The following is a 72,089-nucleotide window of genomic DNA, read 5'->3' as shown; positions in this document are numbered from 1 at the left end:
AGCTTTAAGTCAACCTTTTCACTCTCCTCTTTAACAATTTTCATATATAACATAGAACAGTGTTTATTAATTGTATTTATTGTGTTGTAGATGCAATGGCACCCCACTCCAGTACTCTTGCCTGGAGAATCCCATGGACGGAGGAGCCTGGTGGGCTGCAGTCCATGGGGTCGCTAAGAGTCGGACACAACTGAGCGATTTCACTTTCACTTTTTACTTTCATGCTATGGGGAAGGAAATGGCAACCCACTCCAGTGTTCTTGCCTGGAGAATCCCAGGGACGAGGGAGCCTGGTGGGCTGCTGTCTATGGGGTCGCACAGAGTCGGACACGACTGAAGCAACTTAGCAGCAGCAGCAGATTATATCCCTAGTACTTATTTATCTTACAACTGGAAGTTGTACTTTTTTTTTAAAAAATGTATTCATAGATAAGGTTTATTCTAGTGTTTACATAAAAATGAGTTGATGTAGAACAGGAAAAGGTTTTTCCAAAGGGTTAAAATGTATCAAAGAACAAAACTTGGTCCTTCCATTTAGTTTGAACTCAGTTGGCTGACTGCATGATGATTAATATCCACCCTCACTAATCATATTCATCACACACAATATCAAAAGTCTTCTGGTGGCACTTCCTATTTCCCTGGAAGTCTCTTAAGCTGTTTTCAGTTACAAAAGAAGGGCAAGGATTTTATCAGCTCACACTCGACTCCATTGGAGACAAAAATACATCCCTCAATTCTCTTGTTTAAATTGTGACTCTTGGAAAACAGTGTCCAAGGGAAGAAATTAGCACTAATACACAAAGAACACAGTATAATCTCTGTGTAACAGTACCTTTGCTTCAAATTTTTTTCATTAAGAATTATGTTTATTATCTCTCCACAAGGAAGTTATAAAAATACCTGTAAAAACATTGAAAAGGCTCTTTAAAATCCTGGAATGGAGAATTCTGAAGTATGAATTATGATACATCTATGATTTGCAAATAAAAAAATGAAATAAATTCTACAAGTTGGAATTTCTGAATGACTTTGGTAGGAGTTTACCAGAAGGAGCTAAAACATCAGACCTTAACAATTTTCTGTTTTCATCTCAATTGAATTTTTGATCTGTTGACAGGCACAGTGCACACAGGAACTTGCTTCTGCCACTAATGATGAAGTCAGTCTGAGGGACAGATATTTGTATCCTGGATGCACCAGGCTCTTCCATGCAACTGACTGGAGTGGTCGTCCCTTATTTGTTCCATCGTGTTTTAAATAAAAGTAAGTATACATATGGTAAAACATTTAAATGGTACAAGAGGATTTAAAATAATCAGTAAATACCCTTTTCTCCTATAATCTAGAAAATCTGATGTTTTCCAAATCATCAAACAGTCATATGAATAATTTGCCAAGTGAAGTCAACCTTAGAGTATCTTCATCTGAAAATTATTCTCAGGATTTCTGGAATACCTTGATTCTCTCATATTTTACTTCTGTTACAGAGGAAAGCCATGCAGTCTTCTCCTTCTCAAAAAAACTAACTAGGAAAGCAACTCACACACTGTTCAAAGACAGCGAGTGCAGGCAACACCTTGTACCCCGTGGATCTGGTCCTAGCCACAGGCAGGGGCTCTGGTATCCACCAGAGACACGGGCTGGTGCCCGGGGCCCAGCCGTGCCCTTTGTGAAGGCCTCCGATCTTTCCGGCCAGCTGAGCATCCTTTGAGGAGAGGGTGACGCGGCCGGCGTGTAAGGAGAGGAGACAGGCATCCTCGAAGAGAGGAACTAGAAACGCTTCTGCCGCCTCTTGCAGAGCCAACAGGACCTGGGTTTGCCAACTGAAGTCCACACCACAAGTGAATTTAACACGTATTTCTCTTGCCGGTGAAGGAGCAGGGATGGGAGAAGGAGTGGAGAGGAAAAGGAGACTCAGGAGAAGATAGACTCTCCGCGAGTCTCCGTGAATCTTCACCTCTGTTCTTCTTTCTTGGTGCTTACTCTTGGGACCTAACTGGTGGCTGATGTCAGCTCCAGGGAGCTTAGAGAGGGCGGGCACGGCTCGGCTCTCCTGGTCTCAGCCGTGGGAGAGGAGGAGACAGTCTCTCAGGGCAGAGGAAGGGACGGGAGGCTGGTTGGATGAGAGAGTTGCAGGCGGCAGAAGGAGGTCTTGCTTAGCAGCAGGCGCATGCCCTTCTGGAGCGCTCGGATCGCCTGCAGGAGCGCATGTCTCCGGTGAGCCTGTGGATGGGAGGACGCGCCTGGACACGGGCCGGAGGGCAGGCGGCGGGAGCCGGGCTCGCTGGGGGCCCCTCGGTGTTTCGGGCTCGCTTGCGGCTCCAGTGGGCTGGTGGTGGACGCACAGAGGGTGTTTGGGCCCCAGGGCTCCTCCTAGATCTGGGTCCGGGGACAGAGGCCGGGAGGGCCGGGTCTCCCCAGCCGGCCGCTTGACCCGGCTGGGTGGTGCTCTGGAAGTTTGTACCCTTTGACCAGATTCTTCCAATTCCTCTCCCAGCACCCCTCTGTGTACCTCCAGTAAGGACAAATCCGATCTCTTTTTCTATGAACTTGTTTATTTTTGAAGTATAATTGACTACAGCACTCTGTTAGTTCCCCGGTGCACAGCATAGTGATTAGACATTTCTATACATTTCAAAGGCCTCTTGATGAAGGTGAAAGTGGAGAGTGAAAAAGTTGGCTTAAAGCTCAACGTTCAGAAAATGAAGATCATGGCATCCGGTCCCATCACTTTATGGGAAATAGATGGGGAAACAGTGCAAACAGTGTCAGACTTTATTTTTTTGGGCTCCAAAATCACTGCAGATGGTGACTGCAGCCATGAAATTAAAAGACGCTTACTCCTTGGAAGGAAAGTTATGACCAACCTAGATAGCATATTGAAAAGCAGACACATTACTTTGCCAACAAAGGTCCGTCTAGACGAGGCTATGGCTTTTCCAGTGGTCATGTATGGATGTGAGAGTTGGACTGTGAAGAAGGCTGAGCGCCGAAGAAGTGATGCTTTTGAACTGTGGTGTTGGAGAAGACTCGTGAGAGTCCCTTGGAGTGCAAGGAGATCCAACCAGTCCATTCTGAAGGAGATCAGCCCTGGGATTTCTTTGGAAGGAATGATGCTAAAGCTGAAACTCCAGTACTTTGGCCACCTCATGCGAAGAGTTGACTCATTGCAAAAGACTCTGATGCTGGGAGGTATTGGGGGCAAGAGGAGAAGGGGACGACAGAGGATGAGATGGCTGGATGGCATCACTGACTTGATGGACATGAGTCTGAGTGAACTCTGGGAGTTGGTGATGGACAGGGAGGCCTGGCGTGCTGCGGTTCATGGGGTCGCAAAGAGTTGGACGCAACTGAGTGACTGATCTGATCTGATCTGATCTGATACATTTCAAAATGATTGCCGTAAATCTAGTTACCATCTGTCACCATGAAAGGTATTACTTTATTACTGACTATATACCCCTACATTATTGTCGACTGTATTGTTGATTATATTCTTAGTGTTCCATTTTAATCATTTTTGTTGCTGTTTTTCCCCATGTATCTCTGTATTTTAGTGGTTGCTCTGGAGATTATAGTATTCATATTTAGCTTTTCTCTGTCTGCTTGGAAATAAGATTGTGCCACGTCAAGGGGAACATAGAAGCCACACCACCACTTAGTGCTACATCTTCGTGCATCAAAAACTGCTTCAGACAGTGTTAGAAATTTTGCCTTCTGCTGTCATACATATATACATCATATATACATACAGAATAGTCTTGGGACTTCCCTGGTGGTCCAGTGGCTAGGACTCTGTGCTCCCAGTGCACGGGGCCTGGGTTTGATCCCTGGTCGGGGAACTAGATCCCACCTGCTGCAGTGAAGATGGAAGGTCCCAAGTGCCACAACTAAGACCTGGCACAGCTACATAAATACATAAAAATACATATTTCTTAAATAAGAAGTATAAAAAGCTGACTGCTTTGGCCACTTGTTTAAAATTAGGGCCTTCCTGGCAGTCCAGTGATTAAGACTAGGAGCTCCCACTGCAGTGGGCAAGGGTTCCACCCCTGATCGGGGAACTAAGATCCCACACGTTGGATGGCACAGACCCAAAAACCATAAGTCTCATATTTACATAGTTATGTGCCATTTCTATTGCTCTTCCTGTATTCTTGAAATTTGTTTGCCACTGGTATTATTCTCTTTGAATCTGGAGAATTTCCTTTAGCCTTTCTTTCAGAGTGGGCCTGCTAGAGAGCTCCCCTCTCACTTTAGTGCAGGTGGTACAGAAGGTGAGGATTCAGCGTAGCACTGCTGATCAGTGAGTGTCCAGGGTGCCCGGTCACTGCTAAATTGCCTTGTATGAACGTCATGGTTAGTGTACTGGAATTGCCTGGTTTCAGTCACACGACATGCGCACCACGCGGCAGATAGCTGCCCTGTCCTGGGCCAAACAGGCAGAGGCAGCTGAGCTGGGATGAGTGCCGTCCGATAGCTGCCTTTGTTCCTTCTGACTCAGTGACCCACCTGTCTTCTTGAAATGTGTGCTCCCCTTCCCTTGTGATGGAGCAAAGTCCAGACATCAACCATATGCTTCCACGGTCACCTGGTAACATGGGAGCCCTGTGCGCCAGCTTTTCCAAAACCATCAGATATTTCTCTTTGATAATACAGAATTAAATAGGAATTTAATAGAATTAAATGGAATTAAATAGGTTTCTTTCCCCCTCATTAAAGAAATTGCAGGCTTTAAAAGAAGGCAGGGGAATACTCGGGGTTTAGGGACCACTTGAAATCATTTGAGGCCAGGCTGGCTTTTCAAAAATATTTAGTATTTATTTATCTATTTGGTTATGTCGGGTCCTGGTTTCCACACGTGGCATCTTCGTTGTGGACTCTCTAGTTGCGGCTTGTTGGCTTAGTTGCTCCATGGCATGTGGGATCTTAGTTCCCCAACCAGGAATCGAACCTTTGTTCTCTGCATTGCAAGGCAGATCTTAACCACTGACCCACCAGGGAAGCACCAGGCATATGTATGCAGACCAAGATACACGACCTTCAGACATGCAGAAAGGTCTCCTTCTCAGGAAGGCCTTCCCCGTCTGCCCCATTTAAGGCTGTGAGTTGACGATAGCCCGCCTCCTCCTGCTCTGTTTCTCTCATGTTACTTATCACCGTTTGAGACAGGGTTTGCTTATTTGCCAGGTTTGTCTGTTTCGTTAGTTGCAGTGTCCTAAGTGCCTAGACTGGTGCATGCTCAGTAAATACATATTTTTACCTTGCTGCATGGCTTGTGGGATCTTACTTCCCTGACCAGAGATTGAACCCAGGCCCTCAGCAGTGAAAGCATGGAGTCCTAACTGCTGGACTGCCAGGGAATTCCCTCAGTAAATATTTCCTGGATGAAAGAACAGTTTTGCAACTTTCTTTTCTTCCTTTTAAAAAAGTTGTCATCCCTGACATCCTCCCATGGTGTACATAACCACACCGGACACCTCCTCTCTTTTCATGTTCCGCCTGCTATCCTTGGGCTTCCCAGGTGGCGCTGGTGGTAGAGAACCTGCTTGCCAAGGCAGGAAACATAAGAGCCCCAGCTTTGATCCCTGGGTCAGGAAGATCCCCTGGAGGAGGGAGTGGCAACCTAGTCCAGTATTCTTGTCTGGAGAATCCCATGGACAGAGGAGCCTGGCAGGCTATAGTCCCTGGGGTCACAAAGAGTTGGACACAACTGAAGTGACTTAGCACACATGCAGACTGCCATCCTAGCTTGGTCCTAAAGCTACAGAGTGTGCTGTTACCACCTGCAAGTGATTTGAGGGAAATGACGTGCTGTGGGACCCTTGAGCTTTAGGATGGAGAAGCATGGGCCCCTGATGTGGCCTCTTCTGTGTGAAGGAAGGCCATGTGATGTGCTGACGCCCCGACACAGGCCTGTCCTTTCAGGTCTTATGTGGGTCATTATATGATAGTCCCTGGTGCCTCACACAGTAAAGAATCTGCCTTCAGTGCAGGAGACCTGGGTTTGATCCTTGGGTTGGGAAAATCCCCTGGAGGAAGGTATGGCCACCCACTCCAGTATTCTTGCCTGGAGAATCCCCATGGACAGAGGAGCCTGGCGGGCTACGGTCCATGGGGTCGCAAAGAGTCGGACACAACTGAGTGACGAAGCACAATCTGTTGAAGGAGGTTGTACAGGTCTCATGAGTCAGAAGCTGGCAGGTAACTGCTGAAAAGCAACCGTGCTATGGAACCTAAGACCCCGGAGAGCATCACAAGGCGTTGGCAGTGAAATCACCTCCTGGGAAAAACAGGAGGCTCCAGCTTGTGCCTCGCCTTTGCTGCTTGCTGATAGGAAATGAACAAGTGCCTGCCAGGTGCCACTGCTGTGTGATGACACGGGGGTGCAGACCAGGTCCGTTTCCTTTGCTGTGCTGTTTGCAGCACTCCAAACCCACCCGCCTGGATGCTGTCTATCTCTGGCTGATGGCTTGTGATTGGCCACCAGCACATTTCTGCAGGGGAGCAGGGCTTCTTGTCAAAACCATCTGGGTTCCAGGGAGTAGAGAATTAAAACATCTAAGAGGAAAGAATACAGGGATTGTGTCTTGGGGAAAATGGGATGGTTTTGAATAAGTCTTCGTGTTTGGAAAGGGTGTTAAGAAGGAACAAGGCATCTGTGCAAATTACTTTGGTCACCTCCTTTAAGAAGACTGCCTTGATGGTTCATCTAGTGGTTAAGAATCTGCCTATGACACAGGTTCTATCCCTGGTCCAGGAATATTCCATATGCTGCAGGGCAATGAAGCCCATGGACCACAACCTCTGAGCCTGTGCTCTAGAGCCTGCAGGCCGCAGCGTCTGAAGCCCATGCATCCTAGATCCAGTGCTGCACAGCCAGGGAAGCCCCCGCACCGAGAAGCCTGCACACTGCAACCAGAGAGCGGCCCCCACTTGCCGCAGCCAGAGAAGGCTCATGTGCGGCCACGGAGACCTGGCACGGCCCAGAGTAAATACATAAATAATAAGAGTAAAGAAGGTAATAGTAAATCTTAAAGAAAGATTTCAGACCACTGAAAGATCCTTAGAGGTTCCAAGGAGACAAAAAATTACGAAGTGGATGCTTAACCACTGCTTGTTATACTCAACGTATTTTAAAATTAATTTTTATTGGAGTAGAGTTGCTTTGCAGTCTTACTTTAGTTTCTGCTGTACAGCAAAGTGGATCAGTTATATGTATACATATACCCCCTCTTTTTTAGATTTCTTTTCCTACTTAAGTCACCACAGAGCATTGGATAGAGTTCCCCGAGCTATACAATATGTTCTCATTAGTTATCTCTTTTATACATCAGTAGTGTACATGTGTCAATCCTCAATATTTTAGACAAGGTGGTTGATGGTATTGTGTACATTATTTATATCCCCGCCCCCCCCCCCATACTTTGAATCTACTTCTATTACCTGTTAAGAAACTGGTGTTTAAAATTTCCATCTGTTTCTAGCTTTGGTTCCTTCAGTTCTTGCTTTGTTTGTTTTGAGGCTCTGTTAGGTGTGTGGATATTTATGACATACCTTCCTGCTGAATTATCACTATGAGAAGTCTATCTTCTATCTCTAGAAGTCTAGAGACTTCTTCAGTATTCTTCAGCATTCTGATGTTTAGTATGCATGCTGTGGGTTCTAACCAGTTACTTTTTAAAAATTGCAGCTTCACTTAAGAAAATGACAATTTTATTGAGATACAATTCACATACCATCAATTCACCCATTTAATATGTATAATTCAGTGGTTTTTAGTATATTCACAGGGTTGTGCAACCATGGCCACAACAACTTTCAGAACATTTTCATCATCTCAAAAGAATCCCACATTAGCAATCATTCCCCGTTTCATTCAGACACACCACCCCCATTAGCCCAGGTCAACCACTAATTTATTTTCTGTCTCTATAGATTTGCCTCTTGTAGACATTTCATATACACGAAATCATACTATATGTGGTTTTTATGACTGGCTTCTTTCACTTGGTATAATGTTCTCAAGGGTCCTAAGTGTTATAGCATGTTTCAGTATTTTATCCAACCATTGTTTCTGTTTTCTTAAAAAAAAAATAATAGACTTTATTTTTTAGAGCACTTTTAGGTTCACAGCAAAATTGAATAGACAGTGCAGAGAGTTCCCATATATTGGGTTAGCCAACAAGTGCGTTCATGTTTTTCTGTAATATCTTATGGAAAAACCTAAACAAACTTTTTAGCCAACCCAATACTTCTCCCACCCCATAGCTTTTTAGCTCCATCTTGTATTCCATTAATTTTTTTTTCAAACATATTCTCCTTAGAATTCTTGACTACCAGTCCTTGTTCCCAATGAAATATTAGGAATATTTCTTTATCAATTCCTCTTTCTCTAGTAATACTTGACAACATTCAGGTAGTGATAGATGACCATGTGTGGCTAATTGAATGACTTTTTTTATAGTGGCAAAATTAAACTCTTTATTACAGTATTATTTATAAACAGTTTTAAAGTAATATAAATCACTATTATTAGGGATATAAAATGAACAAAAGGCTCTGTTTTAAATATATGTTTTATATATAATTTGTGTTGATATTTTCATAAAACTTGAATAGTGTAGATATATAATTTATGTATTAATAAAAACATATAAAGCACAGGCTTTGTTCATAGTGTATCCTTAACAATACTGATATATTACTGATTTATTGTATATAAATTCTAAATATATATGTTTTCCCACATACCTCATTATACTTATGCTTTTCTTTTTTTTTTAAGTTTGTACTTCACTAGGCATGTCTCACTTTTTCCTTTCTTTTACCTCCCCTACCTTTTGTCATTTTTAATATTTACTGTTAATCTAACTTTTCCTTGCAGAATACATTGCTTCAGTGTCTGTTCTTTGAGTCCATCTCTCTCTGCCTCTATTGTTAGCATGTTTGCTTATGGCTTTCTGTTTAGAGTGTTGTGGCTTTCATTCATGATCATTGCCCTACATGTTTACTTTTGTTGTTTTCACTCTTTCTTAGAATGAGCTGAATTTAAAAAATCATTTGTCTTTAGCTCTTTGACAAACAGAATAGAAATAACTTTTCCTGTTTGCAGTTATAACCCATCTAAATAAGGTTCTGCTAAAAACTAAACTTTCATATTTCCCTTCGCAAGTGATAATTCATACATATAGAAATCATGCAAGCAAATTTCAAAACATAGCAACTAATTTAAATAGCTTAGTTTTTCAGACATAGTACTCTAAAGTATTGGGGATAAATTTTTATTCTAGAACATTTTGGTAGAGAAAGTAATCTAGTGAGTGTCATGGTATTTGTATAGCACTATATTAGGGCTAAGGCGGGGAACATCCGGGGCTTCCTATGTCATCTGTCATAATCCTTACCCCATGAGAAGGTTAGTCAGTGGCAGAACTGGGATTTGAATCCACATCTGAATGACTCCAGAGCCTGTGCTCTTTGTGTTAGATCATAGAGTAATGGGGGATGTTATAATTATTTTATTAAATTTGACTCTTATTATTCTTAAAGTTCTTATTTTCTTCTCCAGAATGTCCTGAAACCAAACTTAATGAAGCTAATGAATGCTTCTCAGCAATCCAAGAGAAACAGTAAGTTATCTAAGACTGTCCTCCTGGTGACAATTATTCACTGATTTGAAATTCAATTCAATTATTCACTGATTTGAAATTACAGATGTTCTCATGTACTCTCCCTTGTTTTCACTGTAGTAGAAGCAAAATGTGGCATTGTGAGACCAGAGAGTACAACGTTCTCTGAGGACAATAATTCTGATAGGGAAATTGAAGATGTGCTTGAAACCATTCCCGAACCATCACCTGGAGTGCAGGGCTTCTCTCATCCTGCCTTCCCATCGCCTGAGCCTCTTCCACAACCTCTCAAGTCTCTCGCAGGCCTTGGTCTCACAAAGGCAAGTTGTTTTGTTTGTAACTCTTTTTCCCCTGTACTTTTTCACATGCCATTTTCATGTCATGTCCCCTTATATGACAGAAAGGATCCTGCCACAGAAATGGAACCCTTCAAAGTCATGATACAAAATGGTGTGATAATAAGAGCAATATATGTGCATGACTCAGATTTATAAATGTTGGCATACTAAGTATGCCATTATGAAAGAAAAAAAATTACAAATCAATTAGGAAGAAGAGCTAGATGAATATGAAGATGGGGAGGGGGATGAAGGGGAAGAATTCATTTAAGAAGGACAAGATGAATATGAAATGGAATGAGGGTCAGGATGAGACAGATTATTATATAAACACAACAGAAATAGTGGGGTTATGTCAGACGAGGAACTCTATATTATAAATATGAGAAGAATTATTTCAAATTCAACTTGAGACAGTGAGATTGTGAAAGAACAATGCTCATACTGTTTTGAATGACATATAGTTGATTTTTATGAAGAACTGAAAGAAAATTTGTTCCTTACCTTTTTTGGTGGTTGTTTTTGAAGTTGGTGGTGGTTCTTTTTTTTTTTTAATTGCAGTATAATCAATTTACAGTATTGTGTTAGTTTCAGGTGTACAGCAAAGTGTCTTGGTTATGCTTATATATGTATCTATGGCTTCCCTGGTGGCTCAGTTGGTAAAGGGTCTGCCTGCAATATGGGAGACCTGGGTTCAATCCCTGGGTCGGGAAGATCCTTTGGAGAAAGAAATGGCAACCCACTCCAGTATTCTTGCCTGCAGAATTCCATGGAGAGAGGAGCCTGGTGGATTACAGTCCACGGGGTCACAAAGAGTCGGACACAACAGACGGACTAACACACACACGTATGTATATATCTATATTGAATATAGTTCCCTCTGGAAGTTCATCTCAATTTGAAGTGATTTGTCTTTTTAAACAAATTCTCACTTTGAAAATAATGAAGCAATGTCTTCTATTTAATATAGCAAAACTTTAGTTCATAGACAATTCAAGGTGAGTTCTTTTTCAATTCAAGGTGAGTTCATTTATTATGATTTAAGAATTTTTGCCTTTCTGTTTCTTGTGGTTTCTAACTTACTGTTTGATAAATACTTAATGTACTTAACTAATTTATCTTACTGTTTGGTATAATCTTTGTGGGTGTTTTAGGTCTTTTTGAAAATAAAGAGGAAATAAGCATTTTATCTAGTCTTTTTTACTAAAGTTATAATTTAGAATCATATAAATGAGATTCTTTCTCTCCATTAAATGAGACAATTTTCAGCTGCAATAGTCTTAAAGAAAAAATGTAGAACTTTTTTTTGCTGAAGAGATCTGATTTGTTTTTTCCTAATATACACATGTAATGGCAATTACAGTAAATGAATGAAATCACAATTTGTAATTTTTTTTTCTTATACAGACTACTTGTTATTATAAAATCATAAGGAAAGAAAAATTACCAACAGGGTATAAAAATTATCTCTGGAAGATAATTTTTTACTTTTTAAAATATCTCTAGCCATATGTATACTCCATGTTATTCTTAAGAAACTTTATATTAACTTCAGTATTTATAGGTGTTAAACTAGCCTGTCAATTCTTTGTTATACATATGAAACTAATGTATAAATTCTTTTGTATCCAAAACTCAGAAATTGTGGTTACTTGATTTTTTTTAGTTCGTTTGTTCTTTCCTGATATGAAGTTTGAGCCCTGCTTGATAATCATAGATGTATTTGAAAACCTTTATATCTCCAGCTAGGATAATCATAATTTTACTACTATTTTTAATATCTAGATCATTCCTTCAATCTTTACCTACTATTCCAGAAGGCACAGATAGGAAATTAGAGTTGTTAGTGTGCTGTTTACAGGGAAATGAGAAGAAAACCTTGTGAATTTTCAAATAGGGTTTTATATTTCTTTCTTACTTCATAGTAGTGCTTTAAAATGACTCATAATTCCATACTCACATAAGCATTTCTCATCTACAATTTAAAACTTGTCTTTTAAGATCAATTTTATTTATTTATTTTTTTTTAATTTTTTTAAGATCAATTTTAAAAAGGAATCTTCTTGTAGCATCTTGAATTGGTGTTTTACTATTAAACCTTTTCATTACACTCAAAAATGCTTATTATTATAATATCTCAGAAATGAATATTTGCACATATTTATAAAAGTATATTTTTATGTCCTTGAAACAGATGTTAAAATATATAACTGAAAATTTTAATGTCATAGTTTTCTTCCCCTGGTATTGTTTTATTTTTGTAAGTTCAGAATTCTGCATAGGTTTGCATTAATTATACCAGGTTAGCATATTTTACAAATAGTTATCTTAACAGCTATGCTTTTCCTGAATAAGGCTATCTATTTCTAATCCAAAGGTATTTATCCACGTCCTTTCTTCTGAGTCCCTTGTGTGCCTCAAATTAATTCATTACTCCTCAAACTGAAGGCCTTGTTCCTGATGCTTCCCTCGTCCCTGACTCTTTGTAAGCTACACTGTCGTCTGTTTTCCCCATCCTAGTAGACAGCATCACTGAAATGCCGCAGCAGGAAAGATCCCGGACGCCAAACTTCCTTGAAATTACTGCATCCAGTCACTCAGCAAGTTCAGTATTTTCTACCTGCTTATCATTTTTAATGTCTTATTATCATTATCCACTTTCTCACCTATAATCTTGAAATATTCTTTTCAAGTTTTGCTTCCCTGATGTTTATCTTTATGTTGCTGCCAGAGTAATCTTCCTAAAATATGTTTGTCAATCTTTTCATTCCTCTTGGCTTTGAAGTTTGTTTCAGAATGATTTTTACTGTTTTTATTTGGCTGTTTTTAAAGCCAAATTCAACTTTTTAATTACACTTTCATGGAAACTGTGCAGTGCTTAGTTTGCTTCCTGTCCACTCTGGAGCATTGCTTGTAGTGTTTTTTTTTTTTTTTTTAACAATGCTGTCCTGTAAAATGATGTCATATTTGCTACTCCCTGGTGCAGTGTAGTCTTTCCTCTTTCATTTGAAAAAAAGCATGGCACCAAATAAAATAAAATATATTTGTGATAATGTAACCCTTTACTTCTGTAGTAGATTCCTGTCTTGTGAAGAAAAAAGATGACACTTGCTTCTTGCCATTTGATCCTGGTCCTTCCGTCTTGTCTCTCTGTAGGGTTCCCAGTAACTGGGCTCTAGTTTTCCACATGACTTATTCACACTGTTTCACACCTCGTCCTTTTCTTGGGCTGCCCTTCCCAGAATCCCCCTCACACCCTGGCTCTGTACTCTGTCTTCTGAGACACAGCCCTTTGTCACAGCGTGCCTTGAGCTTCAAAGGCTCACCTGCGTCCTCTCTCCTTTGTGCCCTTCCTGTGCTCTGTCCACTTCAGTTGCAGAGCTGTTGAAAAGCTCAAACTCTTCTGCCCTCTTGTTTGTTTTCACGTGGCTCTGCCTTGCCTAGAATACAGAACAGAATTGCTCTTTTCTTTACATTTCTAACTTTTCTGAGGACAGTGTCTATGATTTCTTAGACAGCAGTGAATGTTTATCATCTTACTGATTGACTGAATGACCAAATAGATGAATATGTTTTCTGAAGTTGGGTTTTTGTTTTGTCTTGTTTTTATAGGAAGGAGCCACAAAGCCAGAGATTGTAGATAAAGAAAGTGATACAGATATTAGTGAAAGGGCTCCACAAGAGCAAATAAATTATGACCATTTGAGTTCTGTTTTTGGAACACACAAAAATAATAGAAGTGGTAAGTTAGTGAATGTCTGTGGATTTTTTTCTATGCTTAAAAGCTCAAATAAAAACCTTTAAAGTGCATAGATGCAAATATGGCATCCATTTCTTTGTAAGTGTGTTTCTTTTGCTCTTTTTCTTCAGAAGTGTCCCAAGTACTACCAGCTTTTTTTTTCCTGAAAATGCTTCAACCCTCTGAAATTCTTTTCCACTAGTTTATTTTATTGAACTATTTGTGGATAGAGATAGACATATATGTATTAAAATTCATAGTAGTAAATGTTCTCATTAATGTATCTGTGACTCCATTTTACAGATATGACGTCAGCCTTAGGATTGGGAGAAGAGGAAGATATAGAATCACCTTGGGATTCTGAGGTACTGTCTTCTGTTATTATTTTGAAATATAAAGAACCGAGTGATGTAAAAACATAAAATCATAAGATGCTGTGATTTTCTCACCTTTGCATTTGCCCATCAAAATTTTTTTTATTTTTAATCTGATTTTAATTTTTATTTTTAATTATTGATTTTTAATCAATAAGATAATTCTGTGCTAAATACTACCACATAGTATACTTTAGCTAATTTTCAAGGTTTACCTAATGAAATCAGTGAAGTATGGAAATCAAGGCTTAGAAGTCATAAGGAATCTCTTTGTGTTCTGAAGTTACATTTATCTAAAAACAGAAGCATTGTTGCAGGTGAGTCTATGATCAAATGTTCCTTTCTTTCTTTCTTCCTCTCTTCCTTTCTTCCTTCGATTTTTGTTGGAGTACAGTTGATTTACAGTACTAGGTTAGGTTCAGTGTGCAGCAAAGTGAATCAGTTATGTATCTCTCTCTATATATCACCTCTTTTTTAGATTATTTTCCTATATGGGCCATTACAGAATATTGAGTGGAGTTCCCTATGCTATACAGTAGGTCCTTACTAGTTGTCTGTTTTATACACTGTAGTGTGTTTGTGTCATCCCCAATCTCCCAAGCAAATGTGTGTTTCTTTGGTACATGTGCACGTGTAAAACTGCTAGAGAGGGCCAGAGAGAAACGGGTTGAATTGTGGGTTTTTACCACGTCAACACTGAAAAGATAGTGCTTGAAACCTGAAAGTATTATTACGTTTGGATTGTCAAGTTAATCTGCAAGGAACATTTCTTTTTTATTTTATTTTATTTTATTTTTAAACTTTACATAATTGTATTAGTTTTGCCAAATATCAAAATGAATCCGCCACAGGTATACATGTGTTCCCCATCCCGGACCCCCCTCCCTCCTCCCTCCCCATTCCATCCCTCTGGGTCGTCCCAGTGCACCAACCCCAAGCATCCAGTATCGTGCATTGAACCTAGACTGGCAACTCGTTTCATACATGATATTTTACATGTTTCAATGCCATTCTCCCAAATCTTCCCACCCTCTCCCTCTCTCACAGAGTCCATAAGACTGTTCTATACATCAGTGTCTCTTTTGCTGTCTCGTACACAGGGTTATTGTTACCATCTTTCTAAATTCCATATATATGCGTTAGTATACTGTATTGGTGTTTTTCTTTCAAGAGAAGCAAAGGCATAGGGAATAGTAAGAAATATGTGGTATAATAACAGCAGTTAGCTTTGCTTTGTGATGTTTTAGTAAGTACACACCATTTTGGATAGTTAAACCAGCACGCGCAGAGAACCCTTATGGCAGCCGTACTTGAAGTAACATGAAGTAGCTGTGCTCTGTTTGAAGGCGGCAGCTATGGAAGGAGATGAGAAGGGCCTGATCTCTAAGGTGCAGGTAGCCACTGCCTGGTGATACAGCACCGTATTTGAAGTCAGCATCCTGAATCTGTCACTTAGCAGCTGTGGATCTTGGCAAACCTGTCTTAACTGGGTTAAATGTAGGCAGTTTTTAAAAGTAGGAAATTTTCTTCAAAAGGAATTAGGAAATCATCATGCAACTCAATATTAATTTTAACAGAATATCTCTGAGAGCCTTCCACGAAAGTATGTGGATCTTTTATCTGGAGCTGCTGGTCAAAGAGGAAAAAATATGGACAAGTGGAAGGTAAGAACTATATTTTATAGAAAAGTCATTTGACAGAATGTTGATTTAAAATGGAAATGCTGATATATTCTAATAGGCAAAGAAAATCACCTGTCAGCTGCATAGTGAGATAAAAGACGAGAAAAAAAGGGAAATAGTGTATCTTATCAGGTGTCAGCCACAGATTATATTGAGAATCCAGTTTAAAGAGCTAAATTATTTAGCTCCTGGACTTCCTTGGCAGTCCAGTGGTTAGGACTCTGTGCAGTTAAGAGTCTCCAATGCAGGGGGTGCTGATTCGATCCCTACTCAGGGAACTAAGATTCCATTTGACACATGGGCCCAAAAAAAAAAAAAAAATTCTGTTTCAAGATACTCTATGACCTAAGGAAGGTTGAGAAACAAGAGGAAGGAGGGAATGAAGGATTAGAGAGGCAGAGGGTATAGGGAGGAAATGAAGGAAAAGGAAGCACAGGTCTGTGGGGAAGGTGGCAATAAGTAAGATAACGCTTTAGAAAAAGGGAGAGTATTTGATATGGGCGATGCATTTGAAGTGAGCTTCCAGCACCAAAACGTGTCAGAGACGAACAGCAAAGCTTTCCCCTCTTCCTGCCTTCCTCACTGTTGGGAAGGCATTCAGGATTGCGGTCCTGGGCGTGCAGAGCGGTGTGTCATCCTCTGTGGGGGAGTGTGGGCATAGGTGCTCAGCTGTAACGTGTGGAAATTGGTGTCATACGAGATGTTGCTGCTTTGTAGGATGGTGTCACATAGGCCAACAAAGGAGAACTAGAAAGAAGGAGTGAGCAGGGGGCATGATAGGGAGATCAAGTAACCTACAGCTTCATAGAGAGTCCACTGGAAAGTTTCCAACTTGTAATGCAGTTGCACTTTGACGGGAGTGTTAGAGTGAGGAAGTTGAGGCTAAGATTTCAGGAGAATAAATTAAGTTGAAGTAATGTAGAAGCAGACTCAGTATAGACCAGAGTTTCTCAGATTTTAACTAGTAGCCTGGGGACCTTGTGTGAAGTACACATACTGAGCAGGAAGTCTGAGAATCTGTGTTGGGAGTTGAGGAAACTTGAAGGAACTCCTTCTAGATGGCTTCAGTGTATTTGCAATGAGAAGAGATCAGATCATTGTTGCTCCAGAGAATACTGGAGATGGGAGGGGGTGCTAGAAGTGGGGGAAACTCCAGCCACTCCAAATACCTATCAGGCATCAAAGATATATGTTGTATCGGTATTTGTTATTCAAATTAGATTAATGTGAATATGGGGGTATTGACTTTTTTTGAAAGTTGTTTCACAGAAATCCTTTGAAGCAGTAATATGGTGTACCAAACCAAACTGAGTTTTGAAACAAAACAGATTAATAGGGTTCCTTCCCTAAATGCTAGAATTGTTATTTTTGATAAGTACTACACTGATTTTGAAACATGCAAGGTTTTTAATATCTAATAATTGTGTGACAGTTAAATTTATTATTTCCTTTTTGGTAATTGTATTTCAATACTGAGAACTTATTCTACATTATTTTCTAGATGTGTCTTATATACCTTCTTGCATGATTGGATTGAGAAACTTTAAGATGGCTAAACTAGAGGAGCCAAGACATGTAGGCATACCAGTAGCCCACATGGGTATGAAAAAAAGTGAATATTTTTATGAACCATTATTCTACAAGTGTGTATCCCAGCTAATCAGTTCATTACTTTTTCTCTGATGAGAAATGAATTATGCATTCAGTTGAACTGTCATCCTAGCTGTGTACTTCTTAAATGACTGGACAGATTGAAGAACATGATAAATACTTATAGTATAATGGTGTAAATGATACTGCTGTATTGCATTCAAGATAATGCTGTTGCATTTTACCATCTACTTTCACATTTATGTCTTTGGGGTCATGATTTGTTCCTCTGATGAACATCGCTTTTCTCCTCATCAGTTGGCATGTTCACATTGGTCTGTGTGCACTTTAATATTTTATAAAGTTGAAATTGAAAACGTAATGTTACTTTTGAAATCTTAACTGTGACTTTAATATTTTATCAAGTCATTGAAAACGTAATGTTACTTTTGAAATCTTAACTGCATGTTTTGTTAAACCTTTATTTCTATTTTTTCTTCACTATCTCTAGTGGATTCATAGTCTGTCTTGCTGGTGTCCTAACATCCCCCTGAAAACAAGACACTAAAACCAAATGTATTCACTGCCAAGGCTGAGCACAAGGATTTCTGCTCAGTACTAACTCTGCATGAATGTAGAGCTGGCTTTCATATTTACATGTAATTAACTCTATGTCCCTTTTGCCTTTTAGATTCTCCTGAGAAATATCCTAATGCGAAGGTAAAATTGTTTATGTTTTTACCTTGAATTATGAACTGTGGATAGTATCAAAGGTACATTATTTATTAACCAACTTGTTTCCAAACCCATTCAGCCTGCAGTCTTAGTGAAAGATTCTGTTCCTAGTAAAATAGTTGGAATGAAGGATTTACAAACATCCACTTCAGGTAAATTTTGCAATACACACGTAACTCTGAAAAGAGGGACACTGAAGTATTTGAAATGCTCAGTCTTCATACTGCTAACTTTTTTTTTTGCAAATTTAATTGAATCATTTGACATACATAAGGCAAATGTTATTATTGGTATCCATGTTTTGAAAAAAGAGATAGATACAAGCATAAGAACAAGAAATTTTTAAAATGTAAGCTTGAACTCAATATGTTTTTGTATATGTTTTGATACCCTGAAGTTCTCAGTTTGCAATCTGTATACTTCTTAGGGATTCTCAGAATTTAATTATTAGATCCTAAGATTTTTCCAGTGTCCAAAAATGCTTATTTGAACTTTGACCTTTACCTAGAGTAAAGCTTCTCTTGCTAATATATCAGTTGTATTTCAGCGTATAATTATTTCATTTTAGTGTTGTTACACAGATGAATGTAGGCCAACCAGATGTTTTGTTTAGCAGACTTTGTGTGTGTGTTGTTTTTGTGGTATCTTTGATTATTAGAAGTAGGGGAAGTACTCATACTTTAATGACTTTCTGATAGACATAATCTTTTAAAACAGTGATTCTGAAAGTTTTGGCTTTAGGATCTTTTTGTACTTCTAAAAATCATTGAGAATGCCACGGAACTTTTGTTTAAGTAGGTTGTATTTATTGATGTTCACTATATTGTAAAACAAAGCTGAAAAACTTAAAATACAAGAACACAGAATCATAATGGCTAATTCCATTTGTCATTAGAGTTATCATATCACATATGTCTCTGAGGAACTCCACTGTGCACTCAGAAGAGAATGAGAATGGAAGTAACATTTAGTGTTGTTGTGAAAATAATTCTGACCTCTTTGGAACCCCTGACCCGATGGTCTCTGAACTTCAGGGATTCTCAGGGCACACTTGAGAACCACAGTTTTAAACTGATGAAGTGGTTAGATGTGAAATGATAAAGGGGGCCTTGAGTTGAAATGGGGTTTAAAGTTTCACTTATACATTTCTTGCTTGTTCCTTTGACTTCTCTTAAGAAATTTAGACCTGACAGCTTTTTTTTTTTTTTTTGAAGCAAATATTTTTGTGTTGTATTCATTCTTGTCTCATGGTGCTCTGTGCTCTTTGGATCCAGTGTTGTCCTCAACTTATCCTATTTTCACATGGAAACAATTAGTCACACACAAGCCTATCATTTCTTATATGCTTATGATGTGGGTTCTGAAGATACTGATACATTGAAAAAAGGCTGTCTCTTTGTAATTAAAGTAGTTGTTGGTGATGTTCAGTCGCTAAATCGTGTCCAGCTCTTTGTGACCCTATGGTCTTGAGCATGCCAGGCTTCCCTGTCCCTCACCATCTCTCCAAGTTCGCCTAGTCATGTCCACTGAATCAGTGATGCTATCCAACCATCTCACCCTCTGCTGTCCCCTTCTCCTGCCCTCAATCTTTTCCAGCATCAGGGTCTTTTCCAGTGAGTTGGCTCTTCACATCAGGTGCCCAAAGTATTGGAGCTCCAGTTTCAGCATCAGTCCTTCCAGTGTGTATTCAGGGTTCATTTCCCTTAGGATTGACTGGTTTAATCTCTGCTCTCCAGGGACTCTCAAGAGTCTTCTGTAGCACCACAGTTTGAAAGCATCATTTCTTTGGCACTCAGCCTTCTTTACGGTCTAACTCTCACATCCCTCTGTAACTACTGCAAAAACCGTAGCTTTGACTGTATAGACCTTTGTCGGCAAAGTGATGTCTTTGCTTTTTAATACATTGTCTTGGTTTGTACCATTAATTAAGGTAGTACCATTCATTAAAAGTGTTTTTAAAACCGTGGTCTCTAGAACACACAATACTGTCATGCATAATTAAATGTAAAATAAATGCCATACATTTTGTTAATAAAATATTTGTATGTTGAAGAAAAATAATTATTAATAAAGTTCTTATTGAATACAGAATATGTAATAGGGATTGAGTGAATCAAAGTAAGTAATACTAGAAAATTAGCAAGTAGAAAAAATGAGACACTAGTTAACATCTCTTCACGAATGGCAGTGGAGTGTGAGATATAATAAGCTCTGAAGGACTAGTGAGTGAGGGGAGAGGAGGACATGGAACTGATTCTCTGAAGAAAGACTGTACAAGTTAGTTAGAGCAGTATTCTTACTTACATTCTAATAAATGGAAACTGTTTTCAGATTTTTCAGATTCTGATTCTCCTAGTTTGAGCCTCAATAATGAGACTTATCAAAGAGCGGGGCATTTGAAAGTTGATCAGTGTCCACTGGTGTCACAATCAATGACCAAAAATCAGTCAGCATCCACAGAATTTGGACAGATGACTGTAATAGATAAAAGATGACTATTGGAGCGGTGTTTCTGGGGAATTACATGCTCCATAGCTGTGCCAGTTTCAGCTGCCAGAAAACAGAAAAAGCAAACAAGGTAATGCAGAAGCCCAGGGCACTCAGCTGTGGGCCACCTGGGCACAGCCTAACCATTATTCTGACGGTTCCAAATTAGATTTTGTGGCAAAACCTACCTTGTGCTGCCTCCTTTTATGCAACCTACAGCCAAGCAATACCTCTTAGCAAGGTGTTTGCATTCTCCCTCTGACCATAGTAATACAATAAATACAGCGAGAGTTAGGAGAAAGTAAGTTTGTTTAGCCTAGTATTTAGCATACGCCTGAGAGTGGGTAGCAGGATTATATTTAGAACTCTGGGACTAGTTGGGAGACCTCAGTAGCCATCTAGAGAGTGCCTTCTCAAAATGTAACTTCATAGCAATATTGAAGGAGTGCTGTATCATTTAAAAGCAGTATATAGAAAGTCAATTCTGATTCTACTAGGATGCCCACTCTATTGAGTAACCATGTCTAATATGTGTTGTCCATAAATACCAATTAATTTAGCACCTTTAATCAGTCATATGGTCAGAGCTATAGTAAGAAATCATATACTGTTTATTTTTTTCACTCCTAGTTTTTTCTTTTCTATCCTCACCTATAGGGTTAACTTTGCATTTACAAAAGATTCTCAGTTATTTCCTAGAATACTGACTACAAGCTATAAACTCAAAGTGGTTTTTTTTTTTTAATCTATAGAAGTGACTTGTTTGCCCTTGTTTGTCCATTAGCTTGGTATGTCCACGAAACACAAATTCAGATAAAACCTATCCAGTCCCTTCAACAGAGGAAGATGGGAAATAGGAAAACTACAAAATAAATAGAAGCGATTTCAGACCGTTCATGTAGATCGTTTCTCAAATCAGTCAATACCTTTTAGAAAGTAACCAGAAGAGTCTACTCCTTCAAGGCCCCCAGATTTGTACATTTATTCATTTCATAATGATTTATTCTATACTGAACTCAGAAAATTTTATATCCTAAATATTTCTGGAAACGCTCCCCCAGTCCAGGCCTGCATCACCTTTGTTTCCTTCCATTAATAATGCCTTCAGATTCATCTCCCTCCATGTATTTGTATGCCCTTCAAATTCATTCCTCTTGTAGCATTTAGAGTCACCTCTCTCAAAAGCAAGTGTGACTGTGAACCACTCTTCAAATCACATTAGTGTCCAGGCATCATAAAGTGAGGTCACTTTCATAATCTGACTTCTGCCTGACTCTTCATCTCTCCCCCTTTCTGTCGTTTGCTATGGAATTCTGAATTGCTGGTGATGCCCTCCTGACCTGTCTCTGTACTTTAAACAGACATTTACCCTGTTGTGTGTGTGCTTCTCTCCCTGTCTTGTTACAGCCTTGCATGCCTTCCCTCTCCTTCCCTTGGACTGTGTAAGTCTCCGCTCAGGCATTATCTCTAGAAAAGCATTCCCTGACATCTTTTATCTCTTTAAACGCCGTGTCTAGTAAAGAGCAGAAAGCTGATAAATAATTATTGAATAAAATAAATAAGGACTATTTATACAAAAGTGATTTTTTAATATTTTATTTTATTTTTTAACTTTACAATATTGTATTGGTTTTGCTGTATATCAACATGAATCTGCCACAGGTATACACGTGTTCCCCATCCTGAACCCTCCTCCCTCCTTCCTCCCCGTACCATCCCTCTTGGTCATCCCAGTGCACCAGCCCCAAGCATCCAGTATCGTGCATCGAACCTGGACTGGTGACTCGTTTCATATATGATATTATACATGTTTCAATGCCATTCTCCCAAATCATCCCACCCTCTCCCTCTCCCACAGAGTCCAAAAGACTGTTCTATACATCAGTGTCTCTTTTGCTGTCTTGTATACAGGGTTATTGTTACCATCTTTCTAAATTCCATATATATGCATTAGTATACTGTATTGGTGTTTTTCTTTCTGGCTTACTTCACTCTTTTTAAGAGCTTGTCCTGTGCAGTTTAGGAGCCAAGAAGATAGGCATGTGAAAAAACAATTTACAATTCAGGTGATGAAGATACACTAGAAAAATCTATAATGTACTAAGGTAGCTACAAGGAAAGGGATACCTGTTTATCTGAGGAAAGATAGCTATAATCAAGGACAACTTCACAAAGCAGGCTGAGTCTTAAAAGATGAAAAGTTATTTGTCAGGAAGAGTACAGGGTAGCATTTCAGATTAAGAAATTGATAAAAGCATACAAAGTAAGAGGAATTTTCTAAACCATGAATAATGTTGCAGTTGAAGCTTGGCATGTTGTTAAAAAGGTACTGTTATGAAGTAGAGAAGAGAATGTATTGTGACTTTATATGTCTGTCCTGTATTTTGAAATTTTGTTTGGTTTCTGATTGTTTTGTTCATTGATGTTTGGATGATTTTGTGAATGATTTTTTGAGCTGTTTGTGTGCCTGTATCCTGGTGACATCTGGTATTTTCCAAATTGTTTGTTGAAATTTTAGATCATTGGAAGTATTTCTTAAAGAAGTAAATATTCAGCTGAAGATTAAGATTGATTTAAGATGTCATTTGATACAGTGTTTTAAATCTATGTTTTAAATAAAGATTATGACTTTTATCTAAATATTCTAAGTAATTTTAACTAAACATACAGATTTGTCAGCAGAACTAGACTTAGAAATGATATCAGAGGAAGAAAAAGAAAAACCTGTTGGAGATGAAAATAACCATTCCCAGGTATGTAAAAATGTAAATTTAAATTTCTGGTTTAATACTCTTTCCTATGCCTCAACAGCATAATACAGTGTGTAACAAAGGTCATGACAAATAAAATCACCTTTCAAAATTTAATCAATAGATAATAATTTAACAGTTTTTATAGCACCTTAATTATAAAACTTCAAATATTGTTAGAATCTGTTATATTTATAGTTTGTTCTTGGAATTAAGGGAAAAAAATTCCTGACTATTGTTTACTTCTTCCATTTTTATAACTTCATTACATGATTATGAAGGTGATATCAAATACTGAATTGTAAGAGTAAACAGTTGAAATTATGAACAATATGACAATGATGATCCTGGACCTAGATACATGGAGAGAGAAATCATTCCCAGTGGTTCAAGGTTTTCTAATGAAATTACCAGTCAGTGATGCCAAGATGAAAGATTCATTCTGTCTGTGATCTCGGCGTAATTGATTAGGGATGGACATTCAGGGAGAGAGTGGGGTCATAGAATCAACCCAGTTACCTATTAAGAGAATCAAAGCTTCCAGATTGGACCTTTGTTGTTAGGGCACAAATAATAACTTTCTAATTTATCTCATTTTGGGGTGAGAAATCAGTAAATATTACTAAAAATGCGTTATCCACTTTCATTGGTAGATATTAGAATATAATATAACTGAATGTATGGGGTTCCTTGGTAGCTCAGCTGGTAAAGAATCCACCTGCAATGCAGGAGACCCCAGTTCATTTCCTGGGTCAGGAAATTCCCCTGGAGAAGGGTTCGGCTACCCATTTTAGTATTGTTGGGCTTCCCTGGTGGCTCAGATGGTAAAGAATCCACCTGTAATGTGCGAGACCTAGGTTTAATCCCTGGGTTGGGAAGATCCCCTGGAGGAGGGCGTGGCAACCTACTCCAGGATTCTTGCCTGGAGAATCCCCATGGACAGAGGAACCTGGTGGGCTACACTCCTTAGGGATGGAAAGAATCAGACATGACTGAGCACACACATAAGTGAATGTAAGCAGGTAATATGTGTTGATGAATAACACTATCATAATATATAATTTGCATTAAAATTTAAGGATTTGTTCCTCTTTCTGATTGTTGTTAATTTGATTTTGGCTCCTAGTAATATAAAGTTTGTCTGTTTCGCACTTATTAGTCCTTAAAAAAAAATCTTACAAATGTGCTATAGGGACTCCCTATTTAAGATATAGTGAGGTGAAATATTTTTAAATGAGGAAGCCTTTATAACATTAAAAATCATCTAATTAATTTTTGGTAGATTTAACATATATGAATTAATTCAAACAGTGATAAAATTGGGTTTGTGAGTTCATGTTTTCCCCCTATTTTAGGCTAAGGCAAGTTATTTTTCACTTCTTCCTTGTGATCCAGTGATTTGTGAGTAGCTAAGCATAGATTAAGAAGTTTAAGAGTTAAATTTTAATACATTTTAGATTTCCAACATGGACACTTCAGGATATTTTTAATGACAAATACATGCACTCCCTTCCTTTTATGTATTTCATAACAAATTTAATAACAATAAAAATAAAAAAAATAGAATAAACAATACAAAACAAATTAAAAAAATAAAAAAAATTAATAACAAATACATGTACTCCCCTCCCAATACATGTATAAGGCTTCCCTTGTGTCTCAGCTGGTAAAGAATTTGCCTGCAATGCAGGAGACCTAGGCTCGGTTCCTGGGTTGGGAAGATCCCCTAGAGAAAGAAAAGACTATCCACTCCAATATTCTGGCCTGGGGAACTCCATGGTCTGTATAGTCCATAGAGTTGCAAAGAGTTGGACACACCTGAGTGGCTTTCACTTTAACTTTCACATGTACTCCCACATATTCTTTAATCATCACTTGAGATGTTTCTTTTGAGACAGACTTTTCCATTATGTTGTTTACTAAAATGTAGTAAGTTTTGACACATGTGATTTTGTCACATAAGTAGTATAAACTCCCACCCCCCAAAAATGAAGTGTTTATCTCCAAAGGAGAAAACTGAGTTTTGAGATGCTGTGAGATTTTTCTTCCTTCCGGTAATAGATTTTTAAATTTCTTTGTTTGCTTGTTTGCTCTTTTGTGTAAGACGTGCCTTGACTGAATTTTAACAATGGACAAAAATCTGTAGGTATTCTCCTTTAAAAGAAAAAGGAGATCAGCCCTATCCCCAGCTAAGGCATTAAATTACTTGGATAAAGTCACGCTTTTAACTTATCTGCTGCTGCTACTGCTGCTAAGTCACTTCAGTCGTGTCTGACTCTGTGTGATCCCATAGACGGCAGCCCACCAGGCTCCCCCATCCCTGGGATTCTCCAGGCAAGAACACTGGAGTGGGTTGCCATTTCCTTCTCCAATGCATGAAAGTGAAAAGTGAAAGTGAAGTCGCTCTGTCGTGTCCAACTCTTCACGACCTCATGGACTGCAGCCTACCAGGCTCCTCCGTCCATGGGATTTTCCAGGCAAGAGTACTGGAATGGGGTGCCATCGCCTTCTCCATTTAACTTATCTATTCATTTGATAAATTCATTTGGTAATTTATCAGATTCAAGGTTACAGAATTTTATCATCTCTTTTGGTGCCATAAAATGTTAGGGAATGCCACTTTAGGGGCTTTGAAGAAATCATTTAGTTTATCTTTGTGTATGATGTTAAGAAGGGTTCTCATTTCATTCTTTTACATGTAGCTGTCCAGTTTTCCCAGCACCATTTATTGAAGAAGCTGTCTTTGCCCCATTGTATATTCTTGCCTCCTTTGTCAAAAATAAGGTACCCATAGGTGCTTGGGTTTATTTCTGGGTTTTCAGTCTTGTTCCATTGGTCTGTCTTTCTGTTTTTGTGCCAGTATCATACTTTCTTTATGACTGTAGCTTTGTCGTATAATCTGAAGTCAAGAAGGTTGATTTCTCCAGCTCGATTGGATTAAAATGGATTAAAGACCTAAATGTAAGACTAGAAACTATAAGACTCTTAGAGGAAAACATAGGCAGAACACTCGATGACATAAATCAAAGCAAGATCATCTGTGACCCACCTCCTAGAGTAATGGAAATAAAAACAAAAGTAAAGAAGTGGGACCTGTTTAAACTTAAAAGCTTTTGCACAGCAAAGGAAACGATAAGCAAGGTGAAAAGACAGCACTCAGAATGGGAGAAAATAATAGCAAATGAAACAACTGACAAAGGATTAATTTCCAAAATATACAAGAAGCTCATATAACTTAATACCAGAAAAACAATCCAATCAAAAAGTGGGAAAAAGACCTAGACATTTCTCCAAAGACGACATACAGATGGCTAACAAACACATGAAAAGATGCTCAACATTGCTCATTATTAGAGAAATACAAATAAAAACTACCATGAGATATAACCTCACACCAGTCAGAATGGCCATCATCAAAAAGTCTACAAGCAATAAATGCTGGAGAGGGTGTGGAGAAAAGGGAATGCTCTTGCACTGTTGGTGGGAATGTAAATTGATCCAGTCACTATGGAAAACTGTATGGAGATTCCGTAAAAAACTAGGAATAAAACTACCATAAGACCCAGCAATCCCACTCCTAGGCATATACCCTGAGGAAACCAAAATTGAAAAAGACACATGTATCCCATCATTCATTGCAGCACTGTTGCAATAGTTAGAACATGGAAGCAACCTAGATGTCCATCAACAGATGAATGGATAAAGAAGTTGTGGTTCATATACACAATGGAATATTACTCAGCCATAAAAAGGTATGTACTTGAGTCAGTTCTAATGAGCTGGGTGAACCTAGAACCTATTACACAGAGTGAAGTAAGTCAGAAAGATAAATATATTATAACACATATGTGGAATCTAGGAAAATGTCCCTGAAGAATTTATTTACAGGGCAGCAGTGGAGAATCAGACATAGAGAATAGACTTATGGACTTTGAGTGAGGGGAAGAGAGGGTGAGATGTAACATGGAAACTTACATTACCGTATGTAAAAGATAGCCAACCGGAATTTGCTGTATGGCTCAGAAAACTCAAACAGGGGCTCTGTATCAACCTAGAGGGGTGGGATGGGGGAGATGGGAGGGAGGTTCAAAAGGCAGGGGATATATGTATAACTTTGGCTGATTTATGTTGAGGTTTGACAGAAAAGAACAAAATTCGGTAAAGCAATTTCATTCAATTAAAAAATTCATTTAAAAAAAAGAAAAAGAAAAGAGAAAAAAAATCATTTAACTTTTCTTGGTTTTACTCCTATTTCTGGTAAATAGTGGGGCTACAATAGGTAATTATTTCTATTTCCTCTAGCTATAAAGTTTGATGGTTATTGAATGTGAAATTGGGAAGCATTATTTATATTCCAGAATTCCACACTAACAACTCATCAGTTTCACTCTGCTCCTTGTGTTTTGGTAAACTTTGGTTCATATATTTTAGTGAACACCATCACTTTTTTGTTATATATATCCTGGATCCAAATGAACAAAGAAATGTAAAAGGCCGTGGGGAAAGAATAGCTTTAGTGTTTTTGAGGCACTAAGGTGTCATATCCTCTAAATCTGTCTGTTTAGTGGAAAATCCAGGTGGTAAAGACTGAAGAGGAGCGATTTTGTGTGTTTTGTCTTTTAATTTCTCTATCTCTGCCGGTTAGATGGGGAAGACTGGGGATGAATAATTGCATCATCTTAAGAAAGAATGAAGGGATGGAGCCAAAGCAAAAAGAATACCCAGCTGTGGATGTGACTGGTAGAAGCAAGGTCCGATGCTGTAAAGAGCAATATTGCATAGGAACCTGGAATGTCAGGTCCATGAATCAAGGCAAATTGGAAATGGTCAAACAAGAGATGGCAAGAGTAAATGTCGACATTCTAGGAATCAGAGAACTAAAATGGATTGGAATGGGTGAATTTAACTCAGATGACCATCTGCAGGCAGGAATCCCTCAGAAGAAATGGAATAGGCATCATGGTCAACAAAAGAGTCCGAACTGCAATACTTGGATGCAATCTCAAAAACAACAGAATGATCTCTGTTCGTTTCCAAGGCAAACCATTCAATATCATGGTAATCCAAGTCTGTGCCCCAACCAGTAATGCTGAAGAAGCTGAAGTTGAATGGTTCTATGAAGACCTACAAGACCTTTTAGAACTAACACCCAAAAAAGATGTGCTTTTCATTATAGGAGACTGGAATGCAAAAGTAGGAAGTCAAAAAACACCTGGAGTAACAGGCAAATTTGGCCTTGGAAAATGGAATGAAGCAGGGCAAAGACTAATAGAGTTTTGCCAAGAAAATGCACTGGTCATAACAAACACCCTCTTCCAACAACACAATAGAAGACTCTACACATGAACATTACCAGATGGTCAACACCGAAATCATATTGATTATATTCTTTGCAGCCAAAAGATGGAGAAGCTCTATACAGTCAGCAAAAACAAGACCAGGAGCTGACTGTGGCTCAGATCATGAACTCCGTATTGCCAAATTCAGACTTAAATTGAAGAAAGTAGGGAAAACCACTAGACCATTCAGGTATGACCTAAATCAAATCCCCTATGATTATACAGTGGAAGTGAGAAATAGATTTAAGGGCCTAGATCTGATAGATAGAGTGCCTGATGAACTATGGAATGAGGTTCGTGACATTGGACAGGAGACAGGGATCAAGACCATCCCCATGGAAAAGAAATGCAAAAAAGCAAAATGGCTGTCTGGGGAGGCCTTACAAATAGCTGTGAAAAGAAGCGAAGCAAAAAGCAAAGGACAAAAGGAAAGATAAAAGCATCTGAATGCAGAGTTCCAAAGAATAGCAAGAAGAGATAAGAAAGCCTTCCTCAGCGATCAATGCAAAGAAAAGAGGAAAACAACAGAATGGGAAAGACTAGAGATCTCTTCAAGAAAATTAGAGTATAGGAATGCAAGGGATTTCTGGGTGTTGATTTTATATCCTGCAACTTTACTATAGTCATTGATTAGTTCTAGTAATTTACTGGTGGAGTCTTTAGGGTTTTCTATGTAGAGGATCATGTCATCTGCAAATAGTGAGAGTTTTACTTCTTCTTTTCCAATTTGGATTCCTTTTATTTCTTTTTCTGCTCTGATTGCTGTGGCCAAAACTTCCAAAACTATGTTGAATAGTAATGGTGAAAGTGGGCACCCTTGTCTTGTTCCTGACTTTAGAGGAAATGCTTTCAATTTTTCACCATTGAGGATAATGTTTGCTGTGGGTTTGTCATATATAGCTTTTATTATGTTGAGGTATGTTCCTTCTATTCCTGCTTTCTGGAGAGTTTTTATCATAAATGGATGTTGAATTTTGTCAAAGGCTTTCTCTGCATCTATTGAGATAATCATATGGTTTTTATTTTTCAATTTGTTAATGTGGTGTATTACATTGATTGATTTGCGGATATTGAAGAATCCTTGCATCTCTGGGATAAAGCCCACTTGATCATGGTGTATGATCTTTTTAATGTGTTGTTGGATTCTGATTGCTAGAATTTTGTTAAGGATTTTTGCATCTGTGTTCATCAGTGATATTGGCCTGTAGTTTTCTTTTTTTGTGGGATCTTTGTCAGGTTTTGGTATTAGGGTGATGGTGGCCTCATAGAATGAGTTTGGAAGTTTACCTTCCTCTGCAATTTTCTGGAAGAGTTTGAGCAGGATAGGTGTTAACTCTTCTCTAAATTTTTGGTAGATTTCAGCTGTGAAGCCATCTGGACCTGGGCTTTTGTTTGCTGGAAGATTTTTTATTACAGTTTCAATTTCCGTGCTTGTGATGGGTCTGTTAAGATTTTCTATTTCTTCCTGGTCGAGTTTTGGAAAGTTGTACTTTTCTAAGAATTTGTCCATTTCTTCCATGTTGTCCATTTTATTGGCATATAATTGTTGATAGTAGTCTCTTATGATCCTTTGTATTTCTGTGTTGTCTGTTGTGATCTCTCCATTTTCATTTCTAATTTTATTGATTTGATTTTTCTCCCTTTGTTTCTTGATGTTCTGGCTAATGGTTTGTCAATTTTATTTATCCTTTCAAAGAACCAGCTTTTGGCTTTGTTGATTTTTGCTATGGTCTCTTTTGTTTCTTTTGCATTTATTTCTCTTCTAATTTTTAAGATTTCTTTCCTTCTACTAACCCTGGGGTTCTTCATTTCTTCCTTTTCTAGTTGCTTTAGGTGTAGAGTTAGGTTATTCATTTGATTTTTTCTAGTTTCTTGAGGTGTGCCTGTATTGCTATGAACTTTCCCCTTAGGACTGCTTTTACCGTGTCCCACAGGTTTTGGGTTGTTGTGTTTTCATTTTCATTCGTTTCTATGCAAATTTTGATTTCTTTTTTGATTTCTTCTGTGATTTGTTGGTTATTCAGCAGCATGTTGTTCAGCCTCCATATGTTGGATTTTTTTAATAGTTTTTCTCCTGTAATTGAGATCTAATCTTACTGCATTGTGGTCAGAAAAGATGCTTGGAATGATTTCTATTTTTTTGAATTTACCAATGCTAGCTTTACAGAAAGAGAAATTAAGGAAACAATTCCATTCACCATTGCAACAGAAAGAATAAAATACTTAGGAATATATCTACCTAAAGAAACTAAAGTCCTATATATAGAAAAGTATAAAACACTGGTGAAAGAAATCAAAGAGGACACTAATAGATGGAGAAATATACCATGTTCATGGATTGGAAGAATCAATATAGTGAAAATGAGTATATTACCGAAAGCAATTTATAGATTCAATGCAATCCCTATCAAGCTACCAACAGTATTCATCACAGAACTAGAACAAATAATTTCACAATTTGTATGGAAATACAAAAAACCTCGAATAGCCAAAGCGATCTTGAGAAGGAAGAATGGAACTGGAGGAATCAACCTACCTGACTTCAGGCTCTACTACAAAGCCACAGTTATCAAGACAGGATGGTACTGGCACAAAGACAGAAATATAGATCAATGGAACAAAATAGAAAGCCCAGAGATAAATCCACGCACATATGGACACCTTATCTTTGACAAAGGAGGCAAGAATATACAATGGATTAAAGACAATCTCTTTAACAAGTGGTGCTGGGAAATCTGATCAACCACTTGTAAAAGAATGAAACTAGAACACTTTCTAACACCATACACAAAAATAAACTCAAAATGGATTAAAGATCTAAATGTAAGACCAGAAACTATAAAACTCCTAGAGGAGAACATAGGCAAAACACTCTCTGACATACATCACAGCAGGATCCTCTATGACCCACCTCCCAGAATATTGGAAATAAAAGCAAAAATAAACAAATGGGACCTAATTAACCTTAAAAGCTTCTGCACATCAAAGGAAACTATTAGCAAGGTGAAAAGACAGCCTTCAGAATGGGAGAAAATAATAGCAAATGAAGCAACTGACAAACAACTAATCTCAAAAATATACAAGCAACTCCTACAGCTCAACTCCAGAAAAATAAATGACCCAATCAAAAAATGGGCCAAAGAACTAAATAGACATTTCTCCAAAGAAGACATACAGATGGCTAACAAACACATGAAAAGATGCTCAACATCACTCATTATCAGAGAAATGCAAATCAAAACCACTATGAGGTACCATTTCACACCAGTCAGAATGGCTGCGATCCAAAAGTCTACAAGTAATAAATGCTGGAGAGGGTGTGGAGAAAAGGGAACCCTCTTGCACTGTTGGTGGGAATGCAAACTAGTACAGCCACTATGGAGAACAGTGTGGAGATTCCTTAAAAAACTGGAAATAGAACCACCTTATGATCCAGCAATCCCACTGCTGGGCATACACACTGAGGAAACCAGAAGGGAAAGAGACATGTGTACCCCAATGTTCATTGCAGCACTGTTTATAATAGCCAGGACATGGAAGCAACCGAGATGTCCATCAGCAGATGAATGGATAAGAAAGCTGTGGTACATATACACAATGGAGTATTACTCAGCCATTAAAAAGAATACATTTGAATCGGTTCTAATGAGGTGGCTGAAACTGGAGCCTATTATACAGAGTGAAGTAAGCCAGAAAGAAAAACACCAATACAGTATACTAACACATATATATGGAATTTAGGAAGATGGTAACAATAACCCTGTGTACGAGACAGCAAAAGAGACACTGATGTTTAGAACAGTCTTATGGACTCTGTGGGAGAGGGAGAGGGTGGGAAGATTTGGGAGAATGGCATTGAAACATGTAAAATATCATGTATGAAACGAGTTGCCAGTCCAGGTTCGATGCATGATACTGGATGCTTGGGGCTAGTGCACTGGGACGACCCAGAGGGATGGTATGGGGAGGGAGGAGGGAGGAGGGTTCAGGATGGGGAACACATGTATACCTGTGGCGGATTCATTTTGATATTTGGCAAAACTAATACAATTATGTAAAGTTTAAAAATAAAATTAAAAAAATAAATTAAAAAAAAAAGAAAAGAAAATTAGAGATACCAAGGGAACATTTCATGCAAAGATGGGCTCGATAAAGGACAGAAATGGTATGGACCTAACAGAAGCAGGAGATATTAAGAAGAGATGGCAAGAATACACAGAAGAACTGTACAAAAAAGATCTTCACGACCCAGATAATCACGATGGTGTGATCACTGACCTAGAGCCAGACATCCTGGAATGTGAAGTCAAGTGGGCCTTAGAAAGCATCACTACGAACAAAGCTAGTGGAGGTGATGGAATTCCAGTTGAGCTATTTCAAATCTTAAAAGATGATGCTGTGGAAGTGCTGCACTCAATATGCCAGCAAATTTGGAAAACTCAGCAGTGGCCACAGGACTGGAAAAGGTCAGTTTTCATTCCAATCCCAAAGAAAGGCAATGCCAAAGAATGCTCAAACTACCACACAATTGCACTCATCTCACACGCTAGTAAAGTAATGCTCAAAATTCTCCAAGCCAGGCTTCAGCAATATATGAACCGTGAACTTCCTGATGTTCAAGCTGGTTTTAGAAAAGGCAGAGGAACCAGAGATCAAATTGCCAACATCCGCTGGATCATGGAAAAAGCAAGAGAGTTCCAGAAAAACATCTATTTCTGCTTTATTGACTATGCCAAAGCCTTTGACTGTGTGGATCACAGTAAACTGTGGAAAATTCTGAAAGACATGGGAATACCAGACCACCTGACCTGCCTCTTGAGAAATTTGTATGCAGGTCAGGAAGCAACAGTTAGAACTGGACATGGAACAACAGACTGGTACCAAAGAGGAAAAGGAGTACGTCAAGGCTGTATATTGTCACCCTGCTTATTTAACTTCTATGCAGAGTACATCATGAGAAATGCTGGGCTGGAAGAAGCACAAGCTGGAATCAAGATTGCCGGGAGAAATATCAATAACCTCAGATATGCAGATGACACCACCCTTATGGCAGAAAGTGTAGAGGAACACAAAAGCCTCTTGATGAAAGTGAAAGTGGAGAGTGAAAAAGTTGGCTTAAAGCTCAACATTCAGAAAACGAAGATCATGGCATCCAGTCCCATCACTTCATGGGAAATAGGTGGGGAAACAGTGGAAACAGTGTCAGACTATTTTTTTGGGCTCCAAAATCACTGCAGATGGTGACTGCGGCCATGAAATTAAAAGATGCTTACTCCTTGGAAGGAAAATTATGACCCACCTGGATAGCATATTCAAAAGCAGAGACATTACTTTGCCAACAAAGGTTCGTCTAGTCAAGGCTATGGTTTTGCTGTGGTTATGTGGATATGAGAGTTGGACTGTGAAGAAGGCTGAGTGCCGAAGAATTGATGCTTTAGAACTGTGGTGTTGGAGAAGACTCTTGAGAGTCCCTTGGAGTGCAAGGAGATCCAACCAGTCCATTCTGAAGGAGATCAGCCCTGGGATTTCTTTGGAAGGAATGATGCTAAAGCTGAAACTCCAGTACTTTGGCCACCTCATTAGAAGAGCTGACTCATTGGAAAAGACTGTGATGCTGGGAGGGATTGGGGGCAGGAGGAGAAGGGGACGCCAGAGGATGAGATGGCTGCATGGCATCACTGACTCGATGGACGTGAGTCTGGGTGAACTCGGGAGTTGGTGATGGACAGGGAGGCCTAGCGTGCTGTGATTCATGGGGTCGCAAGGAGTCGGACATGACTGAGCGACTGAATTGAACTGAACTGAAGAAAGCCTTTTTTGAAATTTTGGGAATTTTGTTTCTTTTCATCAAACAAGAAGAAGTATGATTTACAAATATTTCAGTGACTTGTTAGTGATAAAATTAAAGTAAGCACAAAAAGATTTTTTTATCACTTAAAATCAGGCCAAACCCTGAGTCAAATAATAAAATTAATGAAAACAACAAAAACAGATGTTTATAATTAAGTAACAGAATTTCTTATTATCAAACTTTCATTAAAGGTTGAAGAAGAAAAGAAGAAGCACAAAATTATTGAAGTGGAAGTATCAGACAATGTATGTGATACTGCTGATGAGAGTGGATTGATTCAGCAGAGAAAGAGTGGAGGAAACAGGAATCAGGAGTTTGTTGCTATGGAGGATGAAGGTTCTGATAGGTAAGCCTATTTAACAGCAGGTGATTTGTTATTTTTCTGTGAAATAAGTTTGGATGTGAGAGTTGGACTATAAAGAAAGCTGAGTGCTTAAGAATTGATCCTTTTGAACTGTGGTGTTGGAGAAGACTCTTGAGAGTCCCTAGGGCTGCAAGGAGATCCAACAAGTCCATCCTAAAGGAGATCTGTCCTGGGTGTTCTTTGGAAGGACTGATGTTGAAGCTGAAACTCCAATACTTTGGCCACCTGATGAGAAGAGCTGACGCATTTGAAAAGACCCTGATGCCGGGAAAGATTGAGGGCGGAGGAGAAGGGGATGACAGAGGAGGCAATGGTTGGATAGCATCACTGACTCAATGGACATGAGTTTGGGTAAACTCCGGGAGTTGGTGATGGACAGGGAGGCCTGACGAGCTGTAGTACATGGGGTCGCAAAAAGTCGGATATGACTGCGTGACTAAACTGAGCTGAACTGAACTAAATTGAGCTATTGGTTGTAATGATCACATTTTACATTTTCCTGCTGCTGCTGTTAAGTCGCTTCCGTTGTGTCCGACTCTGTGTGACCCCATAGACGGCAGCCACCAGGCTCCCCCGTCCCTGGGATTCTCCAGGCAAGAACACTGGAGTGGGTTGCCATTTCCTTCTCCAATGCATGAAAGTGAAAAGTGAAAGTGAAGTCGCTCAGTCGTGTCCGACTCCTAGTGACCCCATGGGCTGCAGCCTACCAGGCTCCTCTGTCCATGGGATTTGGCAGGCAAGAGTACATTTTGCCAGGGATATAGTTATTTTTATTTTTTTGTCCTTTAGCCATAATACTAAAGTTAATTTCTTAAAATACCACCGTATTACAGTATTAGAGTATTCTGAATTTAACTGCCTACTTGCCTTTACCAGTGTGTGGTATATTTAAATATATTTTATGTCACTACTTAACATCTTTTAATTTCAGTTTGAGGACTTCTTTCAGCATTTTTTATGAGACAGGTCTAGTGGTGAGGAACTCCCTCAGCTCTAGTTTTTCTGGGAAAGTTTTTATTTCTCCTTCATTTCTGAAGCATAACTTTTCTGGATAGAATATTCTTATTTGGCAGGGTTTTTTTCTCATATCATTTTTAGTATGTCCATGGATGGAAGCCAAATTGTTGTTGGTGGCGGGGGAACTGATGAGGTACTGGTCTTTGATCCATAATGCTGAAATCACCCCATCATGTGGGTGGTTTAAAAGTAAACTGCCTCACCGCCCCCCCTCCCCACCACCAAATATTTCCTTGATTTTTTCTTTCATGGTATATGTGCCACATGTAATTTAAAAAGTCACCCAAATTAAGCGTTACTTTTTTTTTTTTTTAGGTTTTTTTTTTTTTTTCCTTTTTGGCTGTGCTGGTTCTTTGCAGCTGCAGTGCTTGGGCTTCTCATTGCGGCGGCTTCTCTTGGTGCCGAGTACGGGCTCCAGTGCTGGCTTCAGTAGCTGTGCAGCACAGGTTTAGTTGCCCTGTGTCATGTGGGGGCTTCCTGGACCAGGGATCGAACCACTGCCCCTCATTGGCAGGCAGACTCCTAAGTACTGGACCATCAGGGAAATCCCTAAATGAAGCATTATTGTATTTAAAAGCGAAACAGAAAATATAGTGTAAATCTAATTAGGACTCCCATGGGTAAGAGTCATTGTGTTTAGGCAGTGAACTCTAGGTTTCCAGTGTAGCCCTTGAGGTTCTTCCCAGTGTCTTTCCAAAGATGCACCTCTCTGCTTTCTTTCCTGTGTTTCATACTTTTCCTTCCAGGTTCCTAGGAAACAGCCTAGATGCCACGTGCCTAATCTTTGTGCTCTGTATTCTAATCTCCAAGTAGAATGATTTTCTCCCTTTTTTTTTTTTTCTTTGTAACCTTCTCTCTTCACTTCTTCTGTAAAGCCTTCCTTATTTCACTGATAACTTTCATATATCAACTCTTACATATTACATCATATCATAATTGTATATCTGTCTTTGAGGCAAGAATTTGTGTTTTCTTGCCTATGGTTGGTACTTAATAACTATTTTGTGAATTAATCCATGATTTAAGATGGGTAAGAGTAGGAATTTTACAAGAATTGCTTTTTTATTCAGTTGAATTATTAGAAAACATTGGCTTTTTTGTGGATTTTTTTAAAGTCGCAATCCTGGCGTGCATAGGAAGGAAGTAAAGAAAAAGGACAATAGCAAATGGACACCGGAAGAATGTGTGATTGCACCAATATTTGAAAAGACCGATTCACTGACTGGTGGTCTGCTGCGTGTTAATGATGACGGCATTTTAAGTGAAGTGGATCAGGATGATGACAGGTAATATCTACAAATTTTTTATTTCTAGAGGAAGAAATAAGCACTGAATACTTCTGGAAATGGAGCAGCATAATATAGTGTACAGGCCAAGACAAGAGATTCCTCAACTATAGTGGAAAACACTGCTGCAAGATTAAAGTGAGGACCAGTGCCTTTGGCCAGAAATCGTTTCAGTAAATAGTCTCCTTGAAAGCTGGTCTGTAGTGAATACATGTAAACAGCCCTGGAGGGAATATTTGCTGGGACAGGCAATAGAGAACTAGATGGTAACTGAAGAGGAATGTGGAGTTCAAAGGAGTTTCTTGTTTTATGTTAAGATGGGAGCTTTTAGAGGATGTATGCTGTTAGAAATGAGCCAGAAGAGGACTTGTTTATTGAGTTAATCTTGTTTGCATTTCCAATATTAGAAAGCTTATTGATTGTATTACATTATCTTTAAACTATTACAGTAAACTAATTGTACATAATACTTCTGTTATATATAGTTTTATGGTAAGGGCTTGTTTGTTGGTTCTGAAGTGTAATATTCCTATGTAATTGTATGTGTAGATGATTAGTTCAGTTAATTCTATCCTACATAGATTTTAAAAAATTATATAATCATGAACTTACAAACACTTAGGCTATGCTGAATAGGATTTGATCATTCCTTGATGATTCTAGTTGATCGTAACATCGTGAGTAGCTATGATTTTGTAAGGTACTCTGAAACATTACATCATATCAACATCATAGTTGTTTATAGATTCTAAGGAAAAGGGAAAAATTTTGTTTATATTCAACAGAAAAAAAAACTACTAACAATCTTTCACAAATTATTAATTTTGGTTTATAAAGTTCTAAATTAGAAAAACTATGCTTCCCATAGTAAGAGTGTTATTAACACATATTGTGTATTCAATAAGTGTATATCAGATTCACGAATAAACAGCAGAATGGTTGAATGAATGCCTACTGATAAATTTCTTTACAAAAGCAAGTGTTTAGTGAAAGTAGGTTTCCAATATTGCCTACCTCTAAAGTCTTTTTATTTTTTGAGAAACGTGTTAAGATTCAGAAAGTATTATTTATAGTTATAACTGGACATGGAATAATAATATAGATTCATTTGCTATCATATTCCTTAAGACTTATTTAAATATTACTTTCTCAGCATATTTTCGAACCGCAGTGTTGAAGCTAGATTTCCTGAGTTTGAACTCTGGATCTGTTGGTGACCTGCTCTGTGGGCTTGGGCAACTTACTCAGCCTTTCTGTGCTCCGTTTCTTCCTATGGAGAGGACCTAATGTATTACCTACCTCCCAGAATGTTTGTGAGGATTAAAATGCCGTTAAGACATATAAAGTGCTTATAATAATGCATAGCAGTTGCATAGGAAGTCCTCAGAAGGCTAATATCATGGTTATTAAAAATGGGCTTCTTTCTTATAAGGACTTAAGGAATACGTCCCAGATAGGTTTTATTGCTGCAAAACATAGTTCTTATTGAAAATAACAACTGCAAGAAATCCTGGTATACTGGTTCACTTCACATAATGCAAGTAATGTTGTGTTTTTCCTTTTCTTTGATCTAAATTAAATGTTTTATTAGTGTTATAAATGTATTTTGTTTGTCCTTTAATGTTACTCTTCTTTATTGTTTTAATCCTTTTATAAAAAAATACTTACCAATGCAAATGCAAAGATTTTATATAAAAAACAAAGTTTAGGTATTTGTATTTTTAAGTATTTAATATTAGCCTGAAAAGAATCATTTGTTTTTTCAGGCCTGCAAAGAAAACATCTAATGAAAATAACAAAGTATAGTCAAAAAGTTAACTATAAAAATATTTTCCTAGTAAAAAATACTTTGTAAAAGGAATAGTAGCAAAATATAAAATCTTCCTTTGTTGTAGAGACATATACTTTGGCAACTTAGTTTAGAAACACTATTGATAAAGTTATCCTTTTGATAAAAAAATCTGTCCTTTTAAAAACTGTTTTTGCTTTAATAAAGATACATTTATCACCTTTGTACAATTAGTATGTTCTATAAATATTTTAAGGACATTATGAAATAGTATTATTTATGTGTAGGTCAAAGAACAAATTAATTCTGTGGATGACCGTGATGACTTAACTCAGTCATCTGAAACAGCTTCCGAGGATGGCGAGTTGCTTTACTGTAAGAATTCCATGTTGCTAATTGAACAACTTAACACAGGGTGTAAAGGTAGGACTGCAGTGTAAATATAAATACAAAGCCTGTTTGTGTATGGTGTAGTAGTAATATATGTCTAGTACTGCTCTAGAGCCAGGGATATGTTACAGTGCTGTGCATCTCAGAAGTAGGTTCTGTATTAAAAGAACATGAACGTGAGTGTATACTCTGCACCACAGGCCTATGATCATTCTCACTCACTGTACCTTCTGTTGACTCTTCTTTCCTGTGCCTTCATCCAAGGTCAGGTTAGCATCACTTTCCTCCTGGAATAACTGAAATAATCTCAGAACTTCTTTCCCTGCCATTCTACCTCCCGGAACCTCAGTCCACACAGAAACTATAATGATTATCTATTTTTAAAAATTCACATCTCAGATCCAAGGGTTATTTAGATCCGTGTGATTTAGTTTCCAAATATTGAGAGTTTTCCAGAGATCCTTCTGTGCTCTTGCTTCTTGTGATTTGATAGGTGCATCCAGAGGGACCCTGGGGCTAGGGCTGATTATTTCCTGCCTCGGAGGCAAGACCTTACTGACTACCCTGTTCATTCTACTGTAAGGAGAAGTTTTTCCAGCCTGGCTCATGAGAATAGATAGAATTCCTGGGACTGAGTGAGCACCAGTCACAGGTTCCTATAGTCTTTTCAGATGGTTTCTCCCTGGTCTCAGGTGGTTTCTCCCAGATGGGTGCTGTTTGTTCCTCTGCTGAATACCCAAGGGGCTCCTCCTCAGATCTCCAGGGTCCTTTTTCTCTCTGTTCCACTCTCTCCTCTCCGTGGTTCTGATCTGTGATCTCTGCCCACTTTGGTTTCACCAGACTGTCAGCTTCATCACCTCCTGTCAGGGAGTCTGGCTGACTCAGCTTCCATTCCTTCTCCTCATGTTGGGGCCTGGAAATTCTCTCAAGGCAGTGAGATGGGGCGTTCCTTAGGCTAACCTCATGTGTTTCCAGGATCATTGTCTTTCATTCCCTGAAGTCCTTTGTCATGAAAATCATTGTTTAGTGTATTTTGTCGGCGTCGTTTTTGCTCGTTCCACTCAGGAAGGTAAATCAGTAGCTGTTCACTCTGTCTTGGTTAAAAACATATGGCAGCTGGAGACTGTCCACAGTGTTGTTCTTCCTACTCTACTTACTACTTCCTGCTCATCCTTCATTTCTCAGTGTGACACCTCTTCCCCAGGGAAATCTTTCCTGGACCCAATCTATGTCAAGTTCTATTATGTGATCACAGAACTCTCTTTTCTTATAATATCCTTCTGAGTTCATAATTATTTCATTTATCTTTCTCTTCTACTAGACCTGAAGCTAAACAAGAGCCAGGGGAGTCTGTTTCATCTGCAGAGCTTAGAATAATGTCTTCCACATTATAGAGACTTAATATTTGTTCAATGTGTGGATGGATGCATGAACGTGAAAGGCACAGTCCTTTATACTCAAAACTTACTCACATAAATTTTTTTGTTGTTGTTTTTATCTTTGTTTTCTTCATTATGCAGATTCTGTTAGCTTGTTGAAAATCCAGGATACGATTCTTTCGTATGAAAGATTAGTGGAACTTAAAAAAAAGCCACTGTGAACTGCTTAGAGGAAAGATTAAAAAAATGGAAAGTAAGGTTTGTGGGCTACAGAAAGAGCTGTCAGAAACCAAAGAAGTGAAATCACAGTTAAAGCATCAGAAAGTGGAGTGGGAACGAGAGCTCGGCAGCTTGAAGTACTGTACATCTCACTTTTAGAGAAATATTTGAACTGTTGTTTCCTTTAATACTGCAGAGACATAGATGTGTTATAAGGACTAGCTTATCCTCTAGGATTTTACAGAGGAGAAAGTGTTACTAGTATTGTGGAGTGTGAAATTCTTGGAATAATATAGCAGGTTCTTAACAGTGAATGCTTCTAATAACTTAATGTATGTTTTTCCAAATCATCATTTTCATGACCGTACAGAAGTCCACCATAATGGAAACCTTATTAACTATTTAGCAAACTGACTTTCGGTTGTTTTTCACTTTTCTGTATTATATTTAATATGACAAGAAATGTTTTTCTATAAATTCATTTCTACCTTTCTAATTATTTTGAATACATTTTCTTTAATAATATCCTATTATTTGGTCAAAGTATGAGAACTTAAAAAAGATCTTTGATCTATATTTGAAGTTTATATTACTTTACATTCCCACGCACAGATGTATACAGTGGTCATTTTTCTCAAGACAGAAAAAAAAAATGGATGCAGTTTTATTCTTAACCCTCTGCATGAAAACTGTGAAATTATTAAGTGTTTTTCATTATATTTCCCCCTATTTTACTATTTTAAACATTATGTAGAGGGAATGAAAGTTATTGTAGCAGTGGATAATCTCATGTTTTTCTAAGAAGAGCTGTATGAGTTTTGCAGATTGACCTTAAAGCAAGAAGGAGAGCAGAGAAGAAATAGTGATATGTTGTATGAAAAAATTAGGGAGCAGTTAAGAAGAAAAGAAGACCAATACAGTAAAAAAGTTGAAATGAAACAGCAACTTGAACTCACTCTCAGAGAACTAGATACGGAACTGAAGACTGTGAGAAATGATCTGAATCAGGTAGAGCAATCTTTGGTGAAATTTTCAAATTTCTGACACTATTTCGTCAATATTATTTATAGTATCCCTTTAATTTAATATGTATTTTTAGGTTTAGAACAAAATTGTTATCTAAAGTATGAACGGTGACATTTAGAGCTTTAGTTATTAATTTCTTGCCATTCTTGGCTTCTCATAGATGCTCTGTGTATGTTTTCTGAGTGGAGGAATGGACATAAATCAAGCTGAATCATTAACATAATGGTTGGCATTTTTGATACATTAGGCAAAGTAATATTCTTAATTCCAATCCATGTATTAATTTTGGCTTTCTTGTGTTAAAATATAGGCTAACTTGCATTGACACTGTGAAGAAACTAGCTAAGTGCTTTGTAAAGAAATTTTCCTTCACAATACTATGCCTGCCTATGTTTTTGCTCTGTGATAAATTTAGCAGGCATTTAAATTAAGATCTGAGTTATTCATGTGGGAATAAAGATCCTTGTGCTTAAAAAGCCTACTTCCTGTAAATAGTTTTTTTCATTTTAAATTCTTCTCCTAAGCTTTTAACTTTTTTTTTTTAATGATATAGGCCCCAAACTTCATATAATGTCTTTCCAGGTTATAGAAGCACGAAATGACACTCAGAAGCAGCTTTCTCGAGAATGGAATGGCAGAATGTTACGGGATGGAATTCTGGCCAATCACCTTGCCAAACAAAAGGAGATAGAAAGGGCTAATAAGGAAATGAACTCTAAGGTATTTCCTGTAGTCATTTTCAAATATGTGTATATGTCTCTGTGTATGTATATATTTTAAAAACCAACACTATACATCATAGAAAGTGTAGAGGATTTTGAAAGCCTATATATCTATGTTTTGAGGACGGCAACATTTTCCATCTGTTGGATAAAGTAATATTTGTAATTCAAATCTGTTTGTCTGCTGCAGATAGGTAGTGACACATGATGGCCTCATCCAAGGAGAGGCCTTTAATATTTTCCATAGGAATTGATCTCAAAGTTTTTGCAACTGTCTTGGAAGAGCTGGCACCCTGATTGTGGTTTAGGCAAGGAAGACCGTGTGTGGTCCACCATCGACTGCGCTACCCGACCAAGTCCCTCTGCTTTGGAGTGAACGTGTTGGTCACTCCATGCACATCATCATCTTCAGTGTCTAAATCGGAGTCGGTTCTTGGCTCTGCTGTCATTTCTTTAACCAATACCCTATCAATGACCTTTTTACATCATTTACAGGTTTTCAATTTGTAAACACTGTGCCATCAGTTGTTAAAACACTTTTGAACACCTTAAAAAGTTGTTTCTATAGAAAAAACTTATAAAAGTCCCCCCTCCCCCTCTAAAGAAAACAAACTTTTGCTACTGACAGTAGATATTCTGGTTGTTGGTAGTGATGTTGTTTCCTCGAAAGATCACTAGGTTACTTTATCACTTCCCTGATGGTAAGGAGGAAACTATAGGCAGTTCAGAAGCCACATTTTGGATGTCATTCTTCTACTTGTGAGAAAATGAGCACTCTGCTCTGTGAGTGCCCTGTTTCCGTACAGGGAACTTTTGAAAACAGTGATAGATATGCCATAATATATATTAGTGATAATTATTGTGTTTTTCATTGTATTTCCCCCATCTTACTGTTTTATACATTATGAAGAGAGAATGAAAGTTTTTGCTGTAGCAAATAATCTCATGATTTTCTAAGAAGAGCTCTCTACATTTTACCTTATTTACCATTAGTATGTGTACCATGAGTGAAATAAGAGGCTTACTTTGTGTGTTTGTACTAGAGAAGTAACTGTGGTTTGATGTAAGAGGCCTACTAGAGTGAGAAGACCTGGTGAAAAGCCTGCAGCTTATTTATATTTTTAACTTCTTCCTTTCCAGAATTATAGCTAATGAGTTAATTGATATTTGTAGAAGTGCTTAGTACAGTTATCAAGAGGGATAATTCTTCTAATTGACTGTTAAAATGTTAGAAAGATAGCATAGTCTCAAAAAAGTTTTTTTTTTTTATGAAATTTAGTCTGTTTAAATATATATAGGGCTAAGGCTCTTACTGTGAGGTAGCTGTATAGGTTAGGTATCAGATGCAGTGTTTTTAAAGCTAGCAAGTAGTGTTGTTTATTGAATTATAGTCGATTTACAGTATTGTGTTGTTTCAGGTATTCAGCACAGTGATTCAGCTATATATGTATGTGTGTGTGTGTGTGTATATATACACACACACATATATATAGGGCTTCCCTGCTGGCTCATACTGTAAAGAGTCCGCCTGCAATACAGGAGACCTAGGTTTGATCCTTGGGTTGGGAAGGTCCCTTGGAGAAGGAAATGACCACTCACTCCAGTATTCTTGTCTGGAGAATTCCATGGGCAGAGGAGTCTGATCGGCTACGGTCCATGGGGGTTAAAAAGAGTCAGACATGGCTGAGTGACTAACACATGTGCACACTAACACACACACACACATATTTCTTTTCAGATTTTTCTTGTAGAATATTAAGTGTAGTTCCTTATGTTGATCCTTGTTGATTATTTTATATATCAGTTCAGTTGTGTCTGACTCTTTGCGACCCCATGGACTGCAGCACGCCAGACCTCCCTGTCCATCACCAACTCCTGGAGTTGACTCAAACTCATGTCCATTGAGTCTGTGATGCCATCCAACCATCTCATCCTCTGTCGTCCCCCTCTCCTCCCACCTTCAGTCTTTCCCAGCATCAGGGTCTTTTCAAATGAGTCAGTTCTTCCCATCAGGTGGCCAAAGTACTGGAGTTTCAGCTTTACCATCAGTCCTTCCAGTGAACACCCAGGACTGATTTCCTTTAAGATGGACTTGTTGGATCTCCTTGCAGTCCAAGGGACACTCAAGAGTCTTCTCCAACACTAGAGTTCAAAAGTATCAATTCATATATTTCATATATACTAGTGTGTATATGTTAGGAAAAGGCAATGGCAACCCACTCCAGTACTCTTGCCTGGACAATCCCATGGACGGAGGAGCCTGGTAGGCTACAGTCCATGAGGTCGCACAGAGTCAGACACGACTGAAGCGACTTAGCAGCAGCAGCAGCAGCAGTGTGTATATATTAATCCCAACATCCTAATTTCTCCCTTCCCATACCTCCCTTTCACCTATGGTGACCATAAGTTTGTTTTCTATGTCTGTGAAGCTCTTTCTGTTTTGTAAATAAGTTCATTTTTAGATTCCACATGTAAGCAGTATGATATAATACTTGTCTTTGTCTGACTTACTTCACTTAGTGTGATAATGTCTAGGTCCAACATCCCTGTTGCTACAAATAGCATTTCATTCTTTTTTATGGCGTAGTAGTATTCCATTGTACAAATATACCACATCAGATGCAATTTTTAAGTGTAGTCAGATCTATACATCTTTGGTTTAAGCCTTCCCAAGTTCGTTGTAATTCAAAAAAAAAAGCCTTTCCAGTTCTGAGCTTCTTGAAAAGTCTCTTGGGGTTTCTTTTTTACTTTCATGGTTTCGTTGTCTTCAATTAAATTTTTGAACTTTTGGATATTTCTGCTTGTATAATGTCTGAGATTTGTATCGAACCTTATTTTTTCCATTTGGAGACACACTTGGTGCAGTCTTTTCACTGTATAAACATAGAGGTTAGTCTTTCATTTTAGAGGAAATCATGAAATGTCACTTTATTGAGTACTAGCTAAAAGTCTCCTTTGTTTCACTTAGGTTTCTGATAGTTGTGAAGAAGCAAAAGACCTGTTGCGCAAAAACCACATGCTGCAGGATGAAATTGCCATGCTAAGACTGGAGATAGATGCAGTGAAAAATCAGTACCAGGAAAAGGAAAAGAAATATTTTGAGGACATTGAAATTGTAAAAGGAAAGAATGATGATCTTCAAAAGACAATAAAACAGAATGAGGAAACGTTAACAAAGACTCTATCCCAGTATATTAAGTATATTAAGCAAGCTTAATGCTCTGACAGCTAAGAATACAATGCTAAACTCTAAGCTGGAGAACAAAAAAGAAAGCAAATGAAGACTGGAAACAAAAGTGGAATCCTACCGTTCTAGACTGGCTGCTGCCTCACACGATCATGATCAATGTCAGACATCAAAAAGAGACCTGGAACTTGCCTTCCAGAGAGCAAGAGACGAGCGGTTACACTTGCATGACTAAATGAAGTCCGATGTGGCTAGCCTGAAAGATAACAACGAGATGCTTTCCCAGCAACTTTCTAGAGTGAAAAGTAAGTTCAGTAACCTAGAAATTAAGCTGAATCACACGAGAGATTCTCTCAGAGAAAAGATTTTGATGTTAGAACGTGTCCAGAGAGACCTAAGCCAAAGTGTCAAAAGCAGGAAATTGAACACATGTATCAGAACGAACAAGGCAAAGTGAATAAATATATTGGAAAGCAGGAATCCTTAGAGGAGAGATTATCTCAACTCCAGTGTGAAAACATATTGCTCCGACAGCAACTGGATAATACACAAAACAGAGCTGACAGTAAAGAGAAGACAGTCATTAGCATCCAAGACCAGTTTCAGCAGATGGTGAACGGGAGAAAGAAGGTCTGGTGCTGGAGGAAAGAAACAAGGAGTTAATCAATGAGTGTAATCATTTAAAAGAGAGAATGTGTCAGTACAAAAATAAGAAAGCAGAAAGAGAAGTGACTATCCAGAAGAAGAAATTCTCAGACTTCCTGAAAGAAAGTTTAAAGTGATTCTTGATTCTGGCTAAATGTTGAATCTAGTTGAACATAAAAAATACATAGGCTGTGAATCTATGGTCTCTAAACCAGCCTAAAAGCACACCTTGTATCCAGCAAATAAAAATTGGACCCAAGAGATGCTTTACTTTGAGTAGAGACATCGTATTGCTTATGAAATGTTAAAGAGATTCAGTTCTAAATTATTAATATAGATAGTGTTAGTAATTTACTCTTTCACTATTAGGATAAGGATTTTAATCTTTGTGTTACCACATTTCAGTATCATGATGAAGTGGATAAATGAAATGCTCAAACCTAAAATGAATATTTCAAAAATAAGTTTCAGTTACATGGATTACCTTGACAGTCAATTCCAGGTTTCCCAGATGCTATATTTTATATATTGTACTTTGGCTTCAGTAGCTTGTCATACCTTTCGGTCATATTTGTTGGTATAATTTTAATTTTATTTCTATCAATTTGAATTAATTTGGGAAAATTTCAGCCTTGAATCATTTTTTCTTATGGCCTCTCAATTCTTTAAAGGCATCTATTTGTCATTGAATCATAATTTGGGACTCGAGTTTTAGCCAAACTATTCCTGATTTAATCTTCCCATTGCTATTTATGTTATTTACTTAGAGCATTTTTACAAACAATTTGCACATAGTTCTCATTTTAAGAATCAATTAGTATCATTTGAATACAAGTTTGTTCACTAAAAATAAAGGATGGCAGGATTCGTGAGCAGCAGTAATAGAGGGTCAGGGAGAGGGTTGTAGGGGCTGTGGTCTGGAGGCAGGTGGAGGTTAGGCTATCGAGGCTCCTTGAAGGCTATGGGAGCAACCTCATTTTTAAAATTTCATTTTTCTTTTATATTGGAATATGGTTGATTTACAATTTTGTATTCGTTTCAGATGTACAGGAAATTGATTCAGTTATTTGTACACATATATCCATTCTTTTTCAGTTCCTTTTCCCAGGTAGGTGACTACAGAATATTGAGTAGAGTTCCCTGTGCTCTCCAGTATGTCCTTACGGTTAGCCAAGGGCAAAGGTGGGGAGGAGGGATAAATTAGGAGTTTGGAATTAATATAGACATACTACTGGATATAAAATAGATAAGCAACAAGGGAATGGCCTCCTTTTTCTGCTGAGGTAGGAATCTATTGGAAAGATCTGAGCACTGGTTGGAATATGTGAAGATCTCTGAGTTAATCGAAACTTCTAATAAAAAAGGAAGGGAAAATGTTTCCACAGTGTGGAATTTTCCATCACTTTTCCCACCTACACACTCATTTCTTTCTGGACATTAGGTGGTGAAGCTCTGAAGATTTATTGGGAGGGAAAGGGCGTGGACAGTGGGGCCACATCTGTTGTCTGAGTAACTTAATATCAGGAAGGCTGGAGGGTGGCCCCTTCTGTGTCTGTAACCAAACTCAGTGAGGAGGAAAAAGAAGGTGAGTTGCTGTCTGTGGTGATAATTTTCAAAGTCCATATGTTGGAGTTATTTATTATTAACATAATGTAATAGTAAAGTGATTTGATAAACTCAGTGACAGAGCATCTTATTAGGCAGGTGTGAGACAACTTCAACAAGAACTGGCTGATACCCTTAGAAAGCAGTCTATGTCAGAGGCGTCAGTGGACGTCTTGTCACGTTATCGTGCCAACTTAGAAGTTGAGGCGCAGGATTTAAAGAAGTTATGTCAACTCACAAGTCAGGTATGTATGAAATTGAATGTGTTGATTATTTATATGTAGGATAAAGTGTTTTAGGACACTCGTTTTCATGGACAGCTTTCTTTTGTATTTTCATTGCAAGTAATTTACTACAAATTTATTATCTTTATAATGCACTCATTTCTAAAACTTGACTTTCATTCTGCCATTTGCATTATATATATATTTTTCTTATATTATTTACCCTTAGGAAAGTTAAGAATTGTGCAGCATTCTTCACTGAAGTTGAGAGACTGTTTCTTTGAAACAATACTTTTTTGTGTGTGATACCTGTATTGCCATAAGGCAAGCCAGATAAAATCAGAGGATGTTTAATGGAATGTTTCAGGAAAATATCATTTCTCATTTTCACTTATGTCAATGACTGTAGAGTTTTATTTTTATATATATATATATATATATATATATATATATATATATTTCATGGCTTTCAGAATAACTTGTGTGGAAAGGGTATTATACAAACTAGTTGAAGTTAGGCATTGCCTTCTTTTCATTTTAGATATATTATAAAAGCCTGGAGGTACTCAGATGGTGTATAGTATGTACATCCAAAATAGAGAATTAAGAAGATTATTTAGATCCTGCCATTGGATTTTTTAAAAAAGCTATTGAAATATAATTCACGTATCATACAATTCACCCACTGAAAATGTGTAGTTCACTCTCTCTTGGTGTAGAAAGTTGTCACCTGTGACCAATTTTAGAGCCTTTCCATCACCCCGAAAAGGAAATCCTGCATCCCTTAGCCACCCCTCACGGCCCCCCATCTCCCTCAGCCCCAGGCAAAAACCAGTGCAGTATCTGTCTTGGTATTTTATATAAACAGAATCACACAGTGTGTGCTCCTTTGTGATTAGCTTTTCTCATTTGATGTCATGTTTTTGAGTTTCATCCATGTTATAGCACGTTATCAGTTCTTCTATTTCTGTTAATTGTCAAAAAATAAACAGTATGTGGCTAAGCCATTTATCCATTCACCAGTTGATGAAGCTTTGGGTTGTTTCCACTTTAAGGCTATTAAAAATGCTGCTGTGAACACTGATTTACAAGTTTCTGTGTCGACATGCTTTTGTTTTCCTGTGGTTGGATTTTATCCTCAGAGATAACTGGCTGATTTCACCTTTTCTTGGCCTTTGCTCAGACTGTCCTTTTGGTGTTCACAGTTTTGTTTTCTCTTGGGTAGTCCTCCATTTATTCGGACCTGGTGCCCAGTCTCTTCTCATCCATGGAGCTTTCCTGACTGTCCAGTTCTCACTGAGCCTTTTCTCTTCAGCCTTTCTCATCTAGTCTGTGAAGAATATTTTAGCCCTTAATTTTACATTGTTGTCCTTTTTTTCATGAGGGAGAATCTTGTCTAAGTATACATTGGTTTAACAGGGAATATTTATTGATATGCGCAATACTTGTCTGCATAAATGGAAAATATTTTAGCTTAACAGTTGTTAGGACACAACTAGGTACTTTTTACCATATCAATAATTTCTTCTTGGAGATACTGGTATAGTAAAACTGTTATGAAGAAACTAAATTCTATTAGTCTAATAGAATAGAATTGTTCAATTAAATGCTCATTTTTTTCCCTGACTCTGGAAGAAAAATGTAAATTTTCCTTCCTTCATTATGCAGCCAGAAGTGGGATTTACAGATTTCTAGCCTTTCACCACCTGTGAGGTTCTGGAGTTGGCTTCTCTGATATTCATAGCTTGTAACCTTAATTTTCTCTTCTGAGTACTTGCTAAACATTACCAGTTCCTGGGAATGAATTGATTCAGAACTTTGATTTAGCAGTAGGGTAATATTTCCATGGCAGTGACTTCACCCTTCCTCTGATGGTCATGTAAGTTCTGTGCCACTCCATCCAGGAGGTGCTATTTGCGTATTAACCCGTGGTCATTGTCCACTTAGTAGTACAGAGAGGAAGTAAGTTACAAATTATTATAAGTGGAGAACACTGCTAGTTGGTTAGTGGAGTCAGTGAACATTTCTGAAGTACTGGATGCATATGTTCTGGGCCTCATGCTCCTCCTTACTGCCACTTGCAATGGTATGGAGAGTGATTTCAGTGTGACTTGTGTTGAAGATGATTTCGGTTGGCATGACATCTGCCTGATATATCAAATTGTTTTACAGGTAAAATGCAGCGACCGTAATAATGCCAATTACAAACAGTTCTGATTCTATGCCACTTCATCTTCTAAATAGTTTGTGTATGTGGTTAGTCACTCAGTCGTGTCCAATTCTTTGTGACCTCATGAACAGTAGCACACCAGGCTCCTCTGTCCATGGGATTCTCCAGCCAAGAATGCTGGAGCAGGTTTCCTTCTGGCAATACTGGAGCCATTTCCTTCTCTAAAGTACAGTATGTAAACTCCACAATATAGTCTTCCAAACATCCCACTGAGGTTGATGCTACCATTATCTCCATTTTATGGATGGAGAAACTGAGATACAGAAAGACTAAGTGATTTGCTCCAGGACACGCAGCTCAGAACTGATGGAACTGTGACACAGGCCCACGCATTCTGGCTCCTGTGTAGCTACTGCTTCTCACACTAGGTTGTCATCAATAGCAGTGTTAGCTCTCGTAACTACTGGAAGATCTGTGGTCATTTACATATGTGGATATTTAAAGTGATGGCCCATGTGGAGCCTGGATTAAAAAAAAAAAAACATGTTTACCATAAGGTAGTTTTCTGTCTTTCCCCATTTGAGTAGTTTATAAGTTTATATGTTTATTTGAGAAAATCTGATTTAAAGCATAGATAATGTTGTGTTTGAGTGCTGGAGGAGAGGTCAGTAACCTGCAGAGGGCAGACAGGAAATATTTTCACTTTGTGGACTGTAAGGTGTCTGTTGCAACACTCATCTCTGCTGTATGGCAGGAAAGCAGCTGTTAACAATATGCAGACAAAAGAGACAAAAACCAATGATGGCGGATTTACTATGTTATTAGTAGTTAAAACAGTTGTTTTTTCTTTTTTTTTTAGTTGCAAGAAGCACAGGATCAACTTACAGAGGCTGTGAGATGTGCTGAGAAAACACAGGATCATGTCCAAAAGTACGATTTAAAGCAGCATAGAAAATAAGTATAAAGCAGATAAACAGTATAATATGAGAATAGATCAATAGTTAGAATAAGCACATGATCGTGAAGCTGTGTAACATTTCAGCTTTGAGCTGTTTTGAGATGCATAATTTCCCCCCATTATTTCCATATTTTGCACATTATCCACAAGTGAAAAGTTAAAGTTTTAATCACTCAGTCATGCATGTCTGACTCTGCACAACCCCATGGACTCTAGCCTTCCAGGCTCCTTTGTCCATTGAATTCTCCAGGCAAGAATCCTGGAGTGGGTTGCCATTCCCTTCTCCAGGGGATCTTCCTGACTCAGGGATTGAACCTGGGTCTCCTGCATTGCCAGCAGATTCTTTACCATCTGAGCCATCAGGGAAGGTGATTAGTCACAAATAGAAAAACAGTACAGTTGCCAAATCATCTACTTTTCAAAATTCTAAGAACCTATGTAATTGAACCTGCAGATGTTTGTTCAAAAACAGTGTGATATTTTAAAAATCTATGTGAAGGAATGTCGTGACAGTCCAAGGGTTAAAACTATGTCTCCCAAGGCAGAGGGTGTGGGTTTGATCCCTGGTTGGGAAGCTAGGACCCCACATGCCTCACAGCCAAAAAACCAAAACATAAAACAGAAGCAATATTGCAGTCAATTCAATAAAGACTTTAAAAATGGTCTACGTCCAAAAAAAATCTTAAAAAAAAAAACCTATATGTGAGAATAATTATTTTAAAATCTGCATTTTAGGCTTGAAATTGAAAATGCTGAGTTACAAACTACAGTCAAAAAGCAAGCGGGCAAAATTGAACCGCTTCAGAAAAACCTGTTAAGGACAAAATCAGTAAGTCAACCTCTTAATTTCTGTCATACTGAGAAAAGATTTTAATTTTTTTACTAGTAATATATAAGAATATGTTGGACAATGTGAAAAGTTTCATTTATTAGCTTATTGTATTTTTATTGATACTGCTTGCTACTAGTACTGTGATTCCTCTATAGAAGAAGTCGACTGAATTCATAAAATTAATGATTTTTATAGTAAGATTTTAATTTAAAAAATTGTGACAGTCCAAAAGCAATATTTTATATAGACCACAATTTTGTTTGTTCATTCATCTGTCAATGAAATTCCACCTTCTGACTGTTGTTAATAATGCTGCTTTGAACATTGGTACACAAACATGTATTTGAGTCCAGAAATTTGAGTAATGATTTGATTGAGAATTTTGGGTTTCTTTTGTAATCCAGATCGTTCTGTGATATTTTTGAGAATGAATCATTTTAAATATTGTAGTTTGTTCTCTTCGTTAAGAATGAATACTATATCTGTATAGAACGATTTTTCTGAACGACTGTATTTTTCATTTGTTGGATTTTTTTTTTTAAGAGATGGGGGTTGCATGGGAATTTTTCAAAGATTATTTTAGTAAGGTGTGACTTAACAAAACCTGGAATATCTTGAACCATTGATGAAAATGATTTTCGAGCATCTCTAGAAAGTAAAATGTAAATATAGGCAGTCTTTAAAAAACTTTCATTAACATTTAGTATTTTATGTGTATAAGTCTCTATTTTTAACAAATACATGTTGGCAATTTAAATTCCAGAAAAATGATGAAATGAAAAATCATTTTAAGTTGTTTTAAGAAAAGTCATCAATTTTGAAATCTGTTATTGGCATCAATCTGGTTTAAAAACTGTGTTTACTATAAATTCATATTAACTTGTGAATTCATGAGAAATCATATTTTTAAGAAAGAATAAGTCTCTCTAGGTATTTAAAACTAATTTTCTTAAATTGTTTTTTTCTAAGTCTGAGGATGACAAGGAACAATTAAAGAAATACATTGAATTAAAACAATCTCTGGAAAATAGCTTGGACCAAGAAAAGAAGAAAAACAGTGAGTTAGAAAAAGAGATCACTGGGTAAGATTTTAATAATTCTGATAATCTCAACTATGAATAAAAGTATAATTTTACTTTATTTAAAACCTTAGACACAAATTCATTTTTTATGTGTATTTTCATAATTAAACACATTATCCTATTTCTTTTTTTTTTTGAATTATTTTCTTTTTTTCTTTTCTTTTATTTATTTATTTATTTATTTTTTAAATTTTATTTTATTTTTTTATTTTTTTATTTTTTTTAAATTTTATTTTATTTTTAAACTTTACATAACTGTATTAGATTTGCCAAATATCAAAATGAATCCGCCACAGGTTTACATGTGTTCCCCATCCTGAACCCTCCTCCCTCCTCCCTCCCCATTCCATCCCTCTGGGTCGTCCCAGTGTACCAGCCCCAAGCATCCAGTATCGTGCATTGAACCTGGCGGCAACTCATTTCATACATGATATTTTACATGTTTCAATGCCATTCTCCCAAATCGTCCCACCCTCTCCCTCTCCCACAGAGTCCATAAGACTGTTCTATTTTATTTTTTAAACTTTACATAATTGTATTAGTTTTGCCAAATATCAAAATGAATCCGCCACAGGTATACATGTGTTCCCCATCCTGAACCCTCCTCCCTCCTCCCTCCCCACACCATCCCTCTGGGTCGTCCCAGTGCACCAGCCCCAAGCATCCAATATCGTGCATCAAACCTGGACTGGCAACTCGTTTCATACATGATATTTTACATGTTTCAGTGCCATTCTCCCAAATCTTCCCAGCCTCTCCCTCTCTTTTACTGTGGAATGTCAGCACAATCTGAAATGTTTTTGAGTGCAGCAGTGTTATACTTATCTGTAATGATTTCTAAAACAGTAACAACCGTGCCTCTGCATATAGTAATGTCACTCTCTTCCTCATCATCTATGCTGAATTTTTACTTCTGCAAAGTTTCTTTGTTCTTTTTGGTAATCCTGCCTTCTTTTAATTGTGTTCCTTCCCTTCATTGTTTGAGTAATTTATTATCTAAAAACCTACCTGTGCTATTGTTGAACAACATTAAAAAGTATCTTGATTTGGCTTATATTTTCTTTTTGCCCCAAAATTTTAGTTATAAAATGTACATACAAAAATCTTTGTGTAACTTAAAGAATAATAAAATTAGTGACCATGTTTTGATCAGTAAGATAAAAAACTGCTTCTGTTTTTTTGCTGAGTACAGTTAATCCTCATCATCTACAGATTCAGCCAACCCAAGATGACAAGTATTCAGGGAAAAAAATTTGAGAAAGTTCCAAAAAGCAAAACTTGGAGTGGTCTCAAGCTGGCAACTATGTCCATAATATTTATATTTATATTATGTATTTATAACTATTAATATTTAATGTATAAACACATTAATTATGTATTTATAATTATTAATATAAATTAATATTTATATTATGTATTTATAACTATTTACAAAGCATTTACATTGCATTAGATAATGTAAGTGATCTAGGGATGACTGAAAGTATAGGGAAGATGTGCTTAGGGAGACTTGAGCATCCGTGGATTTTGTATCCACGGAGTGTTGGGGGATTTTTGAACCAGTCCTCTGTGGATGCCAAGGGATGATTATACAAAGGGTTCTTCTCTGATTCTCATTAATATTTTTCTCTTTTAATTTTCTCTACATTGCTTTGCATTATGTTAACAATGTGCTGGGCAAGATTTCTACATCTCTTAAAACAGTCTTGAAGAGACTGGTACACTCTATCTCTCTTCTGATTTCCTTTCTTCTAAAACTCTCAGCCTGGGTTATTTCCCACTTAAGTCAGGCTCCAAAGATTTTTCTTTCTTTCTTCAATTTTGAGTGAGAATCTTGTTGGTTTTTTGTATCTACTTTCTTTTCCTTTTGTAGAGGCCGTGGTCAGTAGGAACAAACGTATCTTGTGTCTTTTCAAAAAACATTCATATATCGTATCTCTTCATCTTTAGCTTGAATACTGATCTCTGGTTTATAACTAATATTTAATAATAAATTAATATTTCACACTAGCATGCTAAATATTGACATTAACTTATTTATAAGAACTCATATATTACATATATCACACACAGTATATTTAAATGTGATAAAAATTTTCTTCATACTGTTTAAGATTAGAATTTAGTTATTATGCTTTCAAGGAATATTAAATTTGAACAATGAGAAAGGGTTATAATTTATAGATTTGTTTGTTTTATCTGAGGAAACATATATCTGTTTAATTATTAAATATCTTCTCTTAAAGAACTTACTTATTCTATACATTGCTACAGATTTAAGAAACTCTTAAAAATGACAAGAAGGAAGTTAAATGAATATAAAAATGGAGAGCTTAGTTTCCATGGAGATTTAAAAACCAATCAAACTGAAATGGATATTCAAATTAATATGCTAAAACATAAGGTAATTTTTAATCAGTTTTAGAACCCCCAAATCACTTAATTTGGGGAAATATAAATCATTCCATGCTTTGAACAGTGAAACACAGATTTGTCTATTAATTTTTTAGGTTGGACACCAGTAAAAAAGACAGCTTTTCCCTATATCATTTTGAGATAAAAAGGGCACACTCTTGACTCTCTCTGTCTTGAACCCTGGCTGGTGATCTGAAGCTGAGCAGCACAGCATTAATGACCCCAAAGCATCCGTTGTTTTTGGTGACAGGTTTGTTGAAATCTAATGAACATACCATGCAGTTCATTCATTTAAACTGTACAGTTCAGTAACTTTATTGTGTTTAAAGAGTTATACAGGCATTACCACGTTAGAACATTTTCATCACCCTCCAAAGAAATCACCCTGTGCCAGTTTTCCCTTCCTGATCTTCCCAGCCTGAGGGAACCGTGACTCCACTCCCTGACTGTGTAGATGTCCCTTTTCTGGACATTTCGTGTCAGTGGAATCACACAATATGGGAGCCTTTGTGACTGCCTTCTTTCATTTAGCATAATATTTTCAAGGTACATCTAACATGTATCAGTATTTTCTTGCTTTTATTGCTCAATAGTATTCTATTGTATGGATATACCACATTTTACTTATCCATTCATCATCTGATGGACCTTTGGGGTTGTTTCTACTTTTTGGCTAATGTCAGTAATGTTGCTGTGAACATTGATGTCTAAGTTTGGTGTGAACATGTTTTGTCACTTCTTTTGGGAATATAGTTGGGAATAGAATTGCTGTATTACACAGCAACTCTGTTTAATCTTTTGAGGCCTGCCATACTGTTTTCCAGCATGGCTGCATCATTTTATATTTGTATCCAAAGTATGTAAAACGTTCTCATTTCTATACATTCCTGTCAACACTAGTCATTACCTGTCTCTGTGAGTATAGCCATCCTAGCAAGTATGAAGTGGCATCTCGTGGTGTTTTATTTCTCTCTCTGAGGAGAGGACAATGAAGATTGAGTTCTAGATTAGTAACTACTCAAAGCTACCCATCTCTTTTAGAATTTCAGTACATTGAGATGAGGTCAAAAGTCTGATGTTGGTAAATAAACTATTTCTAGTTATTTCTTATAGTTCAAATCATATGTCTCATTGCTTACTAGTCTTCATTGCTTTCAAACTTGAGCAGAAATTCTAAGGAGTCACACCTGCCTATTTGTAAGAAATTGTCATTGAAGGGAACCCGAAAAAACTTCTTCCTGAATAGTTCTTAAGTCTTTCTTCTAGTTATTCGCTTCTTCTCATCAACATTGTCATTAAAAATCTCACCCTTTATATTATATTCCAGTTTATAGGAGATCAGTTTCTACCTGCATTTAAGTTATGCTTTTATTTTCTCTTTTCCAAAAATCCATTTTTCTGTTTTTTCCTAATCAGCTTTAAGTTTAGTGGCTTCAATAAACAACATTGGTTTCATTCAAAATCTACACTTAGGAAAAGGTGGCCAGGATGGCTGGCTTCTCATCCCCTCAGCTTCAGGTGGGGCAGCTCGAGGGCTGGGGGCTGGAATCGGGTGAAGGTGTGTTCATGCCCATGTCTGATAGTTGGTATCTGTGGTTGGCTGGACTTTGGTAAAGGCAGACAAGTGAAACACCTACGCTGAACACCTAGGCTCTCTTTGCAGCCTGGGCTTACTTGCAACATGGAGCCTGATTCCCAGGTTGAGAGCCAGGCAGAAGCTCTGCTGGCTTGTCTAACCTCGCTTTGCAGTTCACACAGCATCACTTTCATCATTTTTTGTTCAATAGGAGCAAGTCACTTATACTTGGCCTATATTCTACCTTATTTACAGAATAAAGTTTTTAAAACTAATGGGTACATTTAAAAACTAGCACAGTTACTCACTGGCCAAAATTTTTTATATTCCTTCCAGTGAAAAATACCCTTTTCCCCACCCATTCCCTCACAAGTCTCAGTTGTTAACAGTGTCAGGCTTAGGCTCAAGTAGAGGTCTTACTATCTTCATCAGGTACAGATGGCACATGGGGATGAGGTTTCTGGGTGTGTGTTGGGGGCCGGCGTGAGGCACTCCACCCATGGCAAAGGTCATGAGGAAGGAGGCTCGACATACGCAAAGGCAGGATCGAGCCTCAGGAGTCCCCGTGGAAATCCTCGAGCATCTACCCCCATAACCAGAGCCTGCCTACTTTACTACTTTGTGCTCTCACCTACACCTCTGACTTTACGGGGGGCTGTCCCCCACCACCTCTTTCGGAGAAGGAGTTAACCTAAAGCTCCAGTTAATAAAAACTCCTGGGCGTGACAAGAGTGTTTTAACCTACAAACTCCTCTGAAGGTTCTCTAGCCTGCCTGACAGGCTTGTCCGGCCACATGTGATTGCTCACAGCCTCCCAACTGTGAGAGGCACAAGATGCTTTAAAGCTTCTAAAAACAGGTTCCTTAGAAAAGTTAGAAAACCATTAGTATAAGTATAGTGGGCTGATTAGAAATTGTATTGGTGAAGGGTTTTTCATTTGTTGAGCCAACTCCATATCCCCTGCCCTTGCACACATTAATGAATATATAGAAGAAATAAGTATTAACCTTTGATATAAATCACGTTAGACCTTAGGCTAAGTAAATTCTTTCCTTAACTAAAACCCACTACACCCTCACCCTATAGGAATGTAACTTTATTTGGGTGGCGTCTGTTTTAAGAATAATCACCCTTGGAGAAATAAGTGTCCTGGTTGACTGACCACTGTCACAAGGAGAGGGTCATAAATTGTCAGCAGGCCCCCTGGCCAGAAGATGATGTAACACCCATAAGACCTCTGTATACATTTGTATGAAGCACCTGACTTTGATAAAAGTCAGGACTGCTGACCCCGCGTGACTTTTGCATAACATCTCAGTGTATAAAAACAGACTCTGGAAAATAAAGAATTGGGATCACTTTCTCAAAGTACTGGTCTCCCCATGTCGCTCTCTCTCTCACTCTGGCTGAGTCTCCATCTGGAGCGCGGAACCCGCCATGCTTACTAATTATGCCTGGGCTTCTAAGATCCGACCGGGGAGGCCTCAGTGTCTCCTCTCCTTCGGGAGAACGGAAGGACGCCTGTGGCCTCCGTAAGTGGTGCAAACTTCTTGTCTTGAAGTTTTATTGGTCTCCCGCATAAACCAAGCTACTCAGCCTCTTTTCTCCACTGAATTTTCCTACTGAGCTATCCTTATTCTATTACTCTTTATATCTTTGATGAATAAATAATTAAATAGGTCGCCGACACCGTCCCCGCTTTGAATACCCTGGATCAGCCGGGGCTGGACCCCAGCAGGTGTGATTTCTAAAGTGTGACCCTGTGAGCACAGCCCTCTCAGTACTAAGACTTGAGAGCTAAAGGGACAAGTTATCTGCCACCCACACCCCCACCATTCTGCTGAATGACTAGACTCTCCCTTTCAGAAACGGGAAACGGGAGGCAGCGTAGTCCATAGCAGCTCTGAGGTCCAGTTTGGTGCTGCCAGCTCTTTGATGAGGACTTGGTCCTGCCCATAGGAGTGCTTCTCCTTTGCTCTGCCCTCTGAGCTCTGTGTGCTGTCCTTTTCATAAGAAGTGACCTCTGTCTGTAGCTGAGTCATGGTTCTTAAGCCAGCTTCCTCTTTGTTGAACTTCTAAGAAAATCCCAAAGGCCTATTCTCATTTGTATGTCTTGGTCTCTGTTAGGCCAAGCACTGTTTTTTTTGCTTCCAAGATTCTCTTTAAAGATTTTAGTGTCCTGTGAATCGGATTGGGGTTCATGTCATTGGAGAGGCTACCCTCACAAATCTTTTTTGAGAGAAGCTCTGCACCGTGGGCTTCTTGTGAAGCTTTGTAGGATGATGCCTTTAAAATTCTTATGCCCTTAAGATCTTTAAAGGAATTTGAGGCACCATCTTAAGTCTTTCCAGGGTCTTAATGAAGGGTTTTACAGGCTTCACCTTTAGACCATATTTTCCTGAAAGCACCCTAGATTTGATCTTAGCCCAGAAGCTGTTTCTCTCTTTTAGCATCCTGTGACCACTGGACATGTGGAGATGCTGTAAAGGAGATAACATATATTGAACCCAAATATAATTGAGCCTGATTCCTTTATATTTAGTTGTCCCCCCCCTTTTTTTTGATAGCTTATCCCTCTGGTTGATGTTACTTTCAGCTGGATCATAGCAAGAGTCTCCTTTCCCCTGTGTTTCAGTGTCGTTTTCTTCTCTTGCCTAGAAGCTGTCACCAGCAGCCTCTTTAAGGGCCATCAGGATTCAGTCTACAATGTCATGAAGCCCTTTGGGTTTTCATTTCTTTCTCTGCATCCATTCAGATCTCACCTACCTCCAGGTTGAAAGGCATTCTCACATCTTTTAGTTATTTTTTAATGGCATTTTTAATATCAGTATCTATGCCAGGTATTTATTGCCAGCAAATTGTATAATAAACCACATCAAAGCCTAGTGGCTCAAAACAGCATTTACTTTGTTCACAAATTTGTGTTGAGGCAAGGCTCAGTGAGTGAGACCAGCACGTTTCTTTTCCAGTTGGCATCAGCTGGGATGTCGTGAAGGTGGGGACCAGAGTCATCTGAAGATTAGTTCATGCACATGTCTGGCAGTTGGAGCTGGTTTTTGGATGGTCATTAGTTGGGGGTGGTCAGTGGGGGCACTGACAAGGTGCTCAGTGTGTGGTCTGGGCTTCTTCGCAGTGTAGTGATTGATGCTAAGGGTGGGCTTTCCCACAGAGCATAAGTCAGTTTCCCCAGACTGTGTCCAGTAGAAATCAGTTACCGAGGCCAACACGTATTTAAGGGGAGGGAATTTCAGAGAAAAGTGTCAAAGAAGTTGTAGACAGTTTCAATACCACCACCTCCACTCACCTCGACTTACCGTGTAATCATTCTGTCTAAAGGAAAGTTCTTTGCAACTCGGTGTCACTGAAATTTGCACAAATTTTGTTTGTTGTTTTGTTTTGTATGTTCTGTTCTGTGAAAAGTAACAAATGGTTACAAAAATGAGGCTTTTTTTGTTGTTGTTGTTGTTCAGAAAAATGTATGGATCATCTTATTAAGCTATTAGGAGATGGGATTTCTTTAACCTTTTGAATTATTTTTCTTTGGACTGCAGTTCAAATTAGCAAAAACTATTATTCATAGTTCAGAAAAAGACTTATGGGATTAGAATCCATATTTATAAAATTTATTAATGAGAGTCTTATTTTCACAATCTTCTTTTGGGAAGCGTTTATTAACTCAGCCCTAGATAACTCAAGACAGTATCCCTCAAACTTCTTTAAAACATGGGGCATTAAGATGGGGGGAAGGAATAAAAGACATTCTACTAAGAGGTGACTTGTAGTCATTTTATGGAGAAAAAATAGAAAAGAGTGTAAAATCAGGTGCAAATGTTGTGTGACGATGATGACAGTGAAGAATATATTTTGTGACTCTTGGTGGTTTGAACTTCTTTCTTGATTCTCTGAGTAATCCCTGGTCCTACATTCTACAATACAGATACCATCATATCTATTTGATCCTGGGTTTGAGTTAGGCTGTGCTCAGTCCACTTGCCTCATTACCAAAGAGTATTGTTTTATTCTTGCAGATTGACGATCTTACAGCAGAGCTGGAAAGTGCATCTTCAAAAGGTCTGCACCTGGATGCAAAAAAATCAAGTTCTTCGAGAGGAGTTATTATCTATGAAAGGAATGCAAAAGAAATGTGAAAAACTACAGAAGAATAAAAAGAAGTTGGAGCAAGAAGTAGTGCACCTCAGAAGTCATATAGAAATGAATATGATAGAACACAGTGAAGTAGAGCAGTATAAACAGGAGATTGAAGAAAGGGCGAGACAGGATCTTGTAGAGAAATTAAAGTAAGTCAACCTATTTTTGCAGGCTAATTTGTTCATCTGTCATGTGCTTGAATTCACCTCGTTGTAAATTACGTTTTGGATCTATACAGCTTATGTGTTTCCTCTACTTCCCTTAGAGCAGTTGGTTTGGTAGTTTTCTGGAAGGAAGGGGGCACTTGTTTCTCCCTTTAAATATTTCCGTTTCCATCACACTTATCACCAAATTGACCTATCAGAATGATTCTCACTAGAGAATCCTTTCATTTATAAGACCAATTGGTATAAAACAAGACTACTAGGAGGCAAAGAAAATATTGTGGTTTAGAACTGGTACCATCCTCTTGAATTATGTTTAAGTTGTCTTGTTCAATTTTTAAAATTTTAAGTTGATCCTCTTGTTCTTTGAATTATCAGATTATATAAGCAACACTATAACAATAATTCCACTTTAATTTTATAATTCACATTTAATTCACTTCACATTGACAATAATTGTTTTAAACTTATGCTCTTTTTTTTTAACCTTTAAAATTGCTTTCTGAATCACTGACTCAAAAGTAAAGGGAGCAAATACCATTTTCCAGGTTAATGATTATTTTTAAAATGTTATCTTTTAAAATTTGCCTTAGATACAAGCAGCATCTCAGGAGAATTTAGAGCAGTTACAAGAGAAGAATAATGCTTCCATAAGAATTCAGATGGAACTCAGAATTAAAGACTTGGAATCTGAACTCTCCAAGGTGAAAACTTTGCAAGAAGATTCTTAAAAAGCAGAGTTGGAAAAATATAAGCAACTCTACCTAGTAGAACTAGAAGTTAGAAAGTCATTGGAAGGTAAACTAGACAAGTAAGTCAAAATACAGAAAGTAAATTTAGTTCGTTAATTTGTCTCTAAAGCCTAATTTTTATAGAGCGAAGTTCATGAGATTAGTAGGAAGTGAAAGCTAACTAGATGGTCACTGCTAGAGGGCGGCCTAAGACAAACTATTAATACGGTGTCCTTTTAAGTTTTGCCACACAGAGTCGGAAACGACTGAGGTGACTTAGCAGCAGCAGCACACTGCATAAAGGCATGCTTGTGAAACTGGGGGCAATTAACACAGGAGTGAAAGGCGGGATAATTCACAGAGTGGCTAGAAATAGTATGGTGACCTGACTGAGGGGGGATGTGGAGGATGGGAAGGGCAGATGGCACCTCCAGTGCCTAGTCCGGGTTTCCCCACTGTCTGAAAGCAGAGCATTCCTAGGAAGCCTTTCATAAGCCAAAGCAGCATACAGCAAAGAAGCAGGTACCCGAGGGCACGTTCTGCTAGTTGAAGCCTAAAATGAATATGCACAAATGAAACACAGGTGCTCCCATATAGGGTTCAGGGTTGTGGTGACTTGACACTGAGTTGTGGGATGTGGCTTCCAGGGAAGGAGCTCAGTGGGGCCAGTCTCCCTGCTTGGGGAGCGCGATGCCTCTCACTGTAAAACGTACACGGAAACTTTTTATATGAAATCAAAAAGTCTCTTCAAAAAAATTTGTTTTTGTTTTTTGATTATCAAAAACAGATGCCGACATAGGCCTTTCCTAGAAGTGAAGTAACATAAAGTAAACTTTGGAAAAGCAGGGGATACTTGTAATTGTTCCTGGGGCTGTTTTAGCTCTTTCCAATAACCCATTGACTTTCTTGTCTTCCCCTCTAGATTGTGCCTCTAGATGATTCCTCAGAGCCAAAACTTAATTTCTCTGAGGTCATGAGTGAAACGAGTGTGTATACAAGGGTGGTGAAAGCAAATGCTTGAAAGTGGCTTTGTGGGATGTGGTGTTTCTTTATCCCTGAACTGTTTCCTGGAGGCAGGTGTGTCCCAGAGGGCAGCAGGTGTCACTGTGAGGCCACCTCCCTTTCTCCCTGATGCCCTTTCTCTCCTCTCCCAACTGTGACTTTTACTTGAGGAGCCCTAGACACACGTGTACTTCTTTAGAGCAAGGTTACAGCTATCATTGTTTACAGGAGGTCTGCTCTGTGTTTTCAGTGTTCACACAGCTTATTGGGAATTCCATTTACTATATGGCAACTTTAAAAATGCAAATCATTAAGTTGGTGTTTTCCATCTTCCCCAGGACTCATGAGAGGCTGGCAGTGATCAGCACCAAACTTGAGGTGGAGAAAGAGCAGAACAAATCTTGACTCGGGCGTTCTTAGCTCGAGGCCAGTGCTGGAGCCCCCTTGTGTTGGAAATTTCAATAATCCTTTAGTGCTCAAGGGAAATCTTACTCCAAGAGCAAATGTAGGCTTTTCTTTCTTTTTTTTTTTTTTACTGATTTTTTTCAGTTGTCTTTGTTTATTTTTTTTTATTTTATTTTATTTTTAAACTTTACAATATTGTATTAGTTTTGCCAAATATCGAAATGAATCCGCCACAGGTATACCTGTGTTCCCCATCCTGAACCCTCCTCCCTCCTCCCTCCCCATACCCTCCCTCTGGGTCGTCCCAGTGCCCCAGCCCCAAGCATCCAGTATCGTGCGTCGAACCTGGACTGGCGACTCGTTTCATACATGATATTATACATGTTTCAATGCCATTCTCCCAAATCTCTCCACCCTCTCCCTCTCCCACAGAGTCCACGCCCTTCAAATAACAGCATGGAGACTTACTTGACCTAGGTTAGTTCTATTATCTTTTTTGCACTGGGTTTCAGATTTTTGATATGAATGATCCTTGTTTTTAATTTGGTGAACTTCTGAGTTATTTATTTGACTTAATGCACACTAAGTAAAAGCCATAATTAGCTGTGTTAATAAAGGAGACAGAAATTTTATGATTTTTTTTTGTTTCAACATTTCTGTTTTCCAGCCCTTGCTGAGCTAGCAACTCAGCATTTAGCTTATATTGGAAATGGCCTTTATCTTTTGTTAACAAAGGTTCATTTTGTGAGCCATCTATCATGTGTTTCTTAACTTCTCAGTCTGGTCACCTGCCGGGTATTTCCGCCACATAAAACCATTACTCAAAATCTGAATTTCATTTGCTTTGTGAGCAAGAGCACTTGTTATGTCTTTTGGCAATTTCTGACAATGTATGATTAGATCACAGAGGTTTTTTTCAGTTTTCTGCTTCCAGTTGTAGGTGTCTTAAGTCTCTTAAATCCAGTATATTTTTGTTCAACCCTTGAGAATTCAGATTTTATCTCTTTACTAAAATTAACTTCATTATAGGCTCTTTTCAACTCTGATAATTTGCAAAATTCTTTGCAAAAACGAGTACTATTTCCACTGAGTTCTTGCAGTCTAATGTCGTACCCTGGTTCTTTACATTCCTGTTCTTGGGGCCTAAAATAACAAGTGAGGTTACAATTGGCACTTGATTTTTTTCTTAGAGTCCTTTGATTGCAGCTCTAAGGCCCTTTCCTCAAAGAGATTCTTATTTGTGTCTTTGTTTCCTCCAAAAAGGTCTTTGTAGCTTTGATGTATTGATAATCTGACAACTCTTTAAGAGTTTCTTTTTTCTCCCAAGAGGCTTTTAACTTTCTGCACAGTGTACTGCCAGTCATTTCATCTTTTTCTGTTTGTGGAAAGAAGCAACGCCCCCCCCCCCAACACCCCCCCTCCCCGGGAAAATTCCAGAGTAATTACTCTCTAGTAAGGCAGTTATGCTTATAGATTGTCAAGGCACGTATTGAAAAATCAGGCTATAGGGACTGCAGTGGAGGAAGGTGATGAGGCCAAGAAGAGAGAAGGCTGAGGCCAGCAGGTGCCAGAGACAGGAACTGGGCCCAGAACAGACAGTGGGTCCAGATGAAATGGATTCCTGGCAGAGCAGGTTGAGAAAAAAAGTCCATTAAAAGTTAGAGCCCAAGATTTCCTGGTCCCCCAGGACTTCCTGCTGTACAGCATCTTGCCCTGAGACCCAAAGCTTAATTCCAGAATCAGGCAGGGCTGGTCCATCTCCAGATCTTATTCCAGCCCTGCTACAGCCAGACCCTCCCCTCAGCATTACAGGTAGCCCCGTAGCACCTGTGTAGGAATTAGAAACAGACACTCCTTCCAGGATGCTGTCCTGCTTCAAGATGATTGTAGTGAACGTCGCTCAGTTGTATCTGACTCTTTGCAACCCCGTGGTCTATACAGTCCATGGAATTCTCCTGGCCAAAATACTGGAGTGGGTGGCCTTTCCCTTCTCCAGGGGATCTTCCCAACCCAGGGATGGAACCCAGGTCTCCTAAATTGCAGGCAGATTCTTTATCAGCTGAGTCACAAGGGAACCCCAAGATAATAGCAATAAATGCATAAATCCACAATGAGTATGATATGACTGGTGCCCACCAAAGTCATGCCACCCACAACCTGTATAATCAGACCCAGTGGCCTGTGTTCCCTGCCTCCTGCAGTGGGAAGTCCTTCTCCAGAGCCCCTTTGTGCTTCTAACTCCTTACACTAGAATGTTGCTAAAAATAGGTGTTGCTTTCCTTCTGAGAAAGTCTCCAGTTCTTCATCTGCTGACCCCCTTCCTCCAGCCCCTGCCACTATTACTACTTGAGATAGAAGGTAAATTCCCAAGGTCATGAGTGTCCATGCTACTGCTAAGTCACTTCAGTTGTGTCTGACTCTGTGCGACCCCAGAGACGGCAGCCCACCAGGCTGCCCCGTCCCTGGGATTCTCCAGGTAAGAACACTGGAGTGGGTTGCCATTTCCTTCTCTAGTGCATGACAGTGGAAAGTGAAAGTGAAGTCGCTCAGTCGTGTTGGACTCTTAGCGACCCCATGGACTGCTCCTCTGTCCGTGGGATTTTCCAGGCAAGAGTACTGGAGTGGGGTGCCATTGCCTTCTCCCATGAGTGTCCATAGAAGCCCAAAATATTTAAAGGAGATAGTTAAACTGACATAGGAAATTGAGAAGAATTTGTTTTTGCTCATGAGGAGGAAGTTAAAGCGCTTGAGCTTTATGAGGAACTGAGCTTCATGAGGCTGGGTCCCCATCCCAGGTGCACATTTTAGCTGAGCTAGGTTATCACTGACACAACTCTGGGCTTTTGGGATGTCATTGTAAGATAAGTGAATTGAACTAGATGATCATGAGGGCTGCTTTTACATTTGCCTATCTATAGCTATCCTGTGATCATGGGTTAGTGACCAGAATGAAGTAACAGTTAGAAACTTGGAAAAAGGTTCATTGCTCTTCTGGGATGACATGACTTGAGAGAGATTGCTTCCTTGGGATGAATGAATTTTATCATACTACCAAGAATCAGATAAGGAGCCTAACATGTTGCTGGTTTCACATCAAAGTCAAGCTTTGATGTGAAGTATCCTTACAAGCTGCTTCTGGCTTGTAAAGATACAGATGTTGACTGCAATATGCATGAGCACTCAAGGTCTTAGGACAAGTCCATTTTTCCATTAAGGAAGTTTCCTTCTATTTTGAGTCTCTCATGAATGAGAGTTGACCTTTATCAAATGTGTTTTCTGCATCCATAGAAAGATCATGTGGCTTTCTTCTTAAATCTGTTAATTTCGTGAATTACATTGATAGATCTTCTAATATTTAACCATCCTTGTACTATTTTGGAATCATTCGTTTTAAATACACCATTGGACTGGGTTTGCTTATATTTTATTTAGAATATTTCCATCTATGTTTATAAACAATGTTTTAAGCACAAAAGAGAAATTTTTAGTCCATTTAACTGGAAATTACAATGGTCATTCCACCTATGTTTATAAGCAAGAGTGATTTTTAAATTTCTCTTTTTGTGCTGACCTTGTCTGGTTTTGGTGTCACGACTAAATAAGTCTTGTAAAATAATTGTGTAACTTTGCTTCTTTTCTGTTCTCTGAAATGGTTTATATAAGATGAAGATTAACTGTCCTTTGAAGTTTTATTAAACAAACCTCTGAAAATATCAGAGTGAACTCTCACTTGGGCAGGATGATGTCTGGATACCCTGGACAAACTTTCCAGTAAAACAACTGTGCATGCTAGAGTAAATTTTTTAAAATTATGTAACTGCATTGTGGAGGTGGCAGAAAAAGAAAAAAAAATCAAAAGAGTGAGGAAAGCAGGAATTTAGAAAAAGCAAAAAGCCATATTTTTCCCTCGGGGCATCTCACAAATTTAAATTTCAGTTTTGATACTTGACTGTAATGCAGGAGGATAGGTGACAAACCATCACAGAGTTTAGTAGAAGGCCTCTCTGTAAAGCTGAGCCTGCAAAATGCTAAGTCCTGTGTGTCAGGGTAAAGTAGAAATAAATGCACATCACACAAGTGGCCAGTAAGGAAACTTGCTTATCTTGACCTTGTTTCTGAATGGAGAAAAGGGGAGATGACTTCCCCGAGAATTTAAAACCAGTTTTTATTGGGGCACAACACTGCCTGGAGTGAAGAATATATTCTCTAGTCTTCTTTGCAATATGACATGTATGTTCTGTCCAGTGAAATCTAAGTGGAAGTGATGCATGTGTTTCATTCAGGACTTTTCCATGTTTGCTCATAAATGAGGTTAATTTTTGACGTTCCTTTCTTGGGCCGACCTTGTTTGGTTTGAGAGTTCTCAGAAAGGAAGAAAGGTATTCGAGTAGACAGCTAGCAGTCTCTGTTGCCCTGATACAAGAGGTGATTGAGACATGGGGTGTCACAGAAGCAGAATTTTCACATGAACAGGAAGGACTTTCCTTCTTTAAAGAAGATCCCAGCCCTGGGAGGCTTCCCAGGTGGTGCTAGTGGAAAAGAACCTGCCTGCCAGTGCAGAAGATGTAAGAGACGGAAATTCAGTCTTTGGGTCAGGAAGATCCCTTGGAGGAGGGCATGGCAACCCAGTCCAGTATTCTTGCCTGGAGAATCCCAGGGACAGAGGAATCTAGTGGGCTACAGTCCAGGTGGTCGCACAGAGGGTGCCTCACATAACCTGGCATGCCATCACACACCATTGCACACTCTTGTGTGTCCTCCCATGCCCTTGCACACTCTCACATGGACTCGCATGCTCTTTATGCCCTCACACTTGCTCACCCACTCTTGCACATCCTTGCACGCCCTCACACAGGGTTGCACATCCTCACACTTCCTTGCACACCCTTGCAAGCCTTCACATGCCCTTGAACATCCTCACATGCTCTCACACGCCCTCATACACACTTGCACACCCTCGCACATTCTCTTATGCCCTCAGATGACCTTGAATGCTCTCATACTCACATGTGTATCTCGCACAGCCACACACCTTGCATGCACTTGCACATCCTAGCATGTCCTCCCATGACCTAACGTGTCCTCAAATGCCCTTGCACACACCTTCATGCCCTCGTGTCCTCTCACACCTTATTGAACACTCTCGCATATCCTTGTGCACCCTCACATGCCCTTGCATACCCTTGCATGCACTCCCACACCCTCACACATCTTCATACACCATCAAATGCTTTCACATGCACATGCACACTCTTGCACAGCCACACACCTCCTTGCATGCCCTTGCACACACTTGCATGCCTGAACACCTTTCCCTATGCCCTAGCACATCCTCAAACGTCCACACACACCCCTGCACACCCTCGTGCTCTCTTGCACATTGTCAAATGCTCTCACACATCCTCACACACCATCCCATGACCTCGCATGCTATTGCATGGCATTGCACACCCTCGCATGTCCTTGTATGCTCTTTCACGCTCTCCCATGCACTCACAAACCCTCACACACTGTCACACAGCCTTGCACCCTCTTGCAAGTCCTCGCACATTCTCACACACTCTCGCCAGCTCTCCTACACCCTTATCCACTGTCACACGTTCTCACACACCCTTACATTTTCACGTCCTTGCACACACTTGCACACCTTCACATTCTCTTTCATGTACTCACACACATTTGCACATCCTCGCATGCTCTCGGATGACTTGACTCACCCTCACATGCCTGTGTATGCCCTAGCATGCCCTCGCCCATGCTCACACATCCTTACATGCTCTCACACGTCCTTGCATGCCCTCACATGCCTGCACAAACCCTAAAATGCCCTTGCCCGTGCTCACATATTCATGTACATCCTCACATGCTCTCGCTCATCTTTGCATGCCCTCACACGCCTTCACATGCCCATGCACGCCCGAGCAGGCAGTCACACGTTCTTGCATGTCCTCGCATGCTCTCACATGGCCTTGCACGCACTTGAATGTCCTTTAATGTCCACACTCTCGCAAATCCTGCATGCCCCTCACGCCCTTGTACAGCCTCACACACCCTCACATGTCCTCGTACGCTCTCGCATATCATGGCACGCTCTTGCACGTCCTTGCACGCCCTCACAGATTCACATGTCCTCGCGCACTCTCCCATGGCCTTGCACGCACTCGCACATTCTTGTACACCCTCGCATGCCACTGCAAGCCGTCACACACTCTTGCACAGCCTCGCACGGCCTCGCACACCCTCACATGTCCTCATACGCTCTCGCACATCATGGCATGCTCTCGCATGCCCTCACAGATTCTTGCACGTCCTTGCATGCCCTCTCAGATTCTCACACGTCCTCGCATACCCTTGCACACTCTCCCATGGCCTCACACACACTCGCACATCCTCGTACACCCTCGCATGCCACTGCAAGCCCTTGTACACTCTTGCACAGCCTTGCATGCTCTTCCACACCCTCGCATGTGCTCACCCGCTCTTGCACGGCCTTGCACATCCTTGCACACACTCGCATGCCCTCTCACGCCCTCACATGGCATCACAAATCCTTGCATGCCCTCCCATGCTCTCACAAGGCCTCACACGCCCTCCAACATTCTCGCATGTCCTCACACACCCTCGTTCACCCTCAAATGCTCTTGCATGCACTTGCACAGTCTCACACAGCCACAAAAGTACTCCCAAGCCCTCTCATGACCACGCATGCCCTCACACACCCTCGCAGGCCCTACCACACCTTTGCCCATGCTCATGTAATCTTGCACATCCTGGCATGCACTTGCATGACCTCAAATGGCCTCGCATGCCTGCGCACACTCCTGCATGCCCTTGCACATCCTCACATAAGCTCTCAAGCCCTCATGCACTCTCACACACTCTCAAATGTCCTCACACACTTGAAAGCCCTCACATTCCCTCACACACCCTCGCATGCTCTCATGCATCATCACATGCAATGCGTGCCTTCACATGCACTCAAACGCCCTAGCAGTCCCTCACATGCACTCACATCCCCTTGCACGTCCTTGCACCCTCTTGCATGCGCTTGCATGTCTTCACATGCTTTCATATTCCCTCACACACCCTCACACACTCTCACACGAATGTCCTCATACACTCTCGCAATTCTTTGCACACCCTCCCACACTCTTGCATGCTCTCGCATCCCCTCGCACATATTCACATACCATCATGAATGCTGTCGTGTGTCATCACACACTCTGTCACGCCCTCACATGCACTTGCACACCCTAGCATGCCCTTGCGTGCCCTTGCATCCCCTGGCACCCTCTCACACATGCTCACATGCCCTCATGTGCTCTCATACATGGCCTCGCACTCCCTCACATATCCTTGCATACACTTGCATACTCTCACACAGCCTCACACACCCACAAATGTCCTCACACATCTTCACAAGCCCTAACATGCCCTTGCCTCTCCTTACATGTCCTTGCACCCTCTCACACATGCTCGCATGACCTCACACGCTCTCATATGGCCTCGCACTCCCTTGAATGTCCTCGTACACTCTCGCAATTCTTTGCACACCCTCACACACTCTTGCATACTCTCACATCCCCTTGGACATACTCACATACCATCACACCCACTTGCACTGTCTCACGTGCCTTCACATGCCCTCCCACACTCTCGCAGGCCCTCACATGCTCTTGCACGCACTTGCACATGCTTGCAGTCCTTGCACACTCTCACATGACCTTGCATGTCCTCACACTCCCTAACACGGCCTCGCCTGCCCTTGCCTGCTCTTGTGCATCATCACACAGCCTTGCATGCCCTTGCACACTCTTGCTCGACCTCACATGTACTCACACACCTTCACACACCCTCACAAACCCTCACATGGCTTAACATGCCCTTGCAGGCTCTCGCAGTGCCTCGCATACTCTTGCACTCCCTCTATGTTCTTGTGTGTCCTCACATGCCCTTGCACATCTTTGCACACTCTTGCACATCCTTGCACATTCTCTCATGCCCTTGCCTGCTTTCACACACCATTGCACGTCCTCACACACCCTTGCATGCCTTCTCATGCTATTGCATGCCCTCATATGCCCTCGCACATCCTCCCACACTCTCACACATCCGTGCACGCTCTCACATGCCTTTGCACATGCTCAGATGCCCTCACACACACTCGCATGGCCACACACTCCCTTCCATGTCCTTGCGTGTTCTTGCACACCCTCACACGCTGTTGCCCAG

General features: G+C 39.1%; 2 long non-coding RNA genes and 1 pseudogene across 2 annotated transcripts; all 3 read left to right on the top strand.

Annotated features, from left to right (window-relative positions):
- Positions 1 to 13,588: 13,588 nt before the first annotated feature.
- Positions 13,589 to 17,368, top strand: LOC129626447 (uncharacterized). The gene is made up of 4 exons (XR_008701968.1): positions 13,589 to 13,715; positions 14,016 to 14,077; positions 15,664 to 15,750; positions 17,270 to 17,368. It is a non-coding gene; the product is annotated as an uncharacterized LOC129626447 (long non-coding RNA).
- An 802-nt stretch (positions 17,369 to 18,170) lies between these two features.
- LOC129626448 (uncharacterized) lies at positions 18,171 to 34,784 on the top strand. The gene is made up of 3 exons (XR_008701969.1): positions 18,171 to 18,245; positions 23,251 to 23,333; positions 34,712 to 34,784. It is a non-coding gene; the product is annotated as an uncharacterized LOC129626448 (long non-coding RNA).
- Positions 34,785 to 34,850: 66 nt separating this feature from the next.
- LOC129627268 (ankyrin repeat domain-containing protein 26-like) lies at positions 34,851 to 62,164 on the top strand (annotated as a pseudogene).
- Positions 62,165 to 72,089: the final 9,925 nt, after the last annotated feature.

Source organism: Bubalus kerabau, chromosome 14 (genome assembly GCF_029407905.1).
Source record: "Bubalus kerabau isolate K-KA32 ecotype Philippines breed swamp buffalo chromosome 14, PCC_UOA_SB_1v2, whole genome shotgun sequence".
Classification (NCBI taxonomy): Eukaryota; Metazoa; Chordata; class Mammalia; order Artiodactyla; family Bovidae; genus Bubalus; species Bubalus kerabau.
Note: the sequence above shows the minus strand (reverse complement) of the source record. Positions and strands in the feature narration are given on the sequence as shown.